Below are 71,776 nucleotides of genomic sequence, written 5' to 3'. Positions count from 1 at the left end.
TCATATTCTAACGCATATATATGGAATCTAGAAAAATGGTACTGAAGAATTTACTTACAGGGCAGCAGTGGAGAAACAGACATGAAGAATAGACAAAAAAAAAAAATGAGCATGGTAGGGTATTGAGAATATGAACAAGATGCCAAGTTTCTAAAGGAAAGTAAAGCAAGTTAGGGAACATTTTTGATAGAATATTTTAACTTCAATCACTTGGATGAAGTTTAATTCTTAATAAATATATCTCAGGACCTGCATCAGGTAAGACAGACCTTGGCAAAGGAAAACAGAGTCCCTCCAGTGGTATGTTGGAGCCAGCAAAATTGGTCATGGTGGGAGTATTTATACTATGGAAACTAGCAAACACTACAAATCAGATTTAGATTTTTTTCTCTTCAGAGTTCCTGTTAGACATTTTTCAGCACATCACTGATCCCTTTCCAGTGAAAGAGCTGGGAATCATTAAAAACATCCACAGTTTAGTTCCTATTCCCCTTTCCAACTCCCTCAAGTTCTAAAATCCATTTCATTATTAAGATTATCAGCACTTCAAAAAATAAATTCTGAAAGACGTCATTAAAAGCATAGAGGGTTAAAAACTTTGCAAAATATAAAGACAGGTCCTGTGATTCTTACACCCAGCCTGGGGAAGACCAAGAAGTTGGCAAGTGGAGATATGACAACTCTCCCTTTTAAAAGCCTGTTTCCCACAGGTGAGATGGACATGGGCTTATGGGTGCCAGCCCATCTGAGGCCTGAGGTTATTCCGATGATTCACAGGAAAGCAATCCAGCTCGTTTGGCCAGTTCTCAGTTGTTTTCCTGACTGCTTTGGAACCACTGAAGTCTCCTCTGATCACCCAAAGTTTTATTTCTTCTATGAAATTCAAAGAGAAGTATTTATCCAATTGCTACCATGTTGGCATCATTTTATGTCTTCCCTATCCATAAGCCGATATACTAGAGCCAGCGCAATAGGACTGGATCTGTCCTTTTGCATTGGTCCATGATTGTGCTACAGAGACGCCCACAGCCTGGGAGCTCCAGAGCCAAAAGAAAACAACAGGCTTTTCATCAGGCGGTATGTAAAACCCTGCAGGTCACCGCAGCAGGATCCTGGCCATGCCAACCCCTTTCCATGTTCCTGAGGAGGATGGGGGTGTAGAGGAGAGAATTGAGTTGAAAAGGGATGAGGTGAGATGAATTGGGGGATTGGGATTGACATATACACACTATTGATACTATGTATAATACAGATAACTAATGAGAACCTACTATACCACACAGGGAAGTCTGCTTGGTCCTCTGTGGTAACCTGAATGGGAAGGAAATCCAAAAATAGAGGGATTGTGTGTATAGCTATAGCTGATTTATTTTGCTGTACAGAGAAGCTAACACAGCACTGTAAAGCAACTATACTTCAATAAAAATTAATTAAAAAGAAAAAAAGAATTGAGCTGAGTTGAACAGCTCAAGGCTGGTAGGGAGCTTAAAGTTCAAGTTGAGATAATTGCTTTATTGGCGTGGTTTTTTAAAAAATGACCATCCTACATCATCTCAACAGGATGAATAATTTCCCATGATTGTGAAAGTGCATGAAACACCAGACAGCTCCCTGGATGTGCGTGGGAAGGGATAGGAGGAAATGGGGAGAGCGAAGCTGCCTGGGAGTAGGTTCTGGGCTCAGAGATTCCCACTCTTGCAACCAAAATAGAACACTGGGATCTGCCAATGGGCACAGAAAAGTGAGTCAGGTCTGATTTTAAGGATGGTATCTTGATTAATTTCAGTTTTTTTATTAGTATATTACTAAGTATCAGTTATAATGATTTTTCTATCCCCTTCTCATCAATGACCACCCAGTTTACCCCTTTCTCTGAAAAACTCTTTGCTTAAAGCCCAGACATATGGGAACAACTTGTTGGTGTCTTTCCCGTGGAGAGGATGGGGAAAGAAGATGTTAGCACCAGCCAGCATCCTTATTATCAAGTAACTTCATTATTGCTAGGGCAACAAAAACTCTGATTTGCTGGAGGTTGCAGGGTCTCCAGAAAGCAGGGCTTTTTGCGTTGTGATTGTGAAAATCGAGAAAGTTCCTGGCAAATGGGAATGAGTCGCTCATCCTAATTATAGCAGTTATCACATGAGGTACCAAATGAGTGAGACAATAAGGGCTATTGAACGTTGGAATCAGTAACATCACAGGAGCTTGGAGTTTTGTTAAGTGCTTTGTACTTTATAGAGCATTTTCCTATACCATCTCATTTTAATCTTATAACAAATTAAGGAAGGCAGAGAAGGTATTATTATTGTTTCATGCCTAAACAATTGGGCCACCAGGATTCAGTGACTTGCCCAGTGAAACACAGCTGGCTGGTAACAAAACCTCAGGCGTGGCCTCCACCTCCCTGAGGCGTACATTGGGCTATGACTGACGACCAGTGTTCTATCCATGGTACCATGTTGCCTCTCTAGTTATAGGCAAAAGGGAATTACTTTTTCTCTAGTTACTCAGCTTTTTTGCTATGATGCTTTGTTGTAGAGTGATAATCTTGCAGTGAAGAAGAATTAAGTAAGAATTCATGACCATTTTCTCCCCAACAGGTAGCACAGATGAGAGCTATGACTTCCATTCAAAGGCAAGAAAAAGGCTGTTGCCGGAGAAAGTTCAAATAACTTGTGATGGTTTCCTGGTGGAAGGAAGAGCTGAAGGCAGAGCCAGGCTAGCATAGAATGCTAAGTGGAGAATCTCAGGAGTCTGACCAAGCCATGTATCTTAAGCAAGCAACCACTAGTGAATGGCCCCAGGACCTAAAGTGTGAAGCTCCCAAGGTTCCAAGATAAGAAATATGACTCAGCATTTATTTTTACCCATAAAACATAGCAATGTGTTAAGGTTACCTTTGAAATTTGACCCTAAGACCAGTGACAACATCTAAATTGTGGTTGTGACATATACAACTTGACATCAAGTAGAAGGGAAACCCTTTGAACTAGAGAAGGTACAACCAAACTCCAACTTATCAATCCTGTATATAATTTTCAATGACAGTCACAAAAGTACAAATATCCAGGGGGCAGGCATCATGAATCTATGGTTTCTCTAGCCAGTTGCTAGAGACATTTTTAAAACTTCAAGCAGCGTACAATTTATGAAAATGGCTTCGGGTTTCAAGGTTAAATTCAGATTGATACACTGTCTTTTAAAGCAGGAGAACCTGATGGATATATAAGAATGCTATAAGCACAACCTGCAGTGTAAATTTAATGGCTTTATGCTAGCAAAAAAAAAGGCTCTGAGATGTAGTAGAAACGATATGGTATGTTTGTACATATGGTAAAGAAAAAAGAATGTGGGCTTCACAATCAGATTCAAGTTCAAACCCCAACTGCGATGAGTATGTGAACTTGAATATCAAGTCTTGATTTTTTCCACCTGTGATGAGACTAATACAGACCTCATAGGTTTGTTGTACTCTTTACATGGGATAATGTACACAGAGTGCCCAGTATAGAACCTGATGTGCAGCAGACAAGCATTCTATGTCAATGCTTCTCTCTCTCTCTTGCAGTTAACTGCCACCCCATGAGCTACCCTAGTTGTCCCTCTTTCCCGGAGCTTGGATGTAGAAACACAGTCTCCTCAGCTCCTTCTGCCTTGCTGTCTCTGAGAAAGCACACAGAACATGGAACACAAGAAAGCTCCCAAGGATTTAAAGTCTTATGAAATTCCAAGTACTGGTTCCAAGACTAGAGGCCCTGCCACATCTGAGATGACCCATGGTAAGCTCCTCCCACTGCTCAGCACCACCTCTCCTACACTAGAATTAAGCCATAATATTTGTATTATAATTATTTGTATTGGTACCTTAAACTCATTTGAAGCAAATGAAATGCTCCTGTATAGAAAACTATCTCCAGCTCACCTTAGAAAAAATTTCATGGATCTTTTCTTCCCTTAATATAAAATAGTGGCACACCTGGGCACTCTGAGGGGTACATGACATACATTGGCAATTCAGATCTCCTGGCCCTTCACACTGGGTCATACCCATTTTAATGGCGCAATTGAGACATTTTGTCACTTACAGAGAGGCTATAAGACTAAATAGCATAATGGCTTATAAAAGTTCCTAGAAGGGTACTTACCTCAAAAAATAAATGCAGTCTTCTTGTTTCAAACTTTGTTTCTGGGTTCTAAAGTTACTGAGATATTTTACACTTGATATCAAGCTAATTTTTCTTTCCAATGTATACTTAAGAACGAATTCTGATGGCTGTATATGTTTTTAAAAGAAGGCCTAGGGAACTAATTTTTATTCTAAATTATCTAAAAGTCTCATTGCATAAAGTTATACTATTATTATTATTATTTCAGTTGTTTGGAAATTGCATAAATACAGATAAGATAAAAGTTGAATTATACTGCTTCTAGTTCTCTCCTATCAGCCTTTGTATAGTAGTGACTTAATATCAACGTTAGTTTAATGTTAATATTTTATGTGGTAATGAGTTGTCAATTTTTTGTACTAGAATGGGTCATGTTACTGTCCCTGATGAAGTATGTAAAATAAAAATACATGTAAGTGAAGCTGTAGGTGCCTTTATTCATGATGAAAGAAACCTCAGAATTCTTGGATAAAGATGGCTGATTCATGTCAATGTATGGCAAAAACTATTACAATATTGTAAAGTAATTAGCCCCCAACTAAATAAATAAATTTATAAAAAAAAAAAAAGTGTTCAGTTGTATTTGGTTAGAGAAATGGTTGAAAATTTCAGAATTTTTAAATATTTTTCTGTATATTCTATATCTAACCACATTCAGATAACATGTATATTTATACCTTTTTCCTTGTTGAGATAGTCTGTCTTTCTCTAAAAATCATGTATGACAGTAAGCAATAAATTGGAAAAATGAAAGCTGAGATTAAGTTGATTTGGATAAAAATGTGGATTTCTTTCTATTTAAGTTTTCAAAATATTAATGATCTCATATAAAACCTTTGTTGTTGGTCAGTTTCACCATGGTTGAAATGATACATCACAGCAATAAAATAAATCTTAAACAAGGAGCATCTTCTAAATGTTAGCCAAGAAAAAAATGACAATAAAATTTATGTACTGTTAAAGATTGAATGTTTAGTTCATTCCCAAATTCTTACGCTGAAGCTCTAACTCTCCATGTGATGATATTTGAAGATGGGTCCTTTGGGAGGTAACTAGGGCTAGATGAGGCCAGGAGGGTGCAGACTGGTTGATGGGATTAGTGCCCCTGTGACAAGAGACATCAGAGAGCTTTACACCTCTCTGCCACCTGAGGACACAGCAGAAGGTGGCCATCTATAAGCTGGGAAGAGTTCTCACCAGAATCCAAACCATGCTGGCATCTTGATCTTGGACTTCCAGGCTCCAGACTGTGAGAAAATAAAATTCTGTCATTTAAGCCACCCAATCTATGACACTTTGCAGCTTGAGCAGATTAATACATCTAGCACAGTGAAGGCAGACTTATACACTATTGCCAGGAAGGAATGATCCTATATCATTGTACTTTAATGTAGTGGGATGTCTCCTCTGAAAATTTAACTTGTGCTTGTAATTTTTGTTTGCTGCTTGTTTTTGCTTGCTTGTTTGTTTGCTCCTGGATCACCCTTGAAAAAGTAAGTCACTATCAGCATCAACATAGTTTCATCCCCAGAAAGAGGGCAGAGAGTCTAGACCCTCTGGGAGCAGTCAAGGCCGAATGTCAGGTAAAGGCAAGAAGACGTTTACTGCTAGGAGTGCCTGGGACCTGTGAGGCAATAAATGGGATTCAATGGAGCAGAAAAATGAAATGTTGAAAACCCATGTAATGATTACAGATAGAAAAGCCTGTAATAAAGTAAAAATTTTAAACAGTTTTTTTAAATAGCCTATTATGGATGCTTCCCTGGTGGCTCAGACAGTAGAGAATCCACCTGCAATGTGGGAGGCCTGGGATCAATCCCTCGATTGAGAAGATCCCCTGGAGGAGGGTATGGCAACCCACTCCAGTATTCTTGCCTGGAGAATCTCCACGGATAGAGGAGCCTGGCAGACTACGGTCCAAGGAGTCACAAAGAGTTGGACATGACTGAGTGACTAAGCACAGCACATTGTGGATGAAGGTCTGTAGATGAGAAGCTTCCCATGTTCACTCTTGACATTCAAATCCCTGCAAAAATAAAAGGGATGCTGATTGGGGGTCCTCAATTGGTGGGCTATTGGACCTCTTGTGACATAGGGCAGCTGGTGTCTTGGAGGATAGTTTAAAATTAAACTGTGAACCTGGAATTCAAGTGAAGAGACTCCTTGCCTAAGCTTGGCCTGAGGAAGGAACTTAGCCTCATTCAAAGATACAACATGGTAGAATCAGCTTCCTCCAAGGTGTGATTCTTCACTCCCGTCCACCCACAGGGATGTGGGCCAGAAATATCTCCTTGGCCTTTAGATTTTACGAAATTTTACTTTAGTCACACTCTGTTTTGGTGAAAATTATGACAGTAAATGGCTGAGCTCTGCTTGGATATGGAAATCAGATGGAATCCCTCTCAGTTCAGCTCAGTTCAGTCATTCAGTCGTGTCCGACTCCTTGCAACCCCATGGACTGCAGCATGCCAGGCTTCCCTGTCCATCACCAACTCCTGGAGCTTGCTCAACTCCATGTCCATTGAGTTGGTGATGCCATCCAACCATCTCATCCTCTGCCATCCCCTTCTCCTCCTGCCTTCAATCTTTCCCAGCATCAGGGTCTTTTCTAATGAGTCAGTTATTCACATCAGGTGACCAGAGTATTGGAGTTTCAATATTGGAACCCTTCTGTTAGACTGTATATGCTCTTGGGGTTCTTAGATGTTGAAAGGAAAGGCATAGCCTCAAGAGTAAAAGACGAAAAGTGAAAGTGAAAGTGAAGTCGCTCAGTCGTGTCCAACTCTTTGCAACCCTATGGACTGTAGCCTACCAGGCTTCTCCTTCCATGGGATTTTCCAGGCAAGAGTACTGGAGTGGGTTTCTATTTCCTTCTCCAGGGGATCTTCCCAACCCAGGGATCAAACCCAGGTCTCCCGCATTGCACACAGACGCTTTACCCTCTGAGCCACAAGAAACTTCTTGCTTATCTGGGATGGCAATAAGCTCAGGCTTATTAAAAAATTTAATTTAGAACATAAAATAAATGTGTGCATCCTTGCAGTGGACAAGTTTGATTGACAACACGGCATGCGTCAAGTAGTGGGTGCATATTACTTGAAAGGAGGTGCTCTTGGGAAGACTTGAGGCCAAATGGTCTGTGATTCAGAAAGGAATCATAGTTTATATGTTACTTTTCAAAGGAACTGATGAAGAATTTCCTTCTCAAATTGTTAACATGCTGTTGAATATAAAACTAAATGAGACCAAAAATTACAAACTCATTTCTATATTTGATCTTTTTGGCAACGTTCTCATAATTCCTATCTCAAACTAGTTTCCCAGGTAAAATAAATGGGAGAAATGTGTAAGATCTAACTCTGCAAAAGAATGGAGTTATAATTTGATTCTCCATTTGTGAATCTCCATGAAAATGAAATCGCTGATGAGAGCAAATCAAGTTGGGTTGATGCTCCGGTGCACAGGCAGGTATAAAATCTGGATATTAATGGACCATATTAACTACCTAATTAAGTTTTTAAAAATGAAAATCAATTATGTTTTCTGATATTAAATGAGTTGAACTAGAGCTAACTTTTTTTCTCACCTTCAAGAACACAGTAATACTTCCAGATTCTACAACACTTTCCAATGAAAGGAGATTGGGTTTTAATCATAATTTCCATTAAGCTTTTTATCTTGGCATCTCTTCACTTTCCTTCATTTCATGTATAAATCCCAGCTCCACTCCCAATCATTTGTAAGAGAATTTTTAAAAATTGAGCTCATTAGCATTATGATAACGCTTTTATTCAAGAAGAGCATATAGATTTGAATTATTACATTATGAAGACTCTTGTAAGACTGAAAATACACATTTCTTATGCCTTCAAAATTAATCTTATTTTTCTAAGTTTTAAACCTATCCATGTTTCATGTAAAAGAAAATGAACCCTAGTTAATATTCAGGAAAACAAAATGGTGAGTTCTTGGTTGACTTTCAGTTGCTGCTGCCCCTGCTGATCAGTCGCTGAGTTATGTCCAACTTTTGGGGAACTGATGGACTGTAGGCTCTCTGTCCATGGGATCTCCCAGGCGAGAATACTGGAGTGAGTTGCCATTTCCTTTTCCAGGGGATCTTCCAGACCCAGGGATCAAACCCACATCTGGTATACTGCAGGAGGATTCTTTACCACTGAGCCACCTGGGAAGCATCCTGACTTTCAGCTAACTTAAAAAAGAAACATGTGTAAGAAAAATAGTCTTAGACCTTGAAAAAGACATACATGTAAGAAAAATATTCTTATACTTGTACCCTGAATATTTGGTGCTATCCACCTTGCTCCAGAAATATGAAGCATATGTAGAATTCATTTTATCATGATAAAAATAGAAAAATTGTATGAAAACTATTGTGGGCTTGACTAGTCACAGACATTTATAGCATCTGCAGATCAGCAGGTTAATAGTTCACAGTGTGCCATTCCTATTCAAAAACAAACTCTAGCTTTTGTTGAGGATTTATTAAATTGGCCATTTTGTCTTTCTTGTGAGATGGTTCATATTCACACATTGAAATCTCAGTTTGTATCTGTGGTTGGCAAAGAAAATGGCAACATCAAGCTTAGTTATGAAGAGGTAGATGACCTATTAAAATAATGATTAAACAAAGGAATCCAAAAAAAGATGAAACTTTCTGCCCTTTCTGAAATCCATATGCTTCCCAATATGAATCTAGCCTTATTTTTGTGGCTGGCAGAGTGTTTTGTAGTTATAGATTTGGGCTCAATAACTGTGTTTTAGTTCAGAAAGGCCAACTGCATGTAGTTAATTGTTGGACTGTTTACATTAGACTCATTTCTAACTGGAAATGGGCCCTGGAAAATGTTTTCAGCGTCCAACAGAGACACATTTTAATGTGGAACATTTCAAATGAAACACTGTTTTCCAATACATCAGTTGTTTTAAAATATTTTCTTTGCTGAAATGTACCCAGTATACCACCATGAATGATAAGTTATCTTAATCCTCCTCTTAGATACTAGAAATTTCTGGTGGACTTTGGTATATCAATACATATGTTTGATAATTAGGCTGGCAGTTTACTCCAGGTACTATGGCTTGCATACATTTTCCACAGTACTGATCACCAATTAACCACATTATTACCATTTACTTGTCTGTCTGTTCCACTGGGTCATGAGCTCCTTGAGACCAGGAACTGAGGTTTTTATCCCATATACTGCTGCCTAAGACAATCCCATCATTGTAGGCATGCATTTGCTTTTCTTTAAATATTCCTGTATACTTGCTAATTCTAAGGCATGGTGCCAAGGTTTTTAGTTTAGTCACTCACTTTACATCTACAGACTAACCTAAAGGCAAAAGTGTATCACCATCCTCATTTTCTGGATAAGGAAATGAAGTTATGGAGAAGATAGACCATGACTGAGTGTCATGGCAGAACCAGGCTTCAAACCAGGCAGCCTGAACTCAGAGGCCCTACTCTTGCTCTCACCAGTACTGCTTTACAGAAATGATCTGGGGTGAAGGCAGATGAGAAAGAAGAGTGGTGAACCTGGTCCTAAAAAGATGTGGTTAGGTGGATAATAGAATATAATTTTCCAAATCTATAGGCCAGAGCTTTGAAAGTCTTTGATTGTGCAGCTCAAGTCTTCATGCCCTCAACTACTCTCTTATATTGCCTTTAATTTCCTAGAAATAGTTCTGTATCCATTTTATGGATACAGTTATACTTTCCAGAGGCAGTTAAATAAGAACTGAAGTGTGCCATTCAGATCCATAACCCAAGTGTGGTTAGTTAAAACTGGAAGGATCTTTTTTTTTTTTAAGAGAAAATTCTTTTTTTGAAGTATGGTTGATTTACAATGTTGTGCTAGTTTCAAGTGTACAGCAAAGTGATTCGTATATATATATATATATATATTCAGATTCTTTTCCTTTATAGGTTATTACAAGATATTGAGTATAATTCCCTGTGCTATATAGTAGGTCATTGTTGTTTACCTATTTTATATATAGTAATATGTATATGTGAATCTCAAACTCCTAATTTATCTCTTTCCAACCCCTGCTATGCCCTTTGGTAACCATAAGTTTGTTTTCCATATCTGTGAGTCTGTTTCTGTTTTGCATACACACTCATTATTTTTTAGATTTCACATAAAAGTGATATCATACCATATTTGCTTTCTCTTTCTGACTTATTCCACTAAGCATAATATTCTCAAGGTTCATCCTGGGCTTTGCTGGTGGCTCAGCTGGTAAAGAATCTGCCTGAAATGTGGGAGACCTGGGTTTGATCCCTGGGTTGGGAAGATGCCCTAGAGAAGGGAAAGGCTACCCACCCCAGTATTCTGGCCTGGAGAATTCCGTGGACTGTATAGTCCATGGGGTTGCAAAGAGTTGGACAGGACTGAGCGACTTTCACTTTCCTTTTTACTCTTCTTCATGTATGTCACTGCAAAAAGTAGCATTTCATTCTTTTTATAGCTGAGTAATATTCCATTGTTTATATAAACCATGTCTTCCTAAGCTATTCACCTGTTGATTGGCACATGGAGTGCTGCCCCACCCTCTTCTGAATGAGGCTATTAACCATGATCGATTGTGAATGGTCAAAGTAGTTTAGGATATTTCACAAAATCTTCCTGTTTCCCTCCACCTTATGAGCTCATAAATCTTGGCATTATCTCTATCACGTATGACTACTTTTGACTAATAATAATTAATTATTCCAAAAATTATCCATTAAATGATGCTATTTATCTCTTGCTGATACTTTCTTTGCACAGTCTATGCAAAGATATGGTCCATGTATAGAGAGATAGGTAAGCCTGTAACCAGCAAGTGTGAGCAGAGGAGATCAGACTTGCAAAAGGGCCTACATAAAAAGTTACAAGGTCCTAATGTCCTATTAAATGACTACAACAAACCAAGCTAATTCAAGCACTGTATAACAAATTTTCTAGGGTGATGGCACCCTCCCTTGGTTCCTCCCTCCTTTCTGAATATACAAATCTGATAGTATACAGGGGATAAATACAGCTACACTTTTTTGTCCCCAGTTGAATAAGTCCATATGGTCTACGGGGGTAATCCAGAGGATATTAGCAGAAGCATCACAATAGTACTTCTAAACACATCTTAGTGAAGGATTACCATTAAATCTATGCCAACAGAGGAAAAAGAAATCCACCACATTTGACATTCACATAATAAAGAAGATGAAATCATAATTCTGTTTTTCTGCCATTACTATTGTATCTACTGTTTGGCATGAACATTTCTGTAGGCTATTTATAGTTATGGGCCTCTCTGCTGGCTCAGCAGTAAAGAATCCACCTGCCAGTGCAGGAGAAGCAGGTTTGATCCCTGGGTTGGGAAGATTCCCTGGAAAAGGAAATGGCAACACACTCCAGTATTCTTGCCTGGAGAATCCCATGAACAGAGGAGCCTGGTGGGCTTCAGCCCATGGGTCAGAGAGTTGAACATGACTTAGTAACCAAAAAACAAAAACAAATTCATGGTTATAGAACTGTTTTTGATTTAGGTACTTATTCCAGGGATAAGGATTTCAGTTTTCCTTAAAAAATACCATAAGTTTTCACTGCAATAATTCTCAAATAAAAAAAAGTCCACAGCATTCTAATTACTGAACTTTGAGAAATTCTTTAGAATTTGGTGTTTCCTTTTGATAGGGAAATTTTTTAGGGGATTTATAAGGCTAAATTTATTCAACTTTCACCCCTAAGAACTTGGGGCCAGAAAAGACTGACTTCTTTGCTTCTCCCTTCTTTCTAAGTTCAAGTGTAAAATACTTGAGAGAGATTGTCATTGACACTGTCCTTAAATATCTCTGAAGTGGGAGATCTCATGCCACCCTCTCACAGCTGTGGAGAAACCACATTACATCTCTATTTATCAGCTTCACTTTACTCCATTCAGTATAAAAATTAGGCTATGTCTCCATAAACGTGGCCTTGTGTGTGCTGTGTGCTAAGCTGTTTCAGTCATGTCTGACTCTTTGCAGCCCTATGGACTGTAGCCCACCAGGCTCCTCTGTCCCTGGAATTTTCCAGGCAAGAATACTGGAGTGGGTTGCCATGCCCTCCTCCAGGGGATCTTCCCAATCCAGAGATCGAACCTACTTCTCTTACATCTCAGGCATTGGCAGGAAAGTTCTTTACCACTAACAACACCTGGGAAGCCCTGACCTGGCCTAGATCTCTGGTTTAAATTATGTGGCATCAAGAGGAGCTTCAAAGTACCTGAGAACTGCAGCGAAGGGACTGCAGACCAGTAGCTCACTCATTTCTTCTCACAAGTCTCATTCTATAAGAAGTTTTCTCTGACCACCTATGGTAGGTTAGGACTACATTTAAAAATCTCCCCAGGGTAACTTCTACTTTCTTTCATAGATTATCACAGTGCAAGCTCTTTGAAGCAGAAAGACTATCTCTTTTGCTTCCTTCTGAATCCCTAGTTATCAAGTTCAACGCTGGCAAATACCAGGCAACCAAAAAATACTTGGTGAATGGATGAAGGACTCAGTGGATGATAGATGATTCCTGTTCAGCCTCCTAGAAATGGCCTTTCTTCCAGTATCTTTCTACTCAAAATTATCTGTGGCCAGGACTACTATGTATTTATTGGTATCTATTTTCTCCAGCTCATAGAGGCTGTAGACAGCCAACCTACATTTTTCCAGCCTCTTTTGCAGTTAGGTTTGGCCACATGGCTGATTTTTTACCAATGAAACTTGGGCAGAAGACATCTATGTTCCTTTCATAACTGCCCTATAAATTCCTGTGTGATCCTCCACATGCTCTTCTTCCACTGGCCAAACACAGAGGCTCCAGTAAAGAACGTGAGGCTCTAGAGGATGGCAGAGCCACAAGATATCTAAATGGCTCTAGAGGATCTTGGGTTAATTCGCTAGAGTTGCCATCACAAAGTACCACAAAACTGGGTGGCTTACACAACAGAAATTTGCCTCCCAGTTTGAGAGGCTAGAGGCTTCTGTTCAAAATTCTGGAAGAGTGAGTACCTCCCGAGGACTGCAAGGAAGACGCAGTTCTCTGACTCTCTCAGCTCGTAGAGTCCTATTCATCCTCATGTATGGGCACCTGTGTCTAATTTTATGAAGACACCAGACCTATTGGATTAGAGGCCCACCCCACTCATCTACTAATCACATTTGCAACAACAGGTCCATTTTCAAATGAGATCATGTTCTGAGGTACCGGGGCTTAAGGCTTCTACATGATCAGTTTTTTTCAGCCCATAGCAGGCCACATGGAAGGTCACCTGCCAAAGAGTGCCATCTTCGTTAGATGCAGTGTGAGACACTTTTGTGTTTGCTGTCATAGTAACTACTGCCTCCTACCATAACTGTGACACCATCCCATCACACTAACCTTGGCCTCGAGAGTAACAAAGAAAAGTACCTACCTATCTATATATCAGGACTTCCTTGGTATCTCAGTTGGTAAGGAATCTGCCTGCAATGCAGGAGACTTGCGTTCGATTCCTGGGTCGGAAAGATCCCCTGGAGAACGAAATGGCAACCCACGCCAGTTTTTTTGCCTGGAGAATTCCGTGGACAGAGGAGCCTGGTGGGCTACAGCCTACGGAGTTGCAGAGAGTTGGGCACAACTGAGCAACTAACACACACACACACTACCTATATATTATGCTTTTTGGAAAATTTTTTTTTTAGAGCTTCAAATTGTCCCTCAGCCTTCAGACCTGTAATTTTGTGTGGACTTCCCAACACTGGACTGGTCATTGTCTGAAGAGAGTCACTCTTGGTCACGCAATGGCAGGAGAAAGAGCTTTGGAGGACCTAAGCTTCAGCGCTGGCTCAGGCCCTGGAAAACAGCTTGCCCCTAGGTAAATCACGTCTTTCTTTAATCCATTGTTTATTCATCTGCTGAAAGAAAACAATACTTCCCTTTTGGGATTATTGGAAGGATTAATCAAATTAAATTAATCTTCACAATTAGCACAAAGTCTAGCATGGAGTAAAGGTATAATGTGGCTTTTTAAAAAAGGTAAGAGGCAGGTTTCTTATCTGGAAACTGTGCTCTTACCCTTCAACACTGGCATTCAATGTCTGAGGGACATAGGATTCAGCAGCTGCCATAGTAAAATAAACCTGGGGCAGATATTTGAACGGATGGCCTAAAGAAGAATTACACTCAGGGAGGCTAAAAGGATTTTAACTCAACAAGAATTTCCTATCACTCAGGCCTACCTAAAGCTAGGCTGCTTTGTAAGGTGGTGAGTTTTCTGTCCCTACATGTATTCAAGATGACAAGACCCTTTGGTAGAGACCAGGAGCTGACTCTTATTTCTTCTCAAATGTCTCATTCTCTAAGAAGCTTTCTCTGACCACCAGCAGTAAGTTAAGACTACATTTAAAAATCTCCCCAGGGTAACTTGTACTTTTCTTTCATAGCTTATCACAGTGCATGTTCTTTGAAACAGAAAGACTATGTCTTTTGTTTCCTGCTGAATTCCTAGCTATCATTATTCCTCAATTCAGGTATTATTGAGGCATTTATTCATAGGATAGGTAGTTCGAATAGATTTATAACATGCGTATTGCATGATTATCAGAATGGTGGGGCCAATTAATATAGGATTAGATATAAAACAGTTACATTCTTATGGAATCCAGAGAGACAAAAAGTTTGCATGAAAACATGCCCAGGGGAGAAACTCTATCTAGTGGTGGGCTAAGGCAGCAGGGATGATGGAGTCATGGGAAAGAGTAGAAAGGAAGGCACCAGAATGGAGGAAACAGGGTGGTTTCTAAACTCAAGAGTACATTTTCCCTGTGACACAGGTTTTCAGAGAACTGGCCCTATACTATGATTGGAAAGGGCAGAATACTTCTCAAGAGCCATGTTCACTGCCACTGCCCTGCTCATGTGCCTTAGGATCTCCAGTGACCTCTCTATCAAAACCAAGCTCACAGCTCAACCCTAGGGGATATCCTACCTGTGCATCTGAGCCATGCTCAGCATTAGACCACTACCCTCTAGGACCTGGTGGGACCATCCTGTGTTCAGTGGCCAGGCTGCTGAGAGAGAGACTCCCTCTCAAACAGCGTGGTTCTGAGCAACTGGAAAGCAGATTTTTGACTGCAGATGTTCTGGACTCAAAATGAGGATTGCCAAATCCTACCCAGGGCTTCAAAGCGGGATGCTTTTGAAAACCTTGTGGTCAGTTAAACTCATCATGCCTAGCATTCTTCTTCCTTCAATTACTAGCTGAGATGGAAGACTTTTTGGCTTCTGTGCTCATCCCCACTGTGCTTAGGGCTTCTGTTCCTCTGCACATCCTCCCACGGCTCCCTTTTCCCTCATCAGTTGTCCCGTGTACCATATGGAAGCTCTATGCCATGGCAAATAACACTTTCTACCACCAGCTCCATCGCCTGATTGAAGCCTGGCCATCTCCCTGGACCCAACACATCTCTTACAATTGTTCATTCTTACACGTGATGCACAAGCTCAGGAGAGGTGAGTTGGGCCACCAAGCACTCCCCCAGCATCACTTCCAGATTGTTACTCCTCTGCCATAGCAGAGGAAACCTTGCTCCTGGGCAGCCTTCTGCCATCTGGATCTGCTTTCAACTACATGCTTAATTGCTCTGCAAATTGTAGAAAGGACTAATTTTAGCATTTCCATCATTTACCAAGTCATAAATTTTGCAGCATGAATTAATCCCACTTAATCTAGGTTGGAATCCTTGCTCTGCTCCTTACTAGCTGTTTGACCTTTGGAAAGTTATTTAATCTTCCAGATCTCCAATATCTTTATCTAGGAAATGGGGATAAAAATGCCTACCAAAGGAGACTGCTGTGAATTGAAATACACAATAGATGTGAAATCATAATAAGCATAAAATGTGAATTGAATCTGGATAGAAATATCTTCAATAGTGTGAACATAATTATCCTTGTGGTAATTAATAGTTATTATTTTCCTAATATTAAAAACTATTTGGTAAAACTATTCTGTATGATGGGGCTTCCCAGGGGGCTCTGTGGTAAAGAATCTGTCTGCCAGTGCAGGAGATGTGGATTTGACCCCTGGATCGGGAAGATCCCCTGGAGAAAGAAATAGTAACCCACTCCAGTATTCTCGCCTGGAAAATCCTATGGACAGAGGAGTCTGGCAGGCTACAGTCCATGAGATCCAAAGAGTCAGACATGACCAAGCATGCACGCATGCAGATTCTGTATGATACAGTAGTGGTAGGTACCTGTCATTACATATTTGTTAAAACCATAGAATGTACAGTACAAAGAGTGAACCCTAAAGTGAACTGTGGATTTTGGTTCATAATAATGTCTCAGTATTTTCTCGTCAATTGTAACAAATGTACCACACTGACTCAAGATGTTAATAATAGGGGAGACTGGGAAAAGAGAGAAAGGAATATACGAGAATTCTGTTTCACTAAATTTGTCTGTAAACCTGAAACTGCTCAAAATGTAGTCCATTAGTTTTAAAAAAACTACACATATGAAGCAGATTAGTTCATGAGTTGAGAATTATTGAAGCTGGTGATGGGAGCATGAGGTTCATTATATATCTTCTCTCCAAATTTTCCATTAAAACAAAGTTTTAAACAATGTGTTTATTCAAACTGAGTCTTTCAACCAATATCTTCAACTATCAGGTATTCACTTTAACCCATCTAAACTTTACTGATGGTATTTTAATCATCAAACTCTGTGGTAGACACAGTGGGAGGTTTAAGAACCCTTTAAAACATGGTACATTCCTCAGTCGGGAAGTTGAAGGTTGTTGCAGAGACAAGAGGGTTACTTGTGAAATGAGTGAGTCACACCAGAAAAACAACACAGTAGAGAACTTAAATCCCCAGCACAGAATGTAAGTTCTATGAGAAACCTGGAGAAAATGGAATTAAAATTCTATCAGTGCCCAGCCTGGCACCCTGTGACAATCGAGGGTGTGGGAGGAAAGCACAGGAAGCAGGGGATATATATATATATATATATATATAATTATGACTGATTCATGCTGATGTATGGCAGAGACCACCACCACAATGTAAAGCAATTATCCTCCAATTAAAAAATGTTATCAATAAATCTGAAGGTTTCTAAACATCTTGAATGTCAGGAGTTCTACCAGGAAAAATACTTGGGTCTTTGACTTTGTGGCATAGGAAATCACATATTGCTCAAATTGTATTTTTTTTAATTCCAAACTAAAGGACAGATGATGTTGAAACCAGGGAGTAAGATCTCACTCTTGAATTGAGAGCAAGGAAAAGATGAAACTATACAAAAGCATGTATACAGGTTTAACTATGTCCAAAGCTGAGCTGGATGCTGTTTTCTGAGCAGAGGGCAGGGCCAAGCACTGAGTTGTTGATGAAATGATCATTCAGGTGGTTGTTAGCCTTGGACGATCACTATGGCTTCCGTGAAGAGTTCAGATAAGGAAGACAGTTTTATTTTAGACCAGTTAAAAATAAAAATATGTCTATGTACATATGTTTTATAGATTTATTTTACCCTTTGTAAATATCACTGAGACTTTACAGAGTACTTTAGTATATTTTGCCTTATTGGAGAATTATTCAATAAATGATGGTTCTGTATAAGATTCTAATGTTGATTCTCACAGAATTTGTATGTTGAGTGATTTATCCCTTTTCCTACAAAAAAAAATAGAAATAGAAGATTATATATTTAGATTTTCATAGAGAAACTCAGAAATTGTAATTCCTCGAGAAACAGAAACATTTGAGACTCTCTGTGGAGGACTATTTGTTATTCTAAAATTAGATCGCAAAATCAAATTTCCTGAAACACAAAGTCAAGGGGGTTGTAAATTTCAAGTTTTGGCAGCTTGGGCAGCACACAGGTAACTGTGAGGACATCTAATTTAGATCCTGGAAAAGAGAGTGGGGATTCGGATCTAATGAATCTTCATCTTTTTTAACTCGTGTAGTCTTTTGAATAGTAAATAAACTTTTGTGGATGCAGAAGAATATCTCTACCTTGAAATTGCTTTCTCTGACTTCTTAGGGGAGCTTCTAAATCATTTCCCATGTTCCTAACTGCTGCCAATTCCTAGAAATTTCTCTGGTTTTAAGAAATAAATCCAAGAAGCTGCAGCATTTATCTGGAGAGGAGAAAGAAAAGGATTTGTGAGCACACTTTAATACTACAGGGATGGAGTAGAAATGATGCACAGAAGGCAAAGTGCTAGGTAGGGCTGATGCATTACCTGTATCGGTTCATTAAATCCTGCAACCACTCTGCCAAGGAGCTACCTGTATTTTCAGAGGAAGAAACAGAGGATCAATTTGCAATGTGCCAAAGGACATATGGCTTATATGTGGCTAAGAATTTGAGTCTAGATTTGTCTGAGCCCCACAGCCTTGGCTTCCCATCATGATGCTTTTATATTGTTGACTCTGGGGCAACATTTCAAGCAGAGGAGAAAAGGTAACATTTTATCTCATTCTCTGCACCTGTTTCAATTATTATTAAAAAGATCACCTATATATAAAAAAGAAGAAAGTTGGCTCTTCTTAGGATCTTTTGAGGGCTTAAAACATTTTCCTTTCCTCCAATCTATACAACTGCTATTTCGTACATTATTGGAAATTCCACCAGTACTTATTCAATTGCATGCGTGCTCAGTCGTGTTCAACTCTTTGCGACCCTGTGGACTGTAGTCCTCCAGACTCCTCTATCCACGGAATTTTCCAGGCAAGAATACTGGAGTGGATGGCCATTTCCTTCTCCAGGGGATCTTCCCGATCCAGGGATTGAACATGAGACTTGAATCTCCTGCATTGGCAGGCGGGTTCTTTAGCAGCTGAGCCACCAGGGGAGTCCTTTGTGTTAAATATTTCTTTCTCTTGGTTCTTCTTTTTGAAAGGAAAATATACCCAAGGAAAGGATGGCATATTAATGATTAAGACCAAAGTCTTAACAGTCAGTTAATTTACATAACCTTTGAACCAGAGGATTCCAGATTACTAGAAAAGGAAAGGTATACTCTGTGGGTTCATAATTGGGATTGTAAGACAACTAGGAAAGTAGTAACTGAGAAGAGGTTAATAAAACTAGTTCTGATATTAAAACAGAAATTGTACATTCATTGGAAAAGGTTTTCATACTTTTTGTGGGGGGGAAGTTTAGTTTTGCTTAGCTTTACAATGAAATAACAGTGTAATGAAATTTTGTCCTGAAATCCCATGGGTGGTCACTGGGTGCCTACTCATGCAGGTAAGCTCAGAAGGGTAAGAACTGCATGGGCAGGGAGCTGATACTGCCCAGATACCATGCTGGGGGCTTATAGACCTCATCACATTCTACGTTCACAGTGACTCTCAAAGAGAGGTTAGCAGACCCTCTATGCAGATGTTGCTAATAGTAGCTATAAACATTCTCAATTTTAAAAAGATGCAAAGCAATTTATTCCTTAGTTACAGATCATTTTACAAAGATAAAAACCAATGTTAGTTTAGGCATAACTGGCATATGGAAGAGTATGGAATTTTAAAGCAGAAAACCTGTTCTTAAGCTCTGTGTTTGCCATTATGAGTTGTATAACTTTAAGCTAGGCATCTTATTTTAAGCCTCAGTTCTTATCTACTGTATAAAGGAGTTTATTAATAACCGAACACCCAGAGCTTTGCGATGAAGTAGCTAGTCTGGTTTATTTGGGTAATGATTCATAACAGATACGCAGAGGAAGAGGCAAGAATGGGGGACAGACGGTAAACTGTCAGTCCTCAGAAGGAACCCTGGGTCTATCTCACAATATTGCTCAAGGTCATCTCTTCCCCCTAAATAACTTCTTTACTCACCCACACCATTGTGGTTCTTTATCCAGCTTTAACTGTCAGATTTTTATAAAACTGCCATAAATTACAAGATTTAAAAAATTTAAAGGCTTACATGCTCAATGTGAAAATCTCTAAAGTACGTGTGTCACATGTGTAAATAATGTAAAAATGACTGTATCTCCAGATTAGCTGGAGGGGAACATCAGGTAAACACAAGCAGAACACCTGTGACTAGGAATCAAAACCATACATTTCAGGAGATGGAGTAACGATTCCACTGAGTATCTTGATTCCTTACCAAATAAAAAATGGACTAAAACAGAGATCGAAAAAGAGAAGTGTTCCAAGATGATGATCCAGTGAATGGTGGACACTTTCCTGGCATAGGACACCCACTGTCTGAGGAAATTTAGAAGTGATATTGCGACTAGCTCCTCCAATCCTAAATGTTTAAGGTCTCAGATCTTCTTGCCACCTCCTCCCTGTGGTTAAATGGAGAAGTAAGTTTTTCTGGAATATTTCCATAATGGTTTCTCATGACGAGCTGTTCTCTATGGGAGATCAAGGTGGCCACGGTGATACGGAGTTGCCCCCTTGAATGCAGACCTGGCAATTCTAAAAGGCAGTTTAGAATGTTAGCATGTAACTAAGCAATCCCCCTGTTAGCAGGGGCTGCAGATTTGAGGCTTAACTGGGGCTAAAGGATCAGCTTCCAAACTCACCCACAGGGCAGCTGGCTCATGTTCTACTAAGTTTGTCATGGACTGACTTGAAAGAAATCTAGGAAAGTAAGTGATTGCCAAGCTAAGTAAGGAATTTAAGTAAGGATGGGAGAATGAGGGCCTCCCATCCCCCCCCCTACTTTGGGGTGTTAAATTGTGATGGTACTGTGTCTTTTTATGACTAAGGGGTCATAAAATGCAGTGTTTTGCTAGAGCTGGTGTGAGGTTCATACTATGCCTTTCATTGTTCAAATGAAAGAGCCGACATATCTATGTGACCATCGGTAAAAAAAAACCTAACGTCCGCTCCCACTAAACTGAAAACTGAGGACTGCCATAACAAGTTTGTATCAAGGGTTCCAATTCCTGGGAGAGGCATTTTCAACAAAATATTTAAAAGCACCAAAGGGTGAAGCACAGTGAGAAGCAAGCTTTGGAGGAAAGAGCTGCTCACCTGGATGAACTCGGGGAGCTCTTCTAGGAAACTGCCTTTCTGGGGAACTAAGAGTTAAGTCCCGGAAGTGTTAGGGGGGCTTTGTGTGGTGACAATATTCAGAATTCCCACCATTGTAATCACCAGGCCTTGAATCTGGAGGAAAAATTACACTTTGTTGGAAAAGTGGTTTGAATGCCCACATGCTTAACTTGTTTTGGAGGGAGGCTTGGGACAATTGGGGCCACAAAGGTGTAGAAAAGTGAGCCAACTATGCCATGAGGACTTCCAGAAGAAAGAAAACATCTCAAAGTTTGAATTCATTAAGCCCAACTGCCTTACAATGGAATGGTGCTCTAAAAATGCTGATTTTCCCAGCATTTCAAGAGCAAAGACTTAATTAAAAAAAAAACCAACTACGTTTTTAAAATAATCAATACCTATTCTTACTAGTAAGAAAATTAAGTGGCTTGCTTTTGAAAAACTAACAAGCCTCCTTTGCCAAAAAGAAAGGCAGTGATTTCTTTATCAAGTCTGACATTAGTGTGGGCTGTCACTGAATAAAACTAGCAGAGTGAAATATCAAACTAGCAAACAATGATGCTCTTCTGTCTGTAATGTCTATGTAGAGGTTTTAACGCGTTCCTCAAGAGTTGCAAATTTGCATCAGCTTTTCTTCCACACTTCCTACAAGGACAATGTAGGTATACAGAGTTTAGATTCTTACAAAAACAGTCCTTGCCTTGTTGATTTTTACATGAAATATTTACATACATTTATATGAAATATTTATCCTGTGCATCTATGGTAGTACTTTTAAGGTCTGACCTATCGTAAAATCTCCATAAAGCCAGTTTCATTAATAATTTGGTAAATGTTAACATACCCTACTGTCTGAGTCACCAGGGAAGCCCAACATATCCTAGTTAGCACCAAATAGACTGTCACTAATTCATGTTACTCAGATTGATAGCAAGTTAATGGTTTGACACTAGAAAATTTATAAGAGTCTTCAGTGAAGATTTTCTGGTATATCCTACATGCTTGTATTCATGTTATACCACTGACTAAATCAAAAGATTTTAATTGTTTTTAAGTTAAAAAAAGTGGCTCAGTGGTAAAGAATCTGCCTGCATTACAGGAGACATGTGTTCGATCCCCAGGTTGAAAAGTTCCCCTGGATGAGGGCATGGCAACCCACTCCAGTATTCTTGCCTGGAGAATCCCATGGACAGAGGAGCCTGGTGGGCTACAGTCCATGGTGTCACAGAGTCAGACATGGCTGAAGTGACTGAGCAAGCATACTTTGAAAATAGTTTTATCTTATTCTAAAATACTCTTAAAAGTTTATGTGCAAAAAGTTAAACAGATTTGTACATTAAAATATATAATTTATAGTAAAACAGAAAAGTGTTAGAAATATTATAAATATTTATTATCTATGCTGTGAACAGAAATATAAGAAAAAGTACTCCTCCATGACATCACCATTTAAAAATAATGACTATTAATAGTTTAATGTATTTCCACTAAGGTTTTATTTCTATCATACTTTTTTATATACTCAGTCCATGTGTCTGAGCTTTATTTCATCCTGCAAACTTATCATTATAAATAGCATTAATTTTTCATAAAATATTTAAAGTTGTATAATACTTCTTAATATGGATAAAGTGTTATTTAACTCTCTTTTCTTTGGAACATATATATATACATATATAATTTCTCTCTAAAACCGCAATTTGACTTTTTTGTTGCATTATTTCCTAAACAAACTTTCCCAGGAGCACAAGGCCAAAAGATGTGATACCTTTTCAGATTTATAATCCACAGTATCACATTGCTTTCTGTTCACCAGCAGTGAGAACAGAGATATTCTCACTCCCAAACAGTCTGAGAATGTGTTTCACTAACTTTCTATATTCTCATCTGGATATTCTAATATTCTCTCTTTTTTTCCTCTCAAAATTCATTTAAGTACCTCATGATTGCTTTGCATTTTTTTGCAGCTAAACAGTGGTTGTCAGATTTATTATCTGTTTATCTTCTGTAAAATATCTTCTCTAGTGCATTTTGGAAACACTCTTTATGTAACTTTTCCTTTGGACTGATAACAAAATAAGTCTAGGATCAGTTCCTAGAAAATACATTTTCTTTTGATATGGTAAAAACACTAGAATCTGGAAGTGAGGCTTTCTCTAATATTGGCTTTGTTCCCAAGGTTCACACAGAGCATTTGATTCAATGATGCTGTAACATTTTGCAGGACAATTATGTAGCTATAATGATCAATTCTCATACCTCATCATTAATCTTGTGCTCCTTCACATAAGAACTCTTACCACTCCTTATTTTGAAGTAATATTTAAAAATCAGAATTAAAATCACATTTTTTATATTCCATCTTAAAACATCCTGAAAATCAACTTGGCTGTGAATTCTGGAAAAACTCTAGCCACAGGTCATAACATTCCTGGGCACCAAGATAACTTGGCTGAGAAATACTGGATGAGACTCAGACATATAGGAGGAAGCTCTTCTTTGGTACAGAATTGGCTGCACAAGAAGATGAAAGTGGAAACTATCAATTAAGAAAAATGATTTTCTTATTTATAAAAATAGAGCTCATTTCCCAAATAGGGCTTATGTACTCAAAATGTAAGGCAAAGCATGCTACTCCTCCAGGCCCTCCATTTGACTCAGAACAGATCTCAGGTCCTATACACCTAGTGCCTACCTCAGCCACCTCCTCTCTGCCTCTCCCTTCCCCTTCATCCCTTTCATTCACTCTGCTCCAACGTTTCTGGCCTCTGGGCTGTTCCTGGAATAAGCTGAGCAAACTCCTACTCGAGATCTGGCCTTTGCATCAGCTGTTTTCTGCCTAAATTTTCTTCCCCTCAACATCCATGTGCAAACACTTGCTTACTCTAATACTTGCTCAAATGACTCCCTCTCAATGAGGTGTATCTAACTCCCCTATTTAAAGTTACAACCTGTACCCTGTCCTCACATATCTGAACCCCCTTACCCTGCTCTACACTTTCTCCCCATAAAAACTATCACCTAACTTATTTGTTATGTCTGTTGTCATTCTCCTTGTTAGAATATTAAGTTCCAGCAGGGTAGAGATCCTTGTTTTGTTTACCAATGTATATCCCAAGGACCTAGAGTCAGTTCAGTTCAGTTCAGTCGCTCAGTCGCGTCCAACTCTTTGCGACCCCATGAATTGCAGCACGCCAGGCCTCTCTGTCCATCACCAACTCCCGGAGTCTACCCAAACCCATGTCCATCGAGTCGGTGATGCCATCCAACCATCTCATCCTCTGTCGTCCCCTTCTCCTCCCACCCCCAATCCTACCCAGCATTAGGGTCTTTTCCAATGAGTCAACCCTTCGCATGAGGTGCCCAAAGTATTGGAGTTTCAGCTTCAACATCAGACCTTCCAATGAAACCCAGGATTGATCTCTTTTAGGATGGATTGATTGGATCTCCTTGCAGTCCAAGGGACTCTCAAGAGTCTTCTCCAACACCACAGTTCAAAAGCATCAATTCTTCGGTGCTCAGCTTTCTTCACCGTCCAACTCTCACATCCATACATGACCACTGGAAAAACCATAGCCTTGACTAGATGGACTTTTGTTGGCAAAGTAATGTCTCCGCTTTTAAATATGCTATCTAGGTTGGCCATAACCTTCCTTCCAAGGAGTAAGCGTCTTTTAATTTCATGGCTGCAGTCACCATCAGCAGTGATTCTGGAGCCCAAAAAAATAAAGTCAGCCACTGTTTCCACTGTTTCCCCATCTATTTCCCATGAAGTGATGGGACCAGATGCCGTGGTCTTAGTTTTCTGACTGTTGAGCTTTAAGCCAACTTTTTCACTCTCCTCTTTCACCTTCATCAAGAGGCTCTTTAGTTCTTCTTCACTTTCTGCCGTAAGGGTGGTGTCATCCGCATATCTGAGGTTATTGATATTTCTCCCGGCAATCTTGATTCCAGCTTGTGTTCCTTCCAGCCCAGCGTTTCTCATGATGTACTCTGCATATGTTAAATAAGCAGGGTGACAATATACAGCCTTGGTGTACTCCTTTTCCTATTTGGAACCAGTCTGTTGTTCCATGTCCAGTTCTAACTGTTGCTTCCTGACCTGCATACAGGTTTCTCAAGAGACAGGTCAGGTGGTCTGGTGTTCCCTTCTCTTTCAGGATTTTCCACAGTTTCTTGTGATCCACACAGTCAAAGGCTTTGGCATAGTCAATAAAGCAGAAATAGATGTTTTTCTGGAACTCTCTTGCTTTTTCGATGATCCAGCGGATATTGGCAATTTGATCTCCGGTTCCTCTGCCTTTTCTAAAACCAGCTTGAACATCTGGAAGTTCACGGTTCACGTATTGCTGAAGCCTGGCTTGGAGAATTTTGAGCATTACTTTACTAGCATGTGAGATGAGTGCAATTAGTTTGAGCATTCTTTGGCATTGCCTTTCTTTGGGATTGGAACGAAAACTGACCGTTTCCAGTCCTGTGGCCACTGCTGAGTTTTCCAAATCTGCTGGCATATCGAGCGCAGCACTTTCACAGCATCACCTTTGAGGATTTGAAATAGCTCAACTGGAATTCCATCACCTCCACTAGCTTTGTTCATAGTGATGCTTTCTAAGGCCCACTTGACTTCACATTCCAGGATGTCTGGCTCTAGGTCAGTGATCACACCATTGTGATTATCTGGGTCATGAAGATCTCTTTTGTACAGTTCTTCTGTGTCTTCTTGCCACCTCTTTTTAATATCTTCTGCTTCTGTTAGGTCCATACCATTTCTGTCCTTTATCGAGCCTATCTTTGTATGAAATGTTTCTTTGGTATCTCTAATTTTCTTGAAGAGATCTCTAGTCTTTCCCATTCTGTTGTTTTCCTCTATTTGTTTGCACTGATCGCTGAGGAAGGCTTTCTTATCTCTCCTAGCTATTCTTTGGAACTCTGCATTCAGATGGGAATATCTTTCCTTTTCTCCTTTGCTTTTCGCTTCTCTTCTCTTCCCAGCTATCTGTAAGGACTGGAATGGGTGAATTTAACTCAGATGACCATTATATCTACTACTGTGGGCAAGAATCCCTTAGAAGAAATGGAGTAGCCATCATGGTCAACAAAAGAGTCCAAAATGCAGTACTTGGATGCAATCTCAAAAACGATAGAATAATCTCTGTTCATTTCCAAGGCAAACCATTCAATATCACGGTAAGGCCCCGACCAGTAACGCCGAAGAAGCTGAAGTTGAACGGTTCTATGAAGACCTACAAAGACCTTCTAGAACTAACACCCAAAAAAGATGTCCTTTTCATTATAGGGGACTGGAATGCAAAAGTAGGAAGTCAAGAAACACCTGGCGTAACAGGCAAGTTTGGCCTTGGAGTACAGAATGAAGCAGGGCAAAGGCTAATAGAGTTTTGCCATGAGAACGCACTGGTAATAGCAAACACCCTATTTCAACAACACAAGAGAAGACTCTACACATAGACATCACCAGATGGTCAACACCGAAATCAGATTGATTATATTCTTTGCAGCCAAAGATGGAGAAGCTCTATACAGTCAGCAAAAACAAGACCAGGAGCAGACTGTGGCTCAGATCATGAACTGCTTATTGCCAAATTCAGACTTAAATTGAAGAAAGTAGGGAAAACCACTAGTCCATTCAGGTATGACCTAGATCAAATCCCTTATGAGTATACAGTGGACCTAGAGTAGTACCTGGCAAATTGGCGTTCAAATATTATTTGTGGAATGAATTAAAAACACTTTTAAAGGAAAGTACAGAGAGTATACTGTGGACAGCATTTGTCTGGGTATCCATGACCTCCCTTAGTCTCATGTCAGCTTTTTGATAATAGAGATCAATGTTGTTGACTTGTTGATTTGACAAATAGTCATCAGTCAGACTATGTATCGGCACTGTCCTAGGTCCCAGCAACCCAAGGAAGAGAAAATATGATCTCTATCATCAGTGCATGTGTAGACTAGCAGCGCATAGCAGGGGCACCCAACCCAGTTCAGCTGGGGGTGGAGGTGTTCAGGAAAGATAGGTCATCAGACGGAGAGCTGAGGCGGGAGGAGGCAGGATAAAGGGCACAAAGAGTGTGCAGAAGGCATTCCAGACAAAGGAGGCAGGATGGTCAAAGGTCTGCCATGATATGGCTCCTACCTACCATCAGTTCTATGCTATGATATTTGGACTTTATCCTGAGAGTGGTAGGGAGTCATGGAAACATTGAAATAGAGTGTAACATGACCAGATTTACCTCTTAGAAAGAGCACTCTGTCCTCTGACTCTCAAAGTGTGTTAAACAAGCATTTATCAAATGCTTACAATAATCAAAATGCTTTTTCTTTGTGCTTTGGGAGAAATTAGAAGGTATGCCTAAGGAAAGAAATTTTAAACTGTATTGGTAAACCATGTCTTAAGCATAAGAATAAGAGGTATTGAAAAAGTTTTGTTTTTCCAAAGTTAATTGCAATATGGAAAAGATATAAAAGTTTTTTTAGTTTAAATGAATTATTTTCCTTTTAATTAATTTTACTATTATTAAATAAGTTAAACAAATTCAGTTTTCTTTATTTCCTAAAATTAAAAACGAAATGTTCAAAAAGCTGACTGAGAAGGAATACATTTACAACTTTCAGTGTCAGAAAACTTTGTTGGTTCTTCAGAAATGTGCAGCAGAAGCAAGCTGAGATGTATTCTGAAAGTATGTTTGATACATGTGACTAGAATTTACAAAGAGGTAAAGTTACATTCTTTATAAGCTCCTTGCCTTTTCTGCCTGGGAAGGCTAACCATCCTGTCATTGGTGTCATACCCTACCATGAGTATAGCTGAGGCATCAAGAGCTACCCCTTCCTGCTACACTCTCCAAATAGCCAATGGTGTCCTGAGACTCCTGGTAGGGGCCTCAGTAAAAAGAATCTCTGGGGCAGAATATCCTTCCGTAACCTTATTCCACCTTTCTGATGTTAAATGATCTCTAATCACTTTCACGATTTCATATCAGAGAGTTGAGGATTGTGGGGAGGTAAAAAGCATTTCCAGAAGAGGTTATACTGCTTGAGGTTAGAGTTTTACATTCTTGATTAAATATATGTGTTCAAATTTTGTCAAACTCAAAACAGCGCTAGTGATTCTGCGAGAGAGAGATTTTATCAGGTACCTCCATCAGAACTTATGAATAAGACTTTGAATAACTCTCAGTGAGGATTCTTATCTAACTGGCAATATTTGAGTTCTGTTTTTGTATTTCTGGCGTATTTTCCAATACCACCAAGTTAATTCTCCAATTCTCAGCAGATAGTGGTTGTCCTACCAATTTAACTCAAATCTCACAGATTAAGAGTTTAATCTTCAGCCCCCTCTCTCCTCTCAGACATCGGTGGGTGGTACTAAAATTTCCAACCCTCCAATCATTTGTTCTTTCCAGTGACAGCCCTTTTCTGAGACTATCTAGAAGACTTAAGTTTAAGCTGCTTCACTAATATATGCTCAGATGTGCTCCAAAGGGGTTCTTTGTGAACAGTAGAAGACACTCCTATCTCTCAGGAAATTTCAAAGATTTTAGGAGATCTGCCAGAAACTGGGGATAAAGACCAGATATATTTTTTATTATGTGTGTGAGCTCAGTCGTGTCCGACTCTGTGACCCCATGGACTGTAGCCTGCCAGGCTCCTCTGTCCATGGGATTTCCCAGGCAAGAATATTGGAGCAGGTTGCCATTTCCCACTCCAGGGGATCTTCCTGACCCAGGGATTGAACCCATGTCTCTTGTGTCTCCTGCAATGGCAGGTGGATTTTTTACCACTGTGCCACCCGGGAAGCCTTTTATTATACTACAGTATTATTTCCTTTTTTTATAGCCATGGGTAAGAGAATGAGGTCTAGAACCAGCCTACCTGGGTCCAAACCAAGTGCTGCAACTAACTAGATTTGTGACCTTAGGTCAAATTACTTAACCTCTTTTTGACTCAGTATCTTCATCTGTAAAATGGAGATAATAACAGTGATGGGGTTTAGGAGACACTACACAAAATATGCCACCTTGATGTGTTAAATTTCTTACACTGAAGGAATTTAAATCAGCAGAAGCAGGAAGGTCACTCTGACCTCCTCATTCTTGCCCTTCTTCCGTGAAACTGATTACAAAACTTCCACATGAGAGATGTCCTCCATGTACCAAGAGGAAGGAAGACATTCTTATTACCAGAGGTAAGGAATCAGGGCCTAAGGAACAGGTACAAGCAAACTTTGTTAAACTAGACTCCTTCTTCCTAGTTACTTCTTCCTTGCTTATTATCCCTAGTCCAAGCCTTTTATCTTATCAGTTCTTCACAAATTTATTGTTTCTTTGTCTAATATGTATAAAAGCTTCCTGCTCTGATCACTTCCTCATATTGTGTGAAAGTTTCCATGTATAATGTAAAAATACAGTCACACTTAATAGGCTTTTCACCTATTAATCTGTCTTTGTCAGTTAAATCTTCAGATCCTGAAGAAGGTCGGGGACAACCTTTTCCTCTTGTATGACAGTCTCCACTTCACAGCATTGCAATTAGTTAATATGCTTAAGCCCAGGAAACAGTGCCCGTACAAAATGAGAGTTTTGTAAATATTAGCTATGATTATCTGTCAAGGCTTAATGTTGTCCCCAGTGCTTTGAATAAAAGGCAGCATTAAAGAATCCCCTGAAATAGGTGAATGGCAATTCCAGACTTAATAAGTGCATTGGATAATTGGTCACATCATGTTTTAACTTATTTAGTGGCATATGCAATGAACAAGGATCACACCCATGCGAAACTAACCCTGACAAACGGAAGTCAGAAACTTTAAGATGGCCAATCTGTGTCCATTTTGTTTTGTTTTATAATTGTTCCTACTTCTCTGTTGTGTTTTGTTTTTGTCTTTCTCCTGCAGTTATATTTTTTTCAAGTTTAGAAGAAGCATGATGCATTTAAATAATACAGCCTAATAGGCTTCCCTGATAGCTCAGTTGGTAAAGAATCTGCCTGCAATGCAGGAGACCCCGGTTCAATTCCTGGATCAGGAAGATCCGCTGGAGAAGGGATAGGCTACCCACTCTAATATTCTTGGGCTTCCCTTGTGGCTCAGCTGGTAAAGAATCCACCTGCAGTGCGGGAGACCTGGGTTCAATCTCGGGTTGGGACGATCCCCTGGAGAAGGGAAAGGCTATGCACTCCAGTATTCTGGCCTAGAGAATTCCATGAACTGTATAGTCCGTGGGTCTCAAATAGTCGGACCTGACTGAGCGACTTGCACTTTCACTTTCAATGGCTGTAAGGTCTTAACCCACATTAAGGTGTTAGGACTGTTAATAGATAAATGGAAGACTATGAAAAATTTTAAGAGTTGATGTGAGCAAAAATCAATTTGAATCAGGCAGTACCCAACTGGAAATTGTTAGGAGCCCTCTGCCCACAGCAGCTAGGGCACAGAGTTTTGAGGCAGAAGTATGCAAGTACATTATTTGATTGTCAGTAGCTTACGCATTTGCATTATTTGAGAAAGCCTAGTTTCCTGTGTGTGGTGAGTTGTCTTCAGGTTTCAAGACCTTAACCTTGAGGGATAGACAGGCTAAGGTTTTGGTTTCTTTATGCATGTGGGCTACTGAGGCATTAGAACCACCTCGGTATAATGCTCTCCTTGTTTAATTAATTGAGCAAAACAAATACAGCAGTCAATGATGCCACTGAATTAACAGAGTGGACCTCAGACCCGGAACCATGCCCCACATAATAGCCTAAGCATGTCTCCCCAAAGTACTTAAGAAGCACTGGGATCCTCAGTGCAGTTGACAAGAGTCAAAATAATATCAAAACCAGAATCCTTTACCCCTCAGCTTGACTTAACTTGAAATGGCAAATTTTCCTTTCATCAGGTATTTAAGGTTCCACATGTTTAGAATTCAGCAGGAGGGATTAACTTTGATAAATCAAGAATTGCTGCTCATATCCAGAAAACATAAGAAATAAAGCTTTTTTATTTTGGTTTCCGTTCATTTAAAGATCACATAAACATGCTCATGATTGGAAGCATGCATTCTTCTTTGTAGACTTCAGTGATGAAAATAGAATAATTAAAAAGTCGATGGCATTTCTACCTAATCCATTCATCAAATATTTATTGAGGAACTATTATGTCTCAGGCACTGTCCTGGATACTGAAAAGAGCAATGGAAAAGTCCTTGCCCTCATAAAGCACTCATTGTGGAGTGTATACATTGCACAGTGTACACATAATGGAGTGTATCTGTTGCAGAGGCAAAGAAAAAACAAGTGAGGGCAATATGCTATGTGACAAAGAGAAAATTCATTAAATAGAGTGGTTAGGGAAGACCTCACCATGAGGAAAACGTTTAGCAAAGACCTCAAGGAAATGAGGCTTCCCTGGTGGCTTAGATGGTAAAGAACCTCCCATGCAATGTTGGAGACAACTCAATCTGTGGTTGAGGAAGATCCCCTGGAGAAGGAAATGGCAACCCACTTCAGTATTCTTGCCTGGAGAATCCCATGGACAGAGGTGCCTTGTGGGCTACAGTCCATGGGGTCACAGAGAGTCAGACATGACTGAGTTCAAGGAGTTGAGGATTTTCTAAGGGAAGAGCATTCTAGGCAAAGGACCCAGAGATACTAAAGCTCTGAGGTGGGGCATGTGTATTTGAGGAATGGGAACAGGATCAGTCTGACTGGAGCAAACTGAACAAGGCCGGGTGCAAGAACGGGATGTAAGTTTAGAGGCATAAGGATGAGGGGACAGCACGTAAATCATATAGTAACCTGGGCTACTCTAAGGATTTTGGCTTTTCGTCTGGAAAATGGGAAATTTGGGGAGTTCTGAGGAGTGTCACGATCTTACGTTTAAGAAGAGCGGTATGGCTATTGTTTAGAGAATGAACTAAAACGGACAAGAGAGACCAAGTAACAGCCTACTTCTGTAAATCAGGTGAGAGATAACAGTGCCTTTGGTTATGTTGATATTAATGGCAGTAGTGAGGAATGGATGGATTCTGGACATTTTTGGATGTGCAACCAACAGGATTTGCAAATGGATGAAATGTGAGGTATAAGAACAAGAGAAAAACCAAGAATGACTCCAAGGCTTTTAGCCTGAACAACTGAAAGGCTGGAGTTGCCATTTGCTGAATAGGAATCCCGCTGGGATAAACAAGTTTGGAGAGCTGAAATTAGACATGTGCTATTAGACACAATAAGTTTGAGACACCTATTTATTAGCTATCTAAGCAGCAGTGTGGAATATGCAGTTGGCTTTCTGATTCCTCTGTGTCCTGAATATAGCCCTTCCAGCTACGTGTTTCTATACTACTGAAACATACATGAATTGCCACTTGATATAAAATATGTTTGTGAACTTCTAGAAGAAATTTGGAACCTCAACCCTGCTTTCAGAGAAAGCAAAAGACTAACAGGAAGAATATAATTTGTATGCTTATGAGTAGAAAGAGTCCCAGATAGAGCGAATTCTGCTTACAGCAGCTGCAACAGGCACCAAAGGGTAAAAGAGAGCAGGTTTAACTGCAGTTCAATCTCAAATAGGCCGTGGTTTTAAGTGTTTCCACACTCTTTGGTACTAAGTATAGATTGGTTTGATTTTCAAGCACACGGGCAAACAATGTTTCCTGTGCCAGATATGTATTTTTGCACAAAATAGTTTGAAAGCTCTCAGCATGACTACTCCAATTGCAATTGACCTCTGTCAGGGATGGCAGTAGCAACAAGACATGGAGCGTGAGAAATGGAAAAAGAAATGAAGAGATAAATTTGGAGCAACAGGGAATGGCAGTGAGGAAATTTCAGGAAATACAAAGCTTAAAGTAGAGGTTAGAAAACCAAATGCCTTCTGGAGAAAGGCAGGTAGTGTCAATGGGTAAAGCCAGCCTCCTGCGCTCATGCTCACACATGCACAATAACAGGAAGTGGTGGCGACTGAGGTGATCCATCAGCTGGGCACAGGTTTCCTCCGAAAGGGAGCTTGTCGGGGCGCGGGGGTTGTCGGGAGGGCTCTTTGTCGTCATACAAGACTGGGAGCACAGAGTGGTTAGATCTTACCTGATTTTAAGAAAAGCCAGACATCTAGATATTTATGTGAAAGCTCCTGATTTGTAAATACTGTCATTTAGTTCACATTTCTGAAGGGCACTATGTAAGCCAAACAAAACATTATCTGCAAGCTGCTTTCAGTCTTAAGGCCCCCACTTCACAACTTCTAACACTGCTATTTACACATGAATAGTTTTAACTATTGACTAAATTGAGCCATTAAATTCTAACATAGTTATGACAATTATTTCTCCTACACAGGAGAACCCATTCTTTTTTGTGTAGGACCTGGAGTTTCTGTTTCACTATGAACTGCTAATATAAAGAATAAATATAAGGTAATCATATAATAAAAATAACTCCTTTTGGGGGTTTTTAAAAATAAAAGTTACTGACTTTTGTTACTATTCTTGCATAAATCTCCTCAAACTAAAGTCTACATTAAATTAAGTATAATGCAGAATGAGGCAGCCATGCCCTGCTGCTTCCAAAATGGTTGACATTTTGCAAACTTCTTGTGAAATATTTTTTTGAGGATGCTCAGCTTCAGAAATTATATAGGCTGGTGGGAAAGGACTGATTCTAACTGGAATGAACAAATGGAGGGAGCAGTTTTCATTATGATTAAGGTCAGTCTACATAGTCTTTCCTGTAACTCATTTTCTCCATCATTCAATATAGAAATTTCCATTAAAAAGCAAGCATACTGGATGAGTGAATAGCTTTAGAGGGATGCTTGAATTCCTTTGGTTCGCATCTGGATGTCCTCTAAGCTGGGTGAACCCAAGCGGACAGCTAAACCAGGGTTCAGGCCCTGTGATTTGAAAAAGATCTGGGCAGAGTTCTGTCTTCCCAGGAAACTTTGCTTGCCCTATGGTGGCTTCATTTCTACTCACACAGATAGATGGGGTGGCGGGCAGAAGTCTTCCTTCTTTTTACTAAAATAATTGAGAAAGCAGCTGTCCCAGGGTAGGGTGATGTCTTAAAACACTTAATTAACTAACACATTATGCGAGAGAGTGACTTTTAATTTTTTTCTGTTCTCAACAGGGGCGGGGAGCTGAGACAGTAAGCAAGAAGGAACAACAGAGGCTCCAGAAGTCTGGAAAGGAGATGAACTGGAAGTGTGAGGTGTCGCTTAATTCTGCCCAGTGCTAGCTCCAATTCCCAGGAGAGCGAGGGTGCAGATGGAGACTTCAAATCTCCATGCAGTGACAAATCAAAATGCTCTTGGGTTTTTGGGGGGAATTTTTTTTTAAGTATCTGTTGCTCCAGATGAAAATAGAAAAGAGCTTAGAATTTAGAGAGAGGAAGGATCATTTTAATTTATTTCACCCAACCCCCATTTTGCATATAATCTCTGATGCCTTCAGTAAAACTTTCCTGACTATGGAAAAGATGTGTGGAAAACTGTGGAGGAAAAAGCAAAGTGGAAGAGCTTGGCTCCGAGTTGACAAATCTATCTTGGTCAGTTACCTGTAAATGGAGCAGGTCTTCCTAGGCAAACTTTGGAGAGATTTGCTGACATAGGGCTAAGGAGGGGTAAGCCTGAGGTTAGAAGCTGTTGTTGAAAATGTGACCCTGCTCACAAATAAGGAAGTTTTCTGCTGTAGGCTCTGGTGCAAATGCCTGCTAGCCATGTGTTTGCTCAGTGATTTCTTTGGCACTTTGTAAAACCCCGTAGGATTTCAGGATATTAGTGCTTCCTCCTGACTTACTCTTCATAAACAGACCTTTTAGACACCCTTTACTACCAGTTAGCTTCATGCGAAACTCCTTTTATTGAAAAAGGGAAGAAAGGGAGGTGTCTTTTCTCTTTTCCCTTGCCTTATTAGGTTAGAGAATATTGTTTCTTTTTAGAGGGTCAGCATATTATTTTTTTCTCGTTAAATACTTGGGTTATGGATGTTAGTCATCTCATGAGATCTATGTTCTCAGTCCACAACAGTTTTAGATAAAAGGGTGCTTACAGCAAAAGATTATGTTGACTTTTTATTTCTCAATGAAGAAATACCATGTAGTACACACTTCTGTGTTTCAAAGATCTGAAATAGAAGATAGTAGGTTCTTAGTGTTGGATAATCTTTCTTTACTAAGTGAGATTATTATTTAACATTTTCATTTACAAATAGCATGATACTTGACTGAATCACATCAGAAATGGGTAATTCTCTACTAGTTCATATAGCTGATACTTCATTTCTTTGCCTAAATCCCCTGGGTCTTGCTTCATCATTTCCCAGATGCTGTCTTAATAGCTCAGTAGTTAGAGGAAGCAATTCTGTTCAACTGAGGGAAGGGAAGACAAAATCCAGGCCAAGCTGGGAAACAGCACCATGGAAACAGACCTACAGCAAAAGAGGAAGTGGCCCCGGATTCTGCTTAGGTTGAGCACACTAATGGCAGGACTTCTTTGGAGGGGAATTCTCTGTTTTTCCACTACTCAGCCACTGAGGGGAAGTACAGAAATACCAGCAGGGAAGTGAAGGTGATACTGTTAGGTCAGATGGAGCTCCGTGGGCATCCTTCGTGCCCCAAGCAGTATGCAGTCTGAGAACTATATGCTATCTCCCTCTTAATCGGTTCTGGATGGATAAGAGTGAGCTCTGGATTTCCCTGAATCCTAACCTGTTCACTGCCCATTACTAACAACTCACTGAGACCTGAGTCTTATCTCTAAAATCAGGATAATACTATACCTGCTCCACTGAATTGTAGGATAATTAAAGGAGATGGTTCAGACAAAACAGTGCACAAGCACAGAACTTGACACATAGTTCCAGGAGAAAGCAATTGAGAATTTTTTTTTTTTTTTTGCTAAAGTGTGTATGTATTACATGAAACGTTTGGCAGGTTCCTCACTTGCTATGGATTAGGCAAAGAGGAAAGATGGTAAAGCATTGGTGGTAGAGGAGAAAGAAGGGAAGTCAGAGCACTGGAATGGAACAACCCCAGTGAGAGGGGACCACAGATAACTCTACATGGAAAGAGGCAGACAAAGCAACAGAAAGAACCCTTAGGTAAGGTCAGCCACAGGCACAACTGTGTGTATTTTTAGAAAATCATTCGATTTGAGCATTCTGGTTCTGCTGCAGTCCTGTGTTTTGTTTTCTCACTTTTATCTTGTGTTCAGCCTCACCTCACACATTTCACCATGCCCCTCTTCTTCCTTATAAAATTTTCTGTAAGGTTCCTCCCCCTTCTCCCCTCTCATTCTTGCTCTCTTCCTGCACCCATTTTTTTTCGTCTTAATTCTTACTGGTACTTTCATTATGATTTAGTTCTCTTTTGCTGTTCTTGTAAAGCATTACTCTCTCTACCCTGCCAGCTACTTTCTTTTCTCTCCCTTCCAGATCATGAGAAAACTATCTTTTCTTTCTCCAAAAGCAATCCTCTTTTTACTTCACAAACTCCTCTCTTCTTCACATCCATTATTATCTGCCCACTGGTTGCTCATCTTCTCTTGGCTAATTTTTGTTATTTATGCCACCTGGAGATGATCAAGGACCATTCACCTGCATATGTGCTAAATGCAGGTGTTTGCTTACTGGCCTTCAGATTTTCTGTATTTCAAAACCTTTGTTAGAGAACATTGCTATGTGAACAAAGGGCCTTGTCCATTATCACGTTGTTAGAGATAACTAGCAAGCACAAAGTAATTGTTCATAGTGATATTTAGAGTGGCTTTTCTTCAAACAAAGATATTTTGGAATATGAAAGTGTTAAAAAATGTTCCAGGGCTATTTAACAACAACTACCCAAATTACTCACCAAAAATGACTTGTCTTGATTTTGCCAAGGTAGTTGAAGATGAAAGTGGGTCTGGCTTAGCTGATCCACTGATTGTTTATACTACCTTAATGAACAGACCGGTTCCGAATAGGAAAAGGAGTATGTCAAGGCTGTATATTGTCACTCTGCTTATTTAACTTATATGCAGAGTACACAATGAGAAATGCTGGGCTGGAGGAAGCACAAGCTGGAATTAAGATTGCCAGGAGAAATATCAATAACCTCAGATATGCAGATGACACCACCCTTATGGCAGAAAGTGAAGAAGAACTAAAGAGCCTCTTGATGAAAGTGAAAAAAGAGAGTAAAAAAGTTGGCTTAAAGCTCAACATTCAGAAAACTAAGATCATGGCATCTGGTCCCATCAATTCATGGCAAATAGATGGGGAAACAGTGGAAACAGTGGCTGACTTTATTTTTCTGGGCTCCAAAATCACTGCAGATGGTGATTGCAGCCATGAAATTAAAAGACACTTATTCCTTGGAAGGAAAGTTATGACCAACCTAGACAGCATATTAAAAAGCAGAGACATCACTTTGCCAACAAAGGTCTGTCTAGTCAAGGCTATGGTTTTTCCAGTGGTCATGTATGGATGTGAGAGCTGGACTAGGAAGAAAGCTGAGCGCCAAAGAATTGATGCTTTTGAACTGTGGTGTTGGAGAAGACTCTTGAGAGTCCCTTGGGCTGCAAGGAGATCCAACCAGTCTATTCTAAAGGAGATCAGTCCTGGGTGTTCATTGGAAGGACTGATGCTGAAGCTGAAACTCCAATACTTTGGCCACCTGATGCGAAGAGCTGACTCATTTGAAAAGACCCTGATGCTGGGAAATATTGAGGGCAGGAGGAGAAGGGGACGACAGAGGATGAGATGGTTAGATGGCATCACCAACTCTATGGACATGAGTTTGGGTGGACTCCGGGAGTTGGTGATGGACAGGGAGGCCTGGCGTGCTGTGGTTCATGGGGTCGCAAAGAGTCAGACATGACTGAGTGACTGAACTTAACTGAACTGAACTGAATAAGCATGAGCATTGTTAAGTCAGGCTTTAACCTGAATGACAGTGTAGATGTATGTAAATGTATGATTTAATGAAGAGCAATTCCCCAAGAACTTTACGTGGTCTAGATTCCACCATGGGAAGGCCATGTTGGTTGAGAGGACCCACTTCAATTAATATAGACTCCTCTTTTCCATTTGCTTGAGGCAAAGGGCTGGTTTGCTACAAATAATATAAAGAAGAAATGAGTTACTTGTCTTTGGACACTTTGTGACTCTGGTGAAGTTCAGTCTTTAATTCTGATTTTTAATTAAGGACAGACGGAAATCATTCTTGGGGGAAGCCACAATAAAAAATTTGTCCCCAAAGTCCCAATGTTTTAAGACTTGTCCTTTACGTGGCATGCATACATCCCTTTAAGGAGTATATATCCCTTCATCTCTGAAATGGAGGAAATTTTATAATAACTTGGTTTGGGAGAAAAAAACTGTATTATAATCGACAAAACTGAATTCTGACCGTAGTGCCTCCTCTACTCCTACCGGTGGTTCTGGGGATGGTGTGTCACTTTGCTGTTTTCATCTCACTCTGAAAGTGAAAGTGTGAACGTGTTAATCACTCAGTCATGTCCCATTCTTTGCAACCCCATGGTCCATAGCCCGCCAGAATTCTCTGTCCAAGGAATTCTCACTCTACTCATCTATTATGTATGCTTGCCTTGAGTTATTGGTTACCACAGATAACCAGAGAGCTGAATGACCATATAAACATGAGAGGGTTCCCCCAAAAGTTCATTGCGTGCTTAAAATGCTATTGTTGATAATAATGAGGTTGAGGTCATCATGGTTGTAATCTTGTCAAATCTCTTGTTGTTGTTCAGTCAAGTCATGTCTAACTCTTTGCAATTCCATGGACTGCAGCATGCCACGCCTCCCTGTCCCTCACCATCTCCAGGAGTTTGTCCAAGTTCATGTCCATTGGATTGGTGATGCCATCCAACCATCTCATCCTCTGTCTTCAATCTTTCACAGTATTAGGGTCTTTTCCAATGAGTTGGCTGTTTGCATTAGGTGGCCAAAGTGTTAGAGCTTCAGCTTTAGCATCAGTCCTTCTAATGAGTTTTCAGGGTTGATTTACTTTAGGATTGACTGGTTTGATCTCCTTATGGTCCCAGGGACTCTCAAGAGTCTTCTCCAACACCACAGTTCAAATGCATCAGTTCTTCAGTGCTCAGCCTTTTTTATGGTCTGACTCTCACATTCGTATATGACTACTGGAAAGACCATAGCTTCGACTATACAGATCTTTTTTGGCAAAGTGTTGTCTCTGCTTTTTAATATGTTCTCTAGGTTTGTCATAGCTTTTCTTCCAAGGAACAAGCTTCTTTTAATTTCATGAGTGCAGTCACCATCCTCAGTGATTTTGGAGCCTGCCCAAAATAAAATCTATCACTGTTTCCACTTTTCCTCTATCTATTTGCCATGAAGTAATGGCACCATTTATTCTTATTTATAATACCTTATTTTCTCCTTGAGTGATTGGTAAACCTTCTCTACTGACCACTGAGAAAGGGCATGATGGGGGAATCTTTTTGGATTCAAAGCTTTTTTAATCTGTAAGTTCTTAGTTATGTCTTACTTTTAGCAGATCATTTAATGAGCTTTATTGCAAAATGCCTAGATAAGTAGCTTTAAGAATTGTGTCTGCTTCTGAAATCCAGATGTAGCAAGGAAACCATCTGCCCCCTCCGTTACTTCTGGCCTCTCCCCATTTCAAAGACCTCTCTCTTGAGCTCTAGTGAAAATGAAAAGCATAGTCACTCAGTCGTGTCTGATTCTTTGCAATCCCATAACCCACCAGACTCCTCTTGTCCATCGAATTCACCAGGAAAGAATACTGGAGTGGGTTGCCATTCCCTTCTCCAGGGAATCTTCCCCACCCAGGGATAGAACCTGGGTTTCCTGCATTGCAGGCAGATTCTTTACCATATGAGCCACCAGGGAAGCCCCCTCCAGCTAAATTGATCTACATTTCTTGCTTAACATGGAAATCTCCAGTGGCTCTGTGTTTCCATCTACACCACGTAGAAACTTGCCTGTTCAGCTTCCACTGTAGTCTGGGACCTGGGCACATGCACTCTGCCACCTGCCATCTTGTTTTCTATCCTCATCTCTACTCTAGGGGCTATTACTTTTCCAGTGCTGATTCCCACTTCTCTGCCTTCCCCCACGTTGTTCCCCTGACCCAGAGTGCTTTTTCTTCTGCTTAAGGGAAGCCTGCCCGTTTTATGAGGCCCAGATCAGATTCTATCTTCTCCAAGATTCCTATACTGACTTTTCCATCAAACCCAGATTCTCCTGGCCCTTTCAGGTTCTATGGTATCTAGATCCCATAACGTATACTATATATATATGTTATCCTCTGTATCACTTAAGTGTGCTTAGTTGCTCAGTCATGTCTGACTCTGGAGAAGGCAATGGCAACCTACTCCAGTACTCTTGCCTGGAAAATCCCATGGATGGAGGAGCCTGGTAGGCTACAGTCCATGGGGTCACGAAGAGTTGGACACGACTGATGCGACTTAGCAGCAGCAGCAGCAGCAGCAGCATGTCTGACTCTTTGTGATCCTTTAGACTGGTAGTCTGCCAGGCTCATCTGTCCATGGAATTCTCCAGAATACTGGAGTGGTTTGCCATTTCCTCCTCCAGGGGATCTTCCTGACCCAGGGATCAAATCTGCGTCTCCTGTGTCTCTTGATTTGTTGGTGGATTCTTTACCCGCTGAGCCTGTTGCTTACCTTTTTTACTTGCTGGGGAAGCTCGATTATCACTTAGGACCCAGAGGAAAAAAAACATGACACAGAGTTTAGCTAAAAGACTATGTGCAAAAGTATGGGTTGGGTAAAGAGAAATAAGCAAGGGAAAATGAAGCAGCATGGAGCTAGCAACTTCAGGAAACTCTTAACCACCTGTAGGCTTGAAAGGGCAAGGGAACTGAATGGTTTTGAGAACTCCAAGCTGTAGCTGTAGGAAAGGGCTATCTGACAAGAGCTGAGGTCAAGGATCCTGGCCGGTCTGTGGCAAGCGGTCATGGCAGGAAGACAGGAAGATCAAGAGCTTGACCTCATTGTCCTGAGCCTTGGGTCTCTTGCCAGAACTTTCCATCAGCTAATCCAGCTGGAAGCCACTGGGTATGAGAGCCCATTGACGCTGTCTGTAGAGCACCCTGTGGCATAGAGTAGGGTGGGAAGAGTGGATCTGAGGGGCAAAAGGAAAACACGCAACATGTGGTCTTTATTGTGGGGTTGAAAAGTTTCCTGGAGTATAAGTTTTCTCCCAAACTAGACTTAAAGGGTAGAGACCATGTTGTGTTTGGTCTTTGTCTTCGACAGTGCTTAGCTCAGTGTGAACTAGGAAAAGTGTAAAAATGCATATACATTGAGATTGCATGAAAAATAAAGGGGGAAAGGGCTGGTTTTAACCTCTCGCACCTTTTTTTTTTTTCCTAATTGGAGGATAATTGCTTTGCAATGTTGTGTTGGTATCTGCCACACAGCAACACAACATAATTGGTGCACTCAACATAGGTGGTGCTAGTAGTAAAGAACCCACCTTCCAGTGCAGGAGATGGAAGAAATTCAGGTTCGATCTCTGGGTTGGGAAAGTCCCCTAGAGGAGGGCATGGCAACCCACTCCAGTGTTCTTGCCTGGAGAATCCCATGGATATAGGAGCTTTGTGGGTTACAGTCCATAGAGTTGCAAGTAGTCGGACATAAGTGACTTAGCACACATGCATACATATATATGCAAGGTCCCTTCTCTCTTGAACCTCCTTCTCCCTACTTCCCACTTTTGGTTTGGTATCTTTTGAAGCATCTAAGCCTTACTTTCCCAACTTAAAGTAAAATCCAGTTTCCTTAATGCGGCTTTAGCTGTCCCTCTGACCTCAACCCTGAGACTTCCTAGCTCTTGCCCATGCCACTTCTCTAGCCATATGCCCTCTGGCTGTGCCTGAAGTATATTTCCACTTCAGGGCCTGTGCATCTGCTGGGTCCTTTGCCTACAGATTTCCACATGCTTTGTACTTCTTTCAAGTCTGCTATAATGTTGAGAGGCCTTCACTGATGATCCTCAGTAAAACAGTACCACCTCCCATTTCTCTGTCCCCGCTTACATCACATCATGTTCTATATAGTATTTATCACTCTCTGACATGTGATGTATGTATTGTCCATTACTTGTTATCCTCCTTGCACCAGAAGACAAGACCCATGGAGCAAGGATCTTATTTGTTTTGTTCCAAATACCAAGATCAATGCCTGTCATGTAGTGAAAGTGAAAGTGAAAGAAGTCGCTCAGTCGTGTCGTGTCTGACTCTTTGCGACCCTACGGACTGTAGCCTACCAGGCTTCTCCTTCCATGGGATTTTCCAGGCAAGAGTACTGGAGTGGGTTGCTATTTCCTTCTCCAGGGGATCTTCCCGACCCAGGGATCGAACCTAGGTCTCCCGCATTGCACACAGACGCTTTACCCTCTGAGCCACAGGGGAAGCCCATGTAGGTCATGTAGTAGGAGCTGATAATTGATTATATACATACATACATAGTTTCCCCCCACTATTCAAAGTACAGCATTCCTTTGAAACTTTTCATAAGCCAAAATGGCATCAAGTGGAGAAATAGTGACCTGAGGACATATCCTGCTAACAAAGGAGCAGAATAAGTCCAGATAAAGCAGATAAGTTCAAAGTGATGGTGGCTTTGTGCTTAGATGCATTTTCAGGGGAAAGAACTTGGTGGCGTCACTCTGGTTCCCTGGGATGTGTGATGCCTCTAAGAACTCATTGCAAAACAAATGTTGAAGGGTGTTATTTTTGCTTTCACCTTTTTTTTTTTTTGTCATAAAAATGAAAATCCTCTTTGGATTTCTTTCTGTTAGGGAAAGCAGGTACTCTTATAGATCTTTTGTAGAAGTGGAGTGGAATCCCTTTTCATTGTTTATAAGTTTGAATGTGGATGTTCACTCTTAGCCCATCCTAGGCTAAACTAAATTGTGCACCATTTAAATGTTTTTATCGAGTCTGTGGTAAGGCAAGCCAGGAGCAGTACCCATTGCAGCCATGGGCACCCACTCCTTCCCACTAGCCCCTTCCTAGCTTCAGATTCCTGGAGAAGGAAATGGCAACCCACTCCAGTATTCTTGCCTGGAGAATCCCAGGGACAGAGGAGCCTGGTGGGCTGCCGTCTATGGGGTTGCACAGAATTGGACATGACTGAAGTGACTTAGCAGCAACAGCAGCTTCTAGATGGCATAACTTTTGGTTAGAGCGTCACCAAAGATCCCAAGAGCTGGAACCACAGGCCCTGTCCCCTACTCTTCTCTGGCTTGCAGCATTGAACCACTGTTTCTTTTACAGCAGACTTCTCAGTAGAGAGTCGCTCTTGGAGTTGCTGTGCTATTCTTATTTATTCATTCCTTAACAGGTACAAGGACCTGCATGGTTGCTGGTGTCCTGGAATCAGCCTGTTTCTGGCTGGTAGCTCCCAGTGTGGCCTGGTGATCCTGTCTCCTGGTGACTGACTCTACTAGCAAGTATTCTGTGAGTTGAGCCAGTGGCAGGGGATGCCCTGGCCTAGGGGCCTGCTGCTGGGGGCCCTACCTAGTGATGCCCCTCCTATCCCTCTGAAGCTCCTGGACACACTGGGCACCACTCTGCTGGCACTTGGCCTGGTGGCATCAAAGGTAGAGGCCCCACACAGCACTTTCCACATCCAGGATATAGCTTTCTCTTTTCTCTGCTTACTTCTTTTTAACATTAACTCGATCCTTAGGATGCAGTTGGAAAAAAAGCAGATGAACCATCCCTAAGAAATGCTGGACAGTATGCCTAGCCTTTTCAGATACCTAGTTCACCCAGGGGACAAATGCATCCCCCTTCCCCAGGACTAAGGAAACTGGCTCTGTAAGTACCCTGACCAGAACACCACCAACCTGTTTAGACACTTCAGATCACCAGCTCTCTAGTGGTACAGACATTTCTTCCAGATTTCCACATCGGCAGTGGCCACAGAGGCAAATGCAAATACCAGTGCCCATTTGGTTATGACATCCATGCCCCCTACATCTGAGGAGGTAACATTCTTGAACTTCAGGCCATGTGGTCTTGATATTCTTCTCTAGATGGTTCTGGACCTTGGTGATGGACACAGGGATGATACCGTCAGTAAATGGTAGCCTTCTAAGGGGCGTTAGGCCTAACTGACAGGTCTAGGTTATCCAAAATGAGTCAGTTCCTTAGGAATTACCTTAACTGCTTTAAAAGACTTTGTACTTTGTTTTCACATTTCCAGAGCTAGTAAAGTTTCAGATCATTCTTACCCCAAATGTATCATCAATATCCCTAACCTTATAAACATAGCAGTACTAAGCCTCTCTCCTTGCACTTCCAGCTTCCTCTGTTTTGAACTGGTTACACTCCTCCCAAAGGACACTATGTTTTCTTCTACTTGTACATCCACTGCACATCCTATTCTGCCTAGAATGTCCTAGCCTGGCTTGTCTGACTGCCAAACTCCCAAGTATCTTTAACATCACAGCACTTTTGAGGCAAGTCACCACTTAAGCTGAAGTCATGATTCCTTCCCATGGACCACCACTGTGCCTCCTGCCTGCCTCGATTTCTGTCCCATCGCATCATTAAGTATCTCATCTCCCCTACTGGCTTGTGATTCTTAATATCCATGGCCAGAGCCAAGGATTCTTTATTTAAATGTACAGCTCCAGTATCAACAGTATCAAAAATATGTTAGGTGCTTACTGTTTATTGCTTCATTGAATAAAAGAATGAGGTCCTAACAAACTGCCCAAATGAAGTCTCCCACTACATCTGATGATTCATCCTGTCCTCTAGGCCCAGCACATACTAAATTCTTTGTAAATGTTTCTGGGATAAAGATATTAAGTGAGTGAATAAGTTTTGAAACTAGCAATGTTCTTGTACATTTCCAATTTTCTCTGTGATCAGCACTTTTCCTAGTGAAGAATCAACTCCCTTCTACAAGACATGAGGCTGAATTCCCCAAAGTTTCTTTCTCGCTCACCCTGCCTACCTGTTATTTCAATCTGGATTTTGTAAACATTCAGAGCAGAGGACGTTTTTACAATGGGCAAGAACCAAAGAGCGGAGTCTTACTAACTGAATGGAGCCTCTGATGTGGTTACTATTAACATCAATACAACTCTGGTCTGGTTATGAGTTGTGACGATTAAACACGATAGTATTTGTGAAAGGGTTCTATACAGAGGTTAATGTAATTAGTAATGATGCATTAGAATAATAAAGTTTGAGGGTAACTCCTAGAATTCACCTAGTTCATTCTCTTCAAAAGCTCGGGGAGTGCATTTGTTCATCTTTCTATATTTGCCATTAATACAGGTTGGAGTCATCAATAATAAACAGAATGAGAGAAATCCAAGCAATTGTAAATACTAATCAGAGGTCAGTGAGAATATGATTTTTAAGTCTTTGATTTGAAAGGTGTAGCACTTATAATTAAGATAAAAAAGATATTAGATTAATTGCAAATTTTCCTTAAGAAAGCAAAAAATAAAAAAATGGAAATTGCTCTTGTCATGTCATAAAGCAATATACTAGGAAAAGTTCTCTAAACATACAGTTTTTCTTTGATCAAAGTTAATGATTCATTGTGTCCCTTCACTGGAAAAAAAAGTCAGTGTTCCTTTTCCTCATGTTTAATGTGGAAATTAATATTACTAATACGGATTTCACAAACTATGACATCTAGTAGTTATTGTTTTTCTTATTCATGAAAAAGCAGGAGAATATTTAGCTTCTGTTGAAGTAACATAATAATTATTTGAGTAAAATAACAGTGTCACATTATATCAAAATTGAATTTTTGGCTTCACATTTTTCATTTGAACATCAGTTGTACGGAAGGCTCATTAAGAAAAGGGAAACAGTATGAAAATAATTGTTTTGAAAGGGAAGGAAGGAAAAGAGGTGTGAGGTTTCTTAAAAAGCCAAGGTATTGTAACAGAGAGCAGAGTTAGATTAGAGGGACTCAGAAAATGAGTTCTAGCTTCAACTCTGCTACGAAGGAATCTCTTTTCACTGAGAATACCGAACATGTTTCCCCAGGTGAATCTGAATGTGATAGCCTGTGATGACAAGCAAAGGGAACTATCCTCTTCTGGGACCAGATCAGGACCAGATCTTCTTTTGTAAAGGCTTATTATCGGATTGATTGTTTCACTGTGGTTCTACTTCATTAAGAGAAGGCACAGAGAGGATTCGTTTGAGGTACATATTACCAGGCACAATTTTATGCTTTGCCACCTGTTCTCTCTGCCAATGCTCTCAATCCTTGCTGCCGCCAATGCTCTCAATCCTTGCTGCCCCGTGTGGGATCCCTGGAGACTCTGAGACAGTCACACTGTAACTTTGTTTTGTTTTCTTTTTTTATAAATTTATTTATTTTAGTTGGGGGCTAATTACTTTACAATATTGTAATAGTTTTTGCCATACATTGACATGAATCAGCCATGGGTTTACATGTGTTCCCCTTCCTGGACCCCCCACCCACCTCCCTCCCCATCCCATCCCTCTGGGTCATCCCATTGCCCCGGCCCTGAGCCCTTGTCTCATGCATCGAACATGGAATGGTGTTCTGTTTCACATATGATAATATACATGTTTCAATGCTATTCTCCCAGAACGTCCCACCCTCACCTTCTCCCTCAGAGTCCATAAAATTGTTCTATGCATCTGTGTCTCTTATTCTGTCTCGCATATAGGGTTATCGTTACCATCTTTCAAATTACATATATATGCATTAGTATACTGTATTGTTGTTTTTCTTTCTGGCTTACTTCACTCTGTATAATGGGCTCCAGTTTCATCCATCTCAGTAGAACCGATTCAAATGTATTTTTTTAATGGCTGAGTAATATTCCATTGTGTATATGAAACACTCATTTGGGGGCATTTGTATAAAGCTGAGAGTGATGTTGCTGGGAGGTTGCTATGACAATTTGCAAACAGTAGAGGGGATGGGTCCCCATTCTGATTTGAGTATGCACTAGCTCGGGCCTGCACACTTGGTCTGGCCGGTGGCCGGCCGCAGAGTCCCAGGACAGACTTAAGGGACCTAGGCCCCCAGGAGAACTTCAGAAACCAGGCAAATCTCAGGAAGAAAGCGCAAGGCGAGGTTCCCGCTTCCCATCTCCCCTCCCGCTGAAGTAACAAAACCTGTGACCTTTGCACAAAGGCCTGTGCCACAGATGACACGAGGCGCGTGTGAGAAGGGCAAGCAGTTTTTCCGTCTGCAAGGGAAAGAGAGACTGTATATGGCAAAATAAAAAGGGAAATTCTCCACGTGTCTTGCATGGGAAAGGGAAAGAGACTTTGTGTCTCTGGAGGAGAGGAATTGAAGGTATCGCTTGGGAAGGTGTGCCTCTCCCAGTGGCCGCGCAGGGAAAGGCTCGGAGTTGTTAAGGAAATGGGAGGTGTCTCTGATGTTTATTTTTGCCTAGCAACCCACAGCCAGCTGCTTCCCCGGCAGCCGTCCACACGCGCCTCGCTGCCTCCCCTCGTCCTAGCGACTGGAGAGCGGTCATTTGGTGTCAGTAAACCGGGGAAGGAGTATGTGTGGTGGAGGTGGAAGTGGGAGGGCAGCCCCCTCCTTGGCCCACGTTCTGGGTCACCAGGCTAAGGGTCGGCCCTCCAACGGGGCTAGACTTACCTTAGCCAGGTGACCCTCGCACAACTAAGTTATTTCCATGATCAGATGGGGCGATGGGGTGGTTAAGCCACCGGGACCCGGAAGGCGGGGAGGGGGGCGGGCAGTATTGTCTGTGAGCAGCCATTAGGTTCGGAAAGCTGAAAATGCATACGTGTTTGGGGAAAGCGCTCGGAAGGGGAAGAGGGGGTTTCTGCAGCGATTTCGGTGGGAGGGAAGCGGTGGTGCGTTGCGCTGGGCGGGGAGAGGACGAGGCCGGGGAGGGCAGAAGGTCGTTAGCTGAGGCGCCGAGGGGAGCAGTGCAGATGGCCGGAGGGGGAGGCGAAGGGCGAGCGGAGGCTGCGGAGTTTTCCGGGGAGCGGAGGGGTGTCTACGCCGACGACTGGGGGCGGGGGGCGAGCGGGGAGGGACTTCGGTGGGCGGCTGGGTGGGGGAGGGGTGGGCGCGGGAGTGAGTGGCGCGGCGGCGGTGGGGGAGCCCGGGGGCGGGGCCTGCCCGGCGGCGGAGGGAGCGGGGGCGGGGCTGCCCTCCTGGGCCGTGCGGCGCGCGGGCGCCCGGCGAGTGTGCGCGGGGGCGCGCCTGCGCGGGCCCGGGAGGAGGCTCCCGAGCGAGTCGGCCCAGGCGGCGCAGCCCGCCGCTCCCCCGCGCCCTATGTGAGGGAATCGGGGAGGCCCGCGGCACGCCGGGGAGGGCGAGGCATGTGCACGGGCCGGAGGGTGCTGCGGCCGCCCGAGGAAGAGGAGGACGGCGGCGGCGGCGAGGAAAGCGGGGGGCTCGCGGCGGCGGGCCCGGGCCGAGGGGATGCAGCGGACTGTGTGTGTCTGACTGTAGCTGACGCGAGGCGGCGAGGAGGCGCCGGAGATCCGCCAAAGGGGCGAGCAGGGGGCGGCCGCGGTGGCGGCCGCGAGAAGTAGCAGCAGGACGGGCGGCGGCGGCGGCGGCGGAGACGGCAGCCTTGAGATGCATTTTCTTCTCCAGCGGCCATGTTAACCAGGAAACCTTCGGCCGCCGCTCCCGCCGCCTACCCAACCGGTAAGGAGGCCCGGCCCCCGCGGCCCCCAGGCCGGCCCTCGTGGCGCGGGCGCCCGCTGCCAGCAGGACCTCGAACAAAGTCTGCGCCGCGGCTGGGCGGCGCGGGGTTCCCCGGGTGGACGGCGCGCCCTCGCCTCGGCTCATTGTTAACACGCGGGCCCCGAGGCTCCTCGGAGCGGAGCCCTCCGGCCGGAGGGGAACCGTTCCTGACCTCCCCAGTCCAGGGCTCGGCGATGCGGCGGCGCCTGGGTCGGCAGTCCAGTCCCGCTCCGGGCCTACTGACGCCCGCAGAGTGGACCGCCGGCTCGGCTCAGCCCGGCTCCCTGGAGGGGTCGCGAACTCGCTTGCGCGCGGGGAACCCTACTTAACTTTGCAGCCGCCGGAGCCCCGCCCGCGGGCGCGCTGGGTTTCTGCGTCCGGGGCCTCCCGCCGCTCCCCGGGCGCTCGCACTGAAGGTCCCTGGCTCGGCCCGGAGGAGAGCGGGCTCCGCAGCCTGGAGGGGTGGGGCGGGGCGGGGCGGGGCCACGGGGTCCCAGTGACTTTTTCCCCCTTGACCCTCTTTTGTCTCCTCCCGCGCGTGGCTGCCAGGCCGAGGAGGGGACAGCACCGTTCGCCAGCTTCAGGCTTCCCCGGGGCTCGGTGCGGGGGCCCCCCGGAGCGGAGTGGGGACCGGCCCGCCCTCCCCCATCGCCCTGCCGCCTCTCCGAGCCAGCAACGCTGCCGCCGCAGCCCACACGGTGAGACCCAGCCCGCGGGCGGCTGGGAGGGGGGCGGGGGTCGTGAGAGGGGCCCGGGGCACCAGCACCCGGACTTGGGGGGGTTCTGCAGCCGGGAGAGGGGAGAGAGGTCGAAGTGCGAGTGTCTCCACGCCCCTGGCCAGTGGCCTCTCCGGGACGCCGCCCTCTGGAACTTGGGCGAGCCCAAAGCTGCAGCCACAAAGGAGGATTCGTGGCACGGGCCCCTCACTTCCCCTCCGGAGCCCGCCCACCCCTGCGCTCCTCTTCCTTCGAACTTCCTCCGGCTCTTTTCCCCTCTTTTTTTTACCCTATCCTTGCTTCCTCGAGCTCCTTTCCCTGACCCGATAAACATCCCTCCCCCTCCGCCGCCAGGTTGGGTAGTGGATATTTATAGAAATAGGTCTGTGTTAGGGTCAGGCCGGCTGTCCTGCCCGGAAAACAGATCCCCCAAAGAGCCTCGCAGGCCTGGCCTCAGCCAGCTGGGAGCACTGCCAGTTGTCCCCCGCGTGTGGAAGCATGTTTTATGAGTGCTACAGGTTTGAGCATAGCAGAAATTGTAATTAACATTAACAAAAATAAGAGCCGCAGCAGTAGTCAAAACAAGCCACCCCTGTAGGTTTCTGCAGTTGGGTATTATTCAGAAGGAAAGGGCCAGCTTTGCTTCCCAGGGAGGTGGGAAGGGCAGGGCGCCTGAGAGGGCCAAGAGGGAGGTGAGAGCCCAGCACCAGACCGGTGGCTGCAGAGATCGGCAAGCTGGACTTGACTTCAGCGTGTACCTCTTTTCTCAGTCCCAGAGAGAGCCCTTGGATGGTGGCTGACAGCCTAGCGGAGCTGTGCACCGAAGGAGGTGATGGTTTCCAGGGTCTTGTTTACATATTCCTCTGGATCTTTCAGAGGAAACGCCTAAGATGGTTCTAAATGAGGGGCGCTTGCTAGGGATATGGCTTTGTTTGCTAAGTGAAAGTTAAGTTCTTGTAAAAAAGGCCATTTCTAGCCTACAGAGGGGTAGCTCTGAGGGTCATGTGCTATACGGAAACTTGTTTATCAGGGGAGAATTTGTGAGGGAATGGCCAAAGTGGAATGTTTTCTGTTAGACCTGAACATCTGTGTACAGTTCCACAGGAAAATGTTTTCTTGTTAAATCTTTCTCTCTCTCCTTCTCTTTCTGTCTCTCATGACACATCTAGACCCAGGGGCTAAGAATTCACTGCACAGAAGTTATCCAATCTATTGGGGCTGTGGTTGATGGAAGTGAATCAGTAGACTGCTGATTCTGTGTGTTCTTGTCACGGTGATGTTTTAGTTGAGAAATTGCCATTGGGTTTTAGGTGTGTCAGTTTGTTTGTTTGGTTTGGAATCATCTGACAACTTGGAAAGTATAACATCCAGTTTTTTTCCATGTCTGGATGTAATCACATGACTTGGTGTGACCTGGAAACGAAATACTACTTGGTTTGCATTTGGTTTCTGGTTTTCTAAGAGTGGGCTTTGCTTGATCAGAACCTCTTTGCAAATGAAATGTGTATGAGATGATGGAAAATGAAAGGTGACTACTAGAGGAATAGTCTGTGGGAGACCAGAAATGAAAAGATATGTGGGTGCTTCTCAGCTCTCCTAATGATAGTGTTTCTATTTTACTGTGGTATCTATTTGATTCACCTAAAACTTCAGTGTGCCATTGATTAGAAGCTTGGTTTTGAAAGTATGAATTTTGGTTCTGGTTGTTGTTTAGTTTTGATTTTATTTACACAACATTGCAGACTTGCTCAAATGGGTGAGTAAAAGGACCACCGAGTTTTATCTGGTTCTACTCCTTCATTTTATGGATGAGGAGAGCAGACGAGTTAACTGGTTTGGTCGAGATGCCTGAGCTAGTTTGTATGAAAGCTGGAGCTAAAGCCCAGGCCCTCGTGAGTCCAGCTTTACATACTGCTTAACTGCTAATTCTAGGAAATTGAACTGGTTTCGTTATAAATGCACAAACCTTAAAGATCCATGTGTCTATATGTCTTTGAGATTTAAAGTTTTTAGTTTTTAATTCCACAGCAGTTACAACTAGGGATAGCTATTTTGAGTAAGGGAAGGGCATTATGAAGAAGAAATTAGTGTTTGCTTATGTTTTCATTGTGAGTGATGTGGTAGGTGGATAAATATGACTATGAGAATTATAAACTTTGGAGTTTATCTAGTGCATTGCCCTCTTGTTCCCTGTCTCCATGGATATCTTGTACATTAGTCATTTTGTTTATCACTTTTGGTCCTAAAAGCACACCTAGTAACTATTCTGATTCTTAATAGTTTTTTCTTTTTAATGTTTTATGGGAGATGTTAATTTGCTTATTTTTAAAATTCTGAAATATTAGTTTTGTATCACATTCATAACTGCTTAATGTTTAAAGCACTCTCCAGCTACCAGTTTTACTGTTGTAAAATAATTGGAGTTGAAGAATGAATATTCCTATTTTAAAAAATAGTAGAGTTTGGTAGAAGAAAAGTAGAGATTTGACTGAGGGCCACACAGACCATCAGTGTTTGGGGAGGAGCTAAAATTCTGATCTTTTTGGACTCAATTCTATTCCCATAACACTATATAGCATTTCTAAGATGACTCCAGTGAAACTTTAAAACTCCCAGAAACGTTAACACAGGGGAAGTATGTGCTATTTTCCCTTTTATTTTTGGAAGAGGTTAAAACTACCAAATTGGCTAGACTATTGTTCTTATATAATTTTTAGTGCAAAAATGTTTCATGGTCAAAGAGGGCTTTTGTAGGTATCTCTGCTTTAATCCATACATTTTAGGTATCTAGCAATTACATCCATTCACTGTGTTATTTTTAAATTCAACAGGCACTGTGCTAGGTAGGCATTGGCAAAAAAGGAAAAAGCAAGTAAGAGGTTTTAAACATCCTTAAGTTATGGTATAGTCCTGGCCTATGTATTCTGGAAATGTTTTGGCATTTCTAGGGGTTTTTTCCCCCTTTTTATAGAACAGTTAATTGCACTTCCGACCCAGGTTGTGATTGTAGAGTCCTATGGTGTTTAAGACAATATCCTCCTTTACTGGAGCCCTTCAAATGAGTTTCCTTAACATCTGGAAAGTTTTTAAGATTCCACATGTCACTTTTAGGTATTTAGTTGATGCTATTATTTTTTTAACGGGCTGTCCTTGCCTCCATGTCTCTGCTTATCTACTGCAATCCTAATATTTTGTGACTTGAGTCACCAGGGACAAGTCTTAATTCCCTGGGTGTTAATTTCATGTTTTCTTATGAAGGTACAAAGGTAGTTCTCAAGAATAACTCAAAGAGGTGAGAGTTAAAAAGGAGCTACTGACATACATTCTTCCATTCAGCAGAAATTGACTGAGAGCTTACTGTATGTTTGGATTTACGTCAATAAGGATTTAAAAAGATAAGAGGTAACCCCACCCTGGAACTGCTCACATCCTGGTTGGTATATCAGGTGTGAAAACAGGTGTGAAATGAAATAAGTATTTTAATATATCAGTGCTCTGTAAGCACCCTGGAAGGGAAAGGGACCTTTTCAAAGAGAAGGTGAGAGTTGAACTGGCCATTGAAGGGTGAGTAGGAGTTTTCCACATAGCCCACGTTAGCAAGATTTCAAGCAGCACTTGGAAAGGACGATAGTTCTAGCTCTCCTTTCAGTTCAGTCGCTGTCATGTCCGACTCTTTGCAACCCCATGAACTGCAGCACGCCAGGCCTCCCTGTACATCACCAACTCCCGGAGTCCACCCAAACCCACGTCCATTGAGTCGGTGATGCCATCCAGCCATCTCATCCTCTGTCATCCCCTTCTCCTCCTGCCCTTAATCTTTCCCAGCATCAGGGTCTTTTCAGATGAGTCAGCTCTTCGCATCAGGTGGCCAGAGTATTGGAGTTTCAGCTTCAACATCAGTCCTTCCAATGAACACCCAGGACTGATCTCCTTTAGGATGGACTGGTTGGATCTCCTTGCAGTCCAAGGGACTCTCAAGAGTCTTCTCCAACACCACAGTTCAGAAGCATCAGTTCTTCTGCACTCAGCTTTCTTCATAGTCCAACTCTCATATCCATACATGACTACTGGAAAAACCATAGCCTTGACTAGACGGACCTTTGTTGACAAAGTAATGTCTCTGCTTGCTCAATACTATACTAAGCACACTATGCCTTTTACCTTGTTTAACCCTCCTAACGCCCCTAATGAGGCAGCTTTGTTACCCTCTTTATACCGATAAGGGCCCTGAGGTTCAGAGAGATTAATTGCCCAAGGTCATATAGTTTGAAGTGGTGGAGCTTAGATTCATTTCCTTTGTGTCTAATTGAAAATCCCTGAACACCTAACCATTATGAAACATGACCTCACCGAAAAGAGAGGAATGTAAAACAGAGTGGTGTCTCCATGGGTCGTAGGGAATCCAGCTTATTATTCTGAGAGTGTGACAGTGGCAGGTGACACTGGAAAGACTCAGGTCATTTAGGCTCAGCATTTTAGAACCTCATGTTCTTGCCTGTAAGTTCTTGAGTTCTTCGTGGAAATGGAGTGCCCAGATGAGCCTTAAGCAAAGTCAAGGGCAGTGTGAGTGACAGTTTTCAGGGGTAACTCCAGAAACACTATGGAGAGAAGAGACGATGAATTCTAGGCTTAGAAGCAAGAGGACATGTGAGGAGGCTCCTTCCATGGTCCCAGTAAAAGACACAAGAATGCCAGGTCGGATAGCATGGCTGGAGGGGAGTGGGTCAGTCGGCTCCATGGTGCCTTGTGAAGGTACAGGAGATATGGAAATGGACTGAGTGACTGTTCCGGAGGGTGACTCAGTAGGTAAAGAATCTGCCTGCCAATGCAAGAGACCCAAATTTGATCCCTGTGTGGGGAAGATACCCTCGAGGAGGAAATGGCCACGCACTCCGGTATCCTTGCCTGAAAAATCCCATGGACGTTGAAGCCTATTGGGCTACAGTCCATGGGGTCGCGAAGAGTCGGACACAACTGAGCGCAGCAGCACAGCCTTTTCAGTCAGAAATTCAGGCTTCTGGGGGGAAGAAGTGGTTTGAGTGGAAAAAGCTCGAGTTGAGTTTGAGTTGCCCATGAGGAAGGCAGCTGATCTGTAGTTGGACACAGCGGGTCTTGAGTTCAGGAGTCATGGATTGGGCTTGTCTTTGCTGGAGGTGTTCCGGGAGAGTTCTGGGAGTGAAAAGCCATGAGCAACTTGAGGCTTGAACCCTGGGGGAACCCTGGAACCCTCCTTGATTGCTGCTGTGGAGGAGACCAAGAGAAGGTAGCTGGGAGAGACAGAAGGTCATCAAGTTAATTGGCAAACTCTAGTTCTAGTCACTCAGCTTTAGTGATGGTATATTAAATTATGCAGAACATTAAAATTGCTATTATAAAAATTGAAGTCGGTTTCTGAAGCTTAGGATGTTTTATTTTGCCCTCTTTTTAGAACTTCCTATAGCTCCAAGGTCAATTTTGTCCCCATTGAAGCCTCATGCTTTTGTACTGTGTATACTGGTAATGTTGGTTTTTCTTCTGAAATCTCTCCAGGCTGCCCTGAAGAGAATGGTTTTCTAGGAGACATATATTTCTAGTTTCAGGTCCTTTCATTCCTAGTACTTGAAAGACCACAGTGGGGAGGAGGAGAGGTACAGAGAGTGAGGCTTGGACAAAAAGCATTGGACAAGCCTGTACTACTTTTATATATACATCCAGGACTTCCCTAATTCATTTTTGTGAACTGCATTGCTTTTGGCAAAGAATGAGGATAAAATAACTTGTCTAGCTACTCTGACAGAAGATAAGTTCATTTAGCATAGAGTATCATCTGTGAGTTTAGTATAAGGGTTCAACTAGAAGTCTTGCAGAAATCTAAGAAGTAAAATCCTTCAGTCAATGAAATCACACTTCAGACAGGCCCAAGTACTGAATTGTATTCTTCTTTGTTTTAGAAGATTGCAGAGAGAAAGCACATGCCTCAGATAGTACATCAGTTAAAGAAAATTTGAAACTTGGACTCCTAGTAAGAAGGACTTGGAATTTCATTTTGTAATCTAGGTAGTCCCAAACCATTTCTTGAATTAAGATATTACATAGAGCACTTCTACGCATTTAGTGATATGTAAAGCCCAAGAGATAGGGTTTAGGAGATGATGGGAAAAATACTGAAAGTTGAGGACTTCAGCTAATTGACTGTATACTCCTGAAGGGCTGTGTGGCCAGACCTCAGAGAACACTGAATGAATGAGATGGATTGCAAACAGCAAGTTGATCTTTAAGCTTGCATATTAAAAAAATCACCTACTAGGATGCTTTTAAGACTTGTGAGTTATTGTCTGAGGCTGGCAAGAATTCCTAACTGGGAGGGGATCCTGGCTGTTAGTTTTCTTCCACCCCTCACGTCTTGGCCATAATAATGCTTGAGAGAAATCCCAAGTAGATTCTCTGTAGGAAGGCTGGGGCCCCCTGGCTTATGCCATCACTTTTGTTCATACAGGAATGTTCAGGGATGGCTTGTGTGCCTGAAATAGAAATCGCTACATTGTATTCCTTGTTGGAAAGCTGAGTATCCCAGCAGCAGGGAGAAATACATGTTTTGAGAGAGCCAAGCCATTGACCAAAGGAAGGCCCGAGTGTGGCAGTTGGATTGTTAGGCTGGATGGCCTTAAATGGTCATCACAGTCAGTAAAGCCCAGAGACTTAAAATAGGTTTGGGGTTTACAAGATACTACAGTGCATATCTACATGGGAATCTTTTCCAGCCTAAAAGTACAATTCTCTTTGCTTCTGGATCATGTACTTTCCTAGGTGTAATTAGTTTGATTTGCAAGTAGTGGGGAAGAGCAAGAATGAAGACAGCAGTGCTCTCAGAGTAGAGCTAAATGCCAGAGACGGAGTAGTAAACAAGACCGACCCGGTCCCTGCCCTCATGGTAATAAAGAAGCTACTGAAGTGTGAAAAATGTTGTAATCTGGGGGCAGGAGAGCCAGTAGAGTGCCGACGTGTTCATGCTCTTTCTGTATTCTTTCATCTTGATATCAAGTGTGGGTTGAATGGAATGTCTATGATACCACAGTGCCTGTGCTAAATGTTAGGTAGAGAAGGATGACCAAGAAACCTGATCTCGGCCTCCACTGAGAACTTACTGTAAGGACCCTGAAAACAAGTACAGCAAACGCTTTGTTAGGTACAGCAGTTCTGGGGTCCTTTCTTTTTTTCCAGATCTCTAGTTTCATAGCCATCACCAGCCCCTCAGCCTCTTCTGCCTTTGTCTGAGGCTGTCTGCATCACCATGTCCACTCTCCCTGTGGCAGTGTTGGTGAGGTCCCCGCTGCGTGCACAGCTCTTTGCTTTGACGAAACCTGATACCGGCTGTACATTCAAACCAAATTGGATTTCCTAAAGGTGGGGGTGGGAGCCAACTTATAAAATAGCCCTTTTGAACGAACCGCTTCTTTTCCATTGATGTTCCCTCTCTGAATTCCAGATTGGCAGCAGTAAGCACACAATGAATGACCACCTACACGTCAGCAGCCACGGACAGATCCAGGTTCAGCAGCTGTTTGAGGATAATAGTAACAAGCGGACAGTGCTCACGACACAACCAAATGGGCTTACGACGGTGGGCAAAACGGGGTTGCCAGTGGTGCCGGAGCGGCAGCTGGAGAGCATCCACAGACGGCAGGGGAGTTCCACCTCTCTGAAGTCTCTGGAAGGCATGGGGAAGGTGAAAGCCACCCCCATGACGCCCGAGCAAGCGATGAAGCAATACATGCAAAAACTAACCAGCTTTGAACACCATGAGATTTTCAGCTACCCTGAAATATACTTCTTGGGTCCAAATGCAAAGAAGCGCCAGGGCATGACAGGCGGGCCCAACAATGGTGGCTATGATGATGACCAGGGATCCTACGTGCAGGTGCCCCACGATCACGTGGCTTACAGGTACGAGGTCCTCAAGGTCATTGGGAAGGGGAGCTTTGGGCAGGTGGTCAAGGCCTACGACCACAAAGTCCACCAGCACGTGGCCCTGAAGATGGTGCGGAACGAGAAGCGCTTCCACCGGCAGGCGGCTGAGGAGATCCGCATTCTGGAGCATCTGCGCAAGCAGGACAAGGACAACACCATGAACGTCATTCACATGCTGGAGAACTTCACCTTCCGCAACCACATCTGCATGACATTCGAGCTGCTCAGCATGAACCTCTATGAGCTCATCAAGAAGAACAAGTTCCAGGGCTTTAGTCTGCCTCTGGTTCGCAAGTTCGCCCACTCCATCCTGCAGTGCCTGGATGCTTTGCACAAAAACAGGATAATTCACTGTGACTTGAAGCCCGAGAACATTTTATTGAAGCAGCAGGGTAGAAGCGGGATTAAAGTGATTGATTTTGGCTCCAGTTGTTACGAGCATCAGCGGGTCTACACATACATCCAATCCCGTTTCTACCGGGCCCCGGAAGTGATCCTTGGCGCCAGGTATGGCATGCCCATCGACATGTGGAGCCTGGGCTGCATCCTCGCAGAGCTTCTGACCGGTTACCCCCTCTTGCCTGGGGAGGATGAAGGGGACCAGCTGGCCTGTATGATTGAACTGCTGGGCATGCCCTCCCAGAAACTGCTGGATGCATCCAAACGAGCCAAAAATTTTGTGAGCTCCAAGGGTTATCCTCGTTACTGCACTGTCACGACTCTCTCAGACGGCTCTGTGGTTCTCAATGGTGGCCGTTCCCGGAGGGGGAAACTGAGGGGCCCACCAGAGAGCAGAGAGTGGGGGAATGCACTGAAGGGGTGTGACGATCCCCTCTTCCTTGACTTCTTAAAACAGTGTTTAGAATGGGATCCTGCGGTTCGCATGACCCCTGGCCAGGCTTTGCGGCACCCCTGGCTGAGGAGGCGGCTGCCAAAGCCTCCAACGGGGGAGAAGACGTCTGTGAAGAGGATCACCGAGAGCACTGGTGCTATCACATCCATTTCCAAGTTACCTCCACCTTCCAGCTCAGCTTCCAAACTGAGGACTAATCTGGCACAGATGACAGATGCCAATGGGAATATTCAGCAGAGGACAGTATTGCCAAAACTGGTTAGCTGAGCTGAGGCCCCCGATGCTGGTAATTCTGAAAGATACGACATTGCTGAGCCTTATTGGGTTGAAAAAGAGTAGCTCAGACCTGTTTTTATTTGCTCAATAACTCGACTCATTTGTATCTTTTCGGCACTTATTTTAATGTAAGAAAGTTGTTTGTTTTGTTTTATAAAATACATGGGGACAATGCTTTAAGTTTTTATACTTTCTGAAACTGTTTCTGTGTTCTACAAGTACGATGAGCCTTACTGTAATTAGTGTGGCAGAGTAATAAACATCAGTGGCAGGCCATTGATCACGTCGTGACTGCCGCGCATCTACAGATTGGTGTCAGAGACATTCACTATGTCTTCATGGTTCATAGTGTATTCTCCCCAAAGCGATTGCCTCTGAAGGGCCCTCCCCACCCCCCTGCCCTTCTCTCTCCACACTCCAGGTTCATGCACAGGTGCAGCATGTCCTGCTTCGTTTTCTGTAAGTTACCTGGGTGGTAGTGATAGTGGGAGGAAGATGGTCAGGACGAAAATTGTATTGTAAGAAAAACTGCACCTTAGAGGTTTTTTCCCTGAAATAGTGCTCAGAGACAAAATCCCCACAGTTGAAATGCCCAGTTAGCATTTTGACGTTCTAAAGGCCAGCCAAGCAGAACTGGTGGATGAATGGAAATGTGTGTGTCCCTCCAAATTCTCCAGTGTGATCAGCGAGCTGTTTGCAAAGAAGTCTCGTTTAACAGAATTTGGTTTTGCACCTAAAATTAGAAATGTATTCCATGAACTAACTGTTCTTCCCTTCTCTTTGCTTTTCTCCCTGCTGTTCCTCTTTCACCACACATCTGTTGCTTGCATCTAATTTCTTTTCCTTCCTTCAAATACATATCCCAGACTGTTAATACAGAAAAGAGACATTTTTAGCTGTGATTATGACCATCTTTTTCATATTCCAATTTAAAAAAGAACAGCCTAGCTACTTAAGGTGGGGATTTCCATAGTTCCAAAGACAGTTTAGCAGACTTAAGTGAGTTCACACTTCAGGTGCCACAGTAAGGTTCTTTTAGCCTGGGAAAGCATCACCTCTTTAAAAAGAAAGAGGGTTGAGAATCCTCTTCATGAACAGACATCAGTTGTCCTTGTCCAGCAAGGCTAATTTTAATAAATTCTAAGGAGGAAAAGTTCAGCCTCAAGTTAAATGGTTTGACTTACTCTATGCATCATTAGAAGAACCACAAACATTGCATTCCTCTGTTTTATTTTACTTCCGTTTGGATTGCACTTGATTGTTTTTGTGGGAATGACACTTTACCTGGAAAAGTAACTCTTGAGAGTTAGGTAAAAGAATATTTTCTCCTCTGAATAATAATTATTTTCACAGTGAAAATTTCAGTATTTTATCACTAATGTATGAGCAGTGATACATATCAATTTCAAGGCACGTGGAAAAAAATTTAGTTATGTGCAATTTAATACAGAAAGATTTCTGCCTGTTTGGACAATAGATTTGGGTAGTATAAAATAGGATAAATACTCTTTTATATGCACAGATATTATTATATGGATTGCCTGTAAATTGATTTACAAGTACTTAAAGCATGGTCCCTAGTGAGGCCAAGAAAGTTTCCGGTTAAGTTCTTTTAATATTAATCCTACAGTTTCTCTTGCTTTAAAAAAGAAAAAGAGTAGTTTTGAACAAAACACTTTACTTATCTTGAGGCTTTGTCAGTTGATGGTGGAGAAAAATGCTCAGGAAATATTACAGATATTTGCCAAAAAATCAGTAATAAGATTAGCTTATTAATAAGGTAGTGGTGTTGATATTTGCTTTACTATTTAAGGGTGTCACTGATAAATTAATTTATACTTCTGTATTTAGAAATTATAGCTTCTTTCCCCTAGTGAAATTCTTTAGCCTGTTGTACACATTTCTGTGTAATCTGTGGAAGTGCAATAATGTTAGTAAGTTGCATTTTAAATGATGCTCATGTGATCAGTCAGTGGCTTATAGAATTTAAAGATTGTGTATTATTAAAATTTTGGCTTAAAGGCATAAGAAGTGTAAGACTTGTGGTGGCTTTATAAAACCATAAGCCTCTTAATGATGGTTAGCGTCTTTAGGTCATTAAACAGAAACATAAAGGCTATTTTCCCCTTGCAATGCTCCTCTTACCCCGTATCCACTCTCAAGATTTTCACTGAAATAAATGAACCTGAGCCTGCCATTAATATGAATTTCCCTATAGAATGATTATCCATGTTAAAATTTATAACAGACTAATACTGCTTGTCTCCTCCCCCACCATACAGAACTGGTTCTTAAGATGCCAACAGTGCATTTGTGACTATCTTTATTCACAAATGTAACCGGAAACTTTTAAGCCAAACTAAAATGTGCAGCACTATAGGGCTGCCCCCACACCGCACCTCCTAAATACAGTGAAATTTCCCTTATTCACTAATAGCCACCACGTTCAGTGTTTAGTGATAGAGCTGCTTTTTAAGTCTAGCTTAATTATAATGTCAGAAAAGGAAAAGACAAATGTTGCATCGTTGTGATTTTAAAACAAATCAATGAAGGGCTCTGATAGGCTACTAGGAGTTGGCTTGGAAACAGTCCTTGGTCTCACAGGTTACCATTGTCTAGGGATGTCTGAGCTGTTTTCAGATTTAGGAAGAGCACAGTGTGGTCTGGTCTTTGGTTGTGGTCTCATCTGGCTCCGTTTCTTGCACCCCCAGAGCGTGCATTACCACTTACGTGTATTGCTACAACAGTGATGCAAGACAGTGTAGGTTAACAGTAGAGGAGAAATTGTGCCCTTAGTGATAACAATGTGCCTTTTGTTCTGAATGCCATGTTGTAGGGCATGCATTTTTTGGCCTCTTTAACTCTTTGAATACTAGGCAGTAAGAATGGAACCCACCTCTGCAAAGAGACATCTGTCTTAAACATCCAGATACTTACTGGCCTTAATAGAAACCATAAGGCGAAAATCATCATCAGGCACCAAAAAAGGTCACCACTGGATAGTTACACATGGAATTCCTATGTTTAAGGGGTTAAAGATGGTCTTTGTTGTATCTTAACATCAGCCTGATTTTTTAAATGATATTTTTTTTGTTATGCTAACACTAGACAAAAATCAACTGTATTTGTAAAAATTTACCTCAAACCATTTAATTTTATAGTGTGATTAATCCCAGGGCATTTGGTATGAACCAAAGTGCATTCCTTTTATATATGCCTGGCTCTAGTAAGGATGGCCAGGGATTTTTACAATTTGGGTGCAAGGCACTTAAGCCACTTTTAAACTTACTAGGTGGTTTGGAGTCATGTGGAAGGACTCCATCAGAATGTTAGGAAACACTTTAGGCATCAGTAGCATTGGGCCATATTGGAATCTTCAAAGTGTGAATTATTTTCAAGAGAGCATTCATTTTTGTAATTTTTTTCACCAAGAATATTCTGGTAAGCAGAAGACTTAAACTGATTTGGTTGGTAAAGGTTTTAATATTGCCCAACATAATGCTGTGGTAGCATTAAAAAAAAAAAAGTATTTGTGAACTCTGTTTCTTAGGGGCTTGTACATCTCTGCTATGGACATAGATAAAATTAATTGTAATTATACTCAGCTCAACTGCTACAGTTATGTCTAGGCAGTGGCTTGGGTTTCTATCGAGCAACAACTTAGACACGTGACTGTAATATGCTGCAACTGTGTGTACTGAAAATATGTGAAAATGGTTGAATGTGGACTATGTATATATGTATGTAAAAATTTCTGTGAGATGCTGCTGTCGCCACTTAACATGAAATATGTTCTAGTGGATTTTAATCCTAGTGGCCAGTTCTATGATACTGTATGTATTGTACAGCTGATGACAGGAGTAAGACTGTTCAGTGAATATTTGTTAAATTTTATTGTCGTGGCCAGAGATAATTTCAGAATAAAATTTTAATGTCCTACCTTACTTTTCTCCCCTTTTCTAACTGTAATTTTACTCCTGATCTATTTCTGGTGTTAGTCTTGGTCTAGTAGCCTGGAGAGTTTAGAATACAAATATTTTTCAGCAATCAACGATTCTTTTTTTTTATTAGTTCCATATAAATGTACAAATGCCGCGTCAGAAAGGCTCGAGTTTTAGTTAGATCACTCTTGCTTTTTCCCACTGTATTCTGTTCTTTTAGGTTTTTTGTGAGCCTCTGCTATATTCTCTATCTTATATTTAGTATCTTGCTAGAACTTCAGATATTTTGTGTGTGTGTGTGTTTGTTTTTTAATTTCTTTTTAATTATCAGGGCCGTGGGAGCAGAGTCGAAATTATTTCCCACTGGTCTTCATTCTTCCCTGTACTTAAAGTCCTGGTAAACTATTCTTAATGTGCTCTCACCAGCTCTCCCATATTTTTTTTAATGCTTATGCTTTTGCAGTTGTTGTACTCGGTGGTCTCTTTGGTTCACATTTTTGGAAGTTTTTAGTGGCTCCTCTAGTCATGGCTGGATCAGAAAATAAGGCCTGTGAACTGCAGCTAGCTCGTGATTTGTCAAGTTCAGTTAATACCAAGTGGAGAGTTTACTCACAGATGACAGTGAGCAGATGCTGTGGTAATTTGTCAGACATTGCAGGGTTATTATGTAGACAAATATTTCCCTCTTGTGTAAAGAACTACCTCACATTTTTATTTACACCCGTCCTGCCACCAACAGCAGAGGAACTACTTAGTGTGGCTTCCTGCAGCAGAAGGGAGCTATGCTGAAAACAAGGGCCTGCAATAGGAGTCCCAGCCCCAGACTTGTTCTTTTCACAGCTGAGGCCATGGACTTCCGTAATTGCTTCTCTTGTTTCTCAGAGTTCTTACCCAGTGAAAAAATACCAACCAACCAAGAAACCCAGTATATTTGATACAAATTTTTAAGAGATGTGCATTATGTATGAAAATGAAAGTTGATGCTAAAGCTACAGTTTAAAATATTGTCCAGATTTGACATAGCAAATGATAGTTCTTCATTCTCTATCATCAGATCTTCTCAAAGCTCTTTCTTAATTTGATAGATGCTACTTTTTATTTGAATTTCTGTAATCTTGGAACCTCAAAGTTGTCTTCAAACTAGCATTGGAGGGTGTTCCTAGCTGGCATTGGTATTGACCTTTTAGAACAAGAGAAATTAGTTTATTTTCTGTTTTGGAAAAAGAACTGTTGAGAGATTTGAAAAAAGGCTATTTGTGACTTTGTTTCATTGCTGTTTTAAAAAAGTTTGAATTACACTGCATTTCCTTTGGGTCATTAGGCAAATAAACACTTGTCATGAGTGATGCTTAATACCTTCCAAAATGAAAAATGACTTGCCAGCACATTACACATACATAAGAAAATTGCATCTTACTGCAAAGGATTTGGTTTATTTGGTTTGACTTTGACTTAGTGTTTTGCTGTGGTCACATCCTTAATATCTGTGCTACATTTCGTGTATATGGGAAGAAGAAACATAACTGCCATTCCTTTGCATCTCAAGGATGTTTAATGAGCAAACTAATAAATTAATATTCATTCCTCTGAGGAAAGCTGACATTTTAGGAGTATTAACTAGCCATCTATAGAAGGGAGCAACAAGATGCATAATAACTCCCATGTGTTCCAGAGCTTCTTGTATGCTCTTTATGAAGACAGCCCCCCAGATCTCATGGTTGTGTATGAACATCACTTCAGCCTTATTCATCCCTCTGAACTGTTAATTACCCTAATTTGATATTTGAGGAAACTGAAGTGACTGCTTCAAAGTGACTGCAAAAAACTGGGCCTCAGGTTGCAATCAGATAAAGAACTTTAGTCTTGGACAGTAAAGGAAAATCCCTAATTGTACATCACAACCAAAAATTTAGAAAGGGAAGAAAATTTGAGCTAGCAGTGGGCATTTCTATTATTTGAATAAATTGTGTATCAGTTTCCAGGAATATTTTTTAAAAGGGGAGAAACTACAAAGAAGAAAAAAGCAAAATGAAACTGAGGACTAGAGGAGCTTAGTCTCTTGGCGTATCTATTAACTAAAGGCACTGCCAGCACACCCTTCAGTTAATTTAAGAAAGAGGGACTTCTCATATTGCCATATGGGGGGAGATTAATTATAATGGCTTTATTCTTTATTGTTCTTAAAATATGCTTTTACATTTGAATGTATGAAAATATTTTTGACTCTTCACTAAATCTCAGGGATTAAAAATTAAATTTGACTAGCAGCAGGTAAATCTTAAATCCATACTTACTCAGGTTTCCTCTCCTTTGCCTCCCTATTTAAGAAACAGAATGCCTGCCAAAGAAATATATAAAAATTAAAATTCCAAATATAATTTTAAAATACCAAATTGTAAATAAACCAATTTTACAAACAGAAATATTGTGTCTTTCCTTGCTTTTTACTCCAAATTGTTTCCCCTCCTATGTTTGAGGAGTTTTAAGTATCTAAACTATTTCTTGACTTATAGAGATGAAGTGTGTTATTTACAAAACAAAAAACCATGAACAGGCTTGCATCATTTAAAGTAAGAGCTTATTGAATAGTTTTCTGTTATTTAGGGGGAAATACGATTAGCATACAAGCAGTTTATATTAAAGATTTTCAGGAAAAAGTGTATGGGTAAGTTTGGGCTGATATTCTTATCCTTTTTTCTGAAGAGGGATACCTAACCTAATTTACCTTTTATCTAGAGTTCAATTTATTTGAATCTTTGGCTTGCTGCTGCTGCTGCTAAGTCGCGTCAGTCGTGTCTGACTCTGTGCGACCCCATAGACACCCACTAAGTCACTTCAGTCGTGTCCGACTCTGTGCGACCCCATAGACGGCCGCCCACCGGGCTCCCCCGTCCCTGGGATTCTCCAGGCAAGAGTACTGGAGTGGGTGGCCATTGCCTTCTCCCATCTTTGGCTTGAGTAGCCTTAAATTTTAGAAAAGAACACAAAAACCACTACCCCCAGATATCCATTTTATTAATATCTATTGCAGATGGCATTCATTTGTCAAATATTTATTAAATCCCTATTACATGTCAGGTATTATTTAGGCACTAGTGATATATGTTGGTGAACAAAACAGTTCCTCTTTAGGTTTTTAGACTGGGAAACGAGCTGTTAGACAAGTAAATATATGAATAAATACATAGTTGTAAGTGTAAGAAAAGCTGTAAAGAAAAAGTACACTGGTGCTGTGTAGTGTGGATAATGAAAGTGGGGAGGTTGCATTGTATGGATCAAGAATGGCTTCACTGGTGAGCAGAGCTTTTGTGAACAGAGGAAGGAGAGCACGGACAGAACACTGAGCTAAGGGCAAGGCATGTGTGAACGATTAAAGGAAGGTCCTTGCAGCTGAAATTCAAGAAACACAAGAATGAGAGAACCTGGTGTGACATGAAGCTAGGGAGCTAACTGGGCCCCAGGCCATGCCAAGCCATGTAGGTGCTGTCAGAGATTTTGGTCTTTATCCTATGTGCAAGCAACCATGGGATTTTAAGGAGTAAAATGCCATGAGCAGATGGACTCTCCCTGGCTGTCTTTAGCAGAATGTGCTGAGAGGGGTCAGAGTAGAGGAAGGAAAACTAATGCAAATGTTCTCAGGAGGCAGGAATGGAGATTTTCAAAGGATGGATTGGAGGGCTTTTTAAGATGCAGAACTATTAAGGTAGAAATAATAGTGGTGTTTCTTTGTGCATGAAAAGTAGCTGTTGCTATTTTAGTATGTGATTTGCTACATTGCATCAAAAGGAAATATAGTTTCTGGTTTGCTGGAGAAAAGAGAAGGGTGAAGATTCATGCCTTTGGATATAGAGTTATTATAAAGTACTAGTAAGCTATTTACCTCTTACTGAAATTTGAGGACTTTGAGTCAAATCTCATTTATTAATTGAATTAAAAAATTTTCAGGAATTGTATGTTTAAAAGAATTTGTGAAAAAGAAAAAAAAGATGGAAAAAGGGGATTGTGGAGGTCGGCTAAGCCAAATCTCCCCCCAGTAGCTATCCTCTTCTTTAGATTTCCCTCCATCTCTTTCTCCCTCCCTCCTTCCTTCCATAGAAGTCATACTTTTAGTGTATAGACATTTGAATACAACACAACAAAATAACCACCCCCCCAATAAAAAATAAAAGAGAAGGTGAAGGAGATAGATTCCAGTTAACTTTATGTTAACTGTGAAGATAAGATTAGATAGAAAACATTACTAAAAGATAAAATTCTGAGCAAGGAAAGGTTATTTGTGCTGCTGCTAGATAAGGAAAGCTTCAGGCAGTGGGTCTCCAGCCAGGTTTTGGTGGTCCAACTGGTAGAGAGAAAAAGAGCATTCTAGAAGAGACTTATTACAGCTGGGCCTGTCATGTATCATACATTCTTCTGGTCATCCAATATTTATTAAGCACTTTGTGTATATGATTTTTTTCCTTGGCCTAATTATTAAGCACTTTGTGTATATGATTTTTTTCCTTGGCCTAATGTGTAAGGGCTAGGCAGAGACTGAGCTTTTTTTGTTTGTTTGCTTTTTGCAGAATAAGAAAGTGAAGGATAATTCCTTTGTTTTGAAAGGTGAAACCTTTTTGTCTTGTGGTTTTCTCAAACGTGCCACATTCTCAAGTCACAACAACTGTACAAATGCATGCGCTGTGAAGAATGCCTTTTCCAAACTCTGTCTCTCGGTGGGCCTCAGCTCAGGCCAGATATCATCACTTCCTCTCCAAAGCCCTCCTTTACCTGTGCTTGGCAAGGTGGCCCTTTCCAAAAGCTAACACTGGCAATCTTAGCACCTGCGAGGAAGTTTTGCTGAGTAGAAGGTGAGTGGAAATGACATGAGATCCTTTGCCCTGCTTCCCTCCATCTTATCCTCTGGGCATTAACTGCCAACCGAGCAGAGAGGTGTCTGGAGATACCATTTTAATAGGGGAGGGGGGCCGGATGTTTAACAGATAATCCTGAAAATATCAGGTATAAATCATGAGAAGTGCCATGAGGGAAAAGGAGCTAGATATTGTGAGAAAGAAAAGTGGACTGGGCAGTCGGCAAAGGTCCCTCTGGTATGATGGTGTTGGTGTGGTATTCTGAAGGGTGAGGGCAGCTCAGAAGCCCAGGACATGTGCACATTGCTGTATTTAAAATACATAACCAATAAGGGTCTGCTGTGCAGCACAGAGAACTCTGTTTAATATTATGTAACAACCTAAATGGGGAAAGAATTTGAAAAAGAATAGATACATGAATTTGTATAACTGAATCACTTTGCTGTACACCAGAAACTGTCACAACATTGTTAATCAACTGTGTGTGTGTGTGTGTGTTCAGTCATATCTGACTCTTTGTGACCCCCAAGGACTGTAGCCCACCAGGCCTCTCTGTCCATGAAATTTTCCAGGCAAGAATACTGACTGGAGTGGGTTGCCATTCCCTTCGCCAGGGGATCTTCCAGACCCAGGGATCGAACCTGTTTCTTGTGTCTCCTGCATTGGCAGGTGGTTACTTTACCACTGCACCCCCTGGGGAGCTCTAATCAACTATATTCCAATGTAAAATAAAAAGTCAAAAAAAATAAAATTATAAAAAAATTAAATAGAATAAGTTAAAAGAGAAAAAGGAAATCCCAGGGCATGGCAGAAGGCCTGTGAGAGTGGAATTTGGGACTTGTTGACCAACTATCACAACATCGTTAATCAACTGTGTGTGTGTTCAATCATATCTGACTCTTTGTGATCCCCGTGGACTGTAGCCCACCAGGCTTCTCTGTCCATGGAATTTTCCAGGCAAGAATACTGACTGGAGTCAAAGGGAAAGATGACGCAAGATGAGGAGGAGGAGGAGAAAGGGAGGCCAGACCACAGAAAAGGCTGTTTAGACCACGTTGAGGAGTTGGGAATTTGTTCTGAATGCTCCAGGAAGCCATTGAAGCATTTAAAGCAGATTTTTAAACAGTCATTCAGATTTCCTATGGAGAAACACTGGAAGGGAGCCAAGTGGAAACGGTGAGACTTGGTCAGACAGTGGAGCCCTAACCACCTGAGAGAACTTAGGGACAGGGTTTCTGATAGGATTAATAATGGCCCCACACCACAGGTTCTGTTTAGGAAGTGGTGAGGTGGGGGTCAAAAGACCATGCTGAAGGTACCATTTGTGTTGTTATTGTTATAACTAGAGTTGCATAGGCTGGGGGGAGAGTGTGTTTTTAAAAATATGACTATATAAAAATTACAGATAAGTAAAAGATTTCTATCTGACAAATTTAAGAGAGGACTACTTGCCTATAAAATCTCAAGGTGCACCAATTCAATGTAACTAATCTATTAAGGACTTTTTAAATCCCTAAGGAAAACACACTATTAAACCACAAACATGACAAATGACATGTTTGAAAATTTTCTATAAGAAATGTAAATTGACCAAAAAAAATTAAAATTGTGATCCAAACTAAAGTAAATTAGAACAATGAAATTTTTTTAACCCATAAAAATTAAATAAAAATTAAAAAATAAATTAAAAAATTAAAAACATAAAACATCAACAATTAATAAAACAAAAATCCTCTGTGCTAGTAAGGGTGTGGGATGGCTCAAAACATTCATTTGATGCTGCTGGGGTATAATTAGCAGAACCTTTCTGGAGAGCAACTTGGTGACCTGCATGACAAACTTCAGAAAATCTCACATCCTTTTACCTGGCAATTCTACTTCCAGAAATATCTATCAGAATAATCCATGATATAAACAAAGATTTGTGTACAAAGATAATCATAATTATATATCAGTTCAGTTCAGTCACTCAGTTGTGTCTGACTCTTTGTGACCCCATGGACTGCAGCATGCCAGGCTTCCCTGTCCATCACCAACTCCTGGAGCTTGCTCAAACTCTTGTCCATCAAGTTGGTGATGCCATCCAGTCATCTCATCCTCTGTTGTCCCCTTCTCCTCTTGCCTTCAAACTGAGGAAAAATCTTGTATCCATCAGAGAATTGCTTAAACTATAAGAAATTTATGCATCTTCATGGGGAAAACGTTCACATCAAAATATTAAGCCAAAAACGTTCCCCTTCAAAAATAAAATAGATACAAAACTGAATGTCCTTTCCTCCAAAAGAGGCGGAGGCAGAGAGATGGCAAAGAAAAAACAAAGAGAAATAGACCAGTGTTTTAGCAGGGAGTTGATTTTAATTTTAATTTTCTTTAGATATTTTTCATCAATTTTCACAATGAGCATTCACATGTTAATATTTTTAAAAATCTAATATACTCTAAGAAAAAAGTATTTGTAAAGGAAGACAAAAGAGAAGTAGATTGCTATGGATCCTGTGATCAGAGCACTTTAGTAATGTGTAGGTAGTTCATTTCCCGTCTCCTCCGGCTCTCAGGCACATTTCTGGACCATTTCAGCTCCTAACACTTGCTGTGCTCTTCTCACCTCCAGTTTCCACCACCTGGATGTGGTTCTCCCCCTCTCTGCAGCCTGGCTAATGCTTGTTGTCCTTAAGTCTCAGGTGGCCATGCTTTCCCTGCCCTCCCTTTCCCCCACACCACTCAGGCCTCCCCAGGCTGTCTGAGCTGCTCCACTGTGCTTTCCCATTAATAACCCACCGGCCCCGCCTTCACAGACCTTCAGCTTCATTGTTAGGACAGGCTTGACTGTTGGTCTTTAAGTTTCATGAGGGCCAGGACTGCTTACCATGGAATCCCCAGAGATTAGTATAGAGTTTGGGGCAAAATGGTGCCTCAGTAAAAACTCTTGAGTGAGTAAACATGCTTGGAGAGGGTCAAAGAGAGATGTGTGCAAAAGGTTTCAGGCGAGTGAAGGAAATGTAGTGTTGCCGAAAGTGGTGAAGGAGGAAGGCCATGTGAGGAAATGGAATGGTGGGTGCAGACCCAGTCCCAAGGGTGGCTGGATGCAGAGAAAGATGGCTAGCAAAGGTGGGTCAAGTGAGGATGTTTTTCCAAGTAGGCAAAAATAAATCAGGCTATTGCACTTTCTTCTACTGAAATTCTCCAGTGCCCTCTCATCACACTGGTAAAACGGGCCATTTCCTTGACATTCCTTCAAAACCCTCCACCATCTGTTTCCCATCACTTTCCAACCTTATTTGACTTCATTCTCCCCAGCTCAGTCTGCTCTAGCCACACTTGTCTCCTGTGTGTCCCCTGGATGTCTGTCTCATTCTGCCTCAGGACCTTCATACTTCCTGCTCCCTCCACTGAGATACTCCTCCCCTCTTTGTGTGGTGCTTGACTCATCATTCATTAGATCTGACTCCACCTATTCAGATAGCACTTTCCTGACTACCCTACCAATGCCCATCTCCCCCACCCCCAGTCCTTCTCCATCATACTACCCTGTTTTGTTTTGTTTTTTTTAAAGCATTTATTAGTATCTGGAATTATCTTGTTTGTAAGTTTAATGATTGTTTATTGTCTGTCTCTCCCTCATTAAGTGTAACTTATATTAGGCTAGTTGTTCAGTTGCTCAGTCATGTCTGACTCTTTGTGACCCCATGGACTGCAGCATGCCAGGCTTCCCTATCCTTCACTATCTCCTGGACTTTACTCAAACTCATGTCCATTGAGTCAATGATGCCATCCACCCTCTCATCCTCTGTCACCCCCTTCTCCTCTTGCCCTCAATCTTTTCCAGCATCAGGGTCTTTTCCAACGAATTGGCTCTTCGCATCAGGTAGCCAAGGTATTGGAGCTTCAGCTTCAGCATCAGTCCTTCCAATGAATATTCAGGGTTGATTTCTTTTAGGATTGACTGGTTTGATCTCCTTACTAGAGATCATGCTAATTCTTGCTATCTCTGTATTTCCATTGCCTTAAATGGTGCTTGGCACACAATGTGTGTGTGTGCGCTCAGTCGCTTCAGTCATGTCCAACTCTTTGCTACCTATGAACTGCAGCCTGCCAGGCTCCTCTGTCCATGGGATTCTCCAGGCAAGAATACTGAGTGGGTTGCTATGCCCTCCTCCAGGGGAATCTTCCCTACCCAGGAATAGAATCCATGTCTCTTGCGTGGCTCCTGCATTGGCAGGTTGATTTTTACCACTGGCGCCACCTGGGAAGCCCAACACACAATAAGTCCTCCACAAATATTTGCT

General features: G+C 41.8%; 1 protein-coding gene and 2 long non-coding RNA genes across 17 annotated transcripts; 1 reads left to right on the top strand and 2 right to left on the bottom strand.

Moving 5' to 3' along the window:
• Nucleotides 1–17,705: 17,705 nt before the first annotated feature.
• LOC145545400 (uncharacterized) lies at nt 17,706–20,636 on the bottom strand. The gene is made up of 4 exons (XR_014082046.1): nt 20,318–20,636; nt 18,447–18,492; nt 18,217–18,341; nt 17,706–17,871 (listed from the first exon to the last, which is right to left on the bottom strand). It is a non-coding gene; the product is annotated as an uncharacterized LOC145545400 (long non-coding RNA).
• A 52-nt stretch (nt 20,637–20,688) lies between these two features.
• LOC145545413 (uncharacterized) lies at nt 20,689–31,503 on the bottom strand. The gene is made up of 2 exons (XR_014082061.1): nt 28,957–31,503; nt 20,689–22,002 (listed from the first exon to the last, which is right to left on the bottom strand). It is a non-coding gene; the product is annotated as an uncharacterized LOC145545413 (long non-coding RNA).
• DYRK2 (dual specificity tyrosine phosphorylation regulated kinase 2) lies at nt 20,694–62,646 on the top strand. Of its 15 annotated transcripts, none has more exons than XM_081589841.1 (9): nt 20,694–20,807; nt 34,339–34,414; nt 36,142–36,308; nt 43,562–43,677; nt 45,514–45,576; nt 46,240–46,401; nt 48,671–48,871; nt 49,460–49,608; nt 57,092–62,646. In XM_081589841.1, exons 7-9 carry the CDS (start codon nt 48,823–48,825, stop codon nt 58,691–58,693), a joined length of 1,800 nt encoding a protein of 599 aa, XP_081445967.1. In that variant the 5' UTR covers nt 20,694–20,807; nt 34,339–34,414; nt 36,142–36,308; nt 43,562–43,677; nt 45,514–45,576; nt 46,240–46,401; nt 48,671–48,822; the 3' UTR covers nt 58,694–62,646. The 15 variants fall into 15 exon arrangements, with proteins under 15 accessions (XP_081445967.1, XP_081445970.1, XP_081445969.1 ...); XM_081589844.1 differs by having other exon boundaries at nt 36,112–36,308; XM_081589843.1 differs by lacking the exon at nt 36,142–36,308 and having other exon boundaries at nt 34,339–34,412.
• Nucleotides 62,647–71,776: the final 9,130 nt, after the last annotated feature.

The sequence above is a fragment of the Giraffa tippelskirchi genome, chromosome 4 (assembly GCF_054371585.1).
Source record: "Giraffa tippelskirchi isolate mGirTip1 chromosome 4, T2T-mGirTip1v1.2.pri, whole genome shotgun sequence".
NCBI lineage: Eukaryota > Metazoa > Chordata > Mammalia > Artiodactyla > Giraffidae > Giraffa > Giraffa tippelskirchi.
This window is presented reverse-complemented; position numbering and strand designations above follow the sequence as displayed.

Bases quoted from the DNA above. Each gene is read 5' to 3' on its own strand.
- DYRK2 (XM_081589843.1), top strand. From the start codon at position 48,823: ATGTTAACCAGGAAACCTTCGGCCGCCGCTCCCGCCGCCTACCCAACC. The intron at 48,872-49,459 runs GTAAGGAGGCCC...CGTGGCTGCCAG, and splicing joins TCCCGCCGCCTACCCAACCG to GCCGAGGAGGGGACAGCACC. The intron at 49,609-57,091 runs GTGAGACCCAGC...TCTGAATTCCAG, and splicing joins CTGCCGCCGCAGCCCACACG to ATTGGCAGCAGTAAGCACAC.